General features: G+C 44.6%; 3 protein-coding genes across 5 annotated transcripts in view; 2 read left to right on the top strand and 1 right to left on the bottom strand.

The window, feature by feature from the left end:
• The window catches only part of LOC306950638 (tropomodulin-3-like), a gene marked incomplete at both ends in the record, with an annotated part of 16,678 nt that extends 11,059 nt beyond the window's left edge, over positions 1 to 5,619 (bottom strand). For both annotated transcript variants that reach the window (XM_079540957.1, XM_079540956.1), the window contains 2 exons: positions 4,082 to 4,238; positions 5,494 to 5,619. In XM_079540957.1, coding sequence (XP_079397083.1) covers positions 4,082 to 4,238; positions 5,494 to 5,619 — 283 coding nt within the window. The remainder of the gene's footprint in view (positions 1 to 4,081; positions 4,239 to 5,493) is intronic.
• An 18,580-nt stretch (positions 5,620 to 24,199) lies between these two features.
• LOC306950574 (tropomodulin-2) lies at positions 24,200 to 43,075 on the top strand (the record flags this gene model as incomplete). The annotated part of the gene is made up of 9 exons (XM_079540861.1): positions 24,200 to 24,325; positions 26,074 to 26,230; positions 35,932 to 36,054; positions 37,561 to 37,647; positions 39,645 to 39,775; positions 40,393 to 40,500; positions 40,792 to 40,935; positions 41,240 to 41,384; positions 43,041 to 43,075. The coding sequence occupies 9 exons, from the start codon at positions 24,200 to 24,202 to the stop codon at positions 43,073 to 43,075; spliced, it is 1,056 nt and encodes a 351-aa protein (XP_079396987.1).
• A 16,773-nt stretch (positions 43,076 to 59,848) lies between these two features.
• On the top strand, positions 59,849 to 69,281 carry LYSMD2 (LysM domain containing 2; the record flags this gene model as incomplete). Of its 2 annotated transcripts, none has more annotated exons than XM_079540903.1 (3): positions 59,849 to 60,082; positions 64,605 to 64,942; positions 69,221 to 69,281. In XM_079540903.1, the coding sequence occupies 3 exons, from the start codon at positions 59,885 to 59,887 to the stop codon at positions 69,279 to 69,281; spliced, it is 597 nt and encodes a 198-aa protein (XP_079397029.1). The 2 variants fall into 2 exon arrangements, with proteins under 2 accessions (XP_079397029.1, XP_079397028.1); XM_079540902.1 differs by having other exon boundaries at positions 59,885 to 60,082; positions 69,217 to 69,268.
• Between the last annotated feature and the right edge of the window lie 2,808 nt (positions 69,282 to 72,089).

The raw sequence follows: 72,089 nt of genomic DNA, 5'->3' as shown, positions 1-72,089 counted from the left end.
CACCAGTTCTTACCACACAATAGCCTCATGTTCATCAACTTGCTTACAAGTCTAAGTAAACACTAATCTTTTTGTAATTCAGCTTAGAAGAGCTGTGTTCCTTGGTGCCTTACTGAGGAAACAGCACTGTTATCCATTATTTGCCTACAGAACACGTGGCTGTGAATTAGAACACTGTCATGCATTAAGGCTGGTATATCACATGCTATTTTGTTCACTCGTATGGTGAACATCAATTCGACAAGTTGTTTCTTCAAAGCTCCTACAAGATATTAGCTTCATTTCACAACATGTGACACATTTCCTTTAAAGACTAGTGATTGAAAGGCAAATGGGGGAAGCAGCACCCCAAATTCAAATATGACCGAGCAGCACAAATCAGCCAGGCAGGTCAGCGCCAAAATAGCTCTCACCATGTGAGAGTGTCAACCTAACAATGATTTCTGGGCAATAGAGCAGAGGGAAAAAAAAGCTGAAGTCACACAAAAAGCAAACCTATGCAGAACAAATACAGCCTGGCAGGAACGCTGGGGGAAAGCTGGAAGAGAAAAATGAGATGAGAAGAGGGCAAAGCCTAGAAGTACAAAGCTTGATTTATTTAATACTTTGCTAATGCCTTACACTGCACAGCTGAAAGTACATTACAAATGTCAGATACGCTTCTGCTTCATATCAATTGCAATAATTCTCACATTTTACTGTTTATAGAAACATGGAACCCGGGTGAGCAGAGAGGAAAGCATGGACAGGGCACCAGTGCCCAGAGCTGAAGCCTCCCTCCTCTGTTGGGATGGGGCATCCTGCTCACTGCAGCATGCCTTGGGAAATCCTTCTGGCATGTTCATGGACACATACTGAGACAAAGCCAGTTCTGTTTAAATTATTACCCCACTGGTTTCATGAATCTCTTGCCTGAATTATTTGTCAGGCAACAATGGTTCACTGTATGGTTCAACACTTAATTGGAATGGAATGTGACTGAAGTCATTACATCTTGTTTAAAAACAAAGCATGTTTTAAAGGATGCATCTAGAAACCAAGCCAGGAACTGAAAAAAATAAAATATAACAATTTAGGGATTGTTAAGTGTCACATTCATTTAGCACTGTTCACCTCACTATATCAGGGTACTTTATGTGATTTTGCATCTTCCACATCTCACAGCACAGCAAAAAAAAGAATAGTTAAAATCTGGAGAATTCACAGCACCTAGCAGTGAAAAAGATCAACACTGCTTTAACAATATGTTAACTCAAAATGAATTAGAACAACTGGAAGAGAAGATTTTCATTTGCACAGCAGTAGGGAAACAAGGTCACCAAGGGTGGTAACACCCAGGGTGAGCAGCTCTGATAAACCTGCAAGTGCAGTCACCATGATGGACATTGGTTCTACTGACAGAGAAAGGAGGACAGATTCCTCCTTTCTTACTCCATAGAAGGGGTAATTAGACTAAATGAGACCAGTGGGAACATCCAGGTATGCACAATTACGATAGTGAACCCTGACTTACAAAAATGGCACCAAGAAAATAGCTACAACTCCCTGAGATCCTTTAGATCTCAAGATTAGAGTTGTTAATTTTCTTCTTCTGAATTAGCAGCATAACCAAGCAAAATGCTCCATCCGCCCCATTCCATGACTTGCTAGCTGCATTTATCTAGTCATACAGAATAGTTATCAGCCAGCCCTTTTTTTTTCCCTCCTCTTAAAATTAAATCATGGTGGTTGTTTTTTGTTTTCTTTTTTTTTTAATCCATAGAGAGTCCTAATCAAGTTTCACTCTACTCCTTTTCCAGTTTTCACATCTTGATGAGAAATCACGATCTCCATATTTAACAGATTAAGTGATACAGGATTGCTGTTTCTGCACAAACCTGACATGAACACAGCAGCAAGTCAGCAAGTCACAACTGAACTACAGAATTTTCAAGAGCGGCAAAGATTATCCCTCACCTACTCTGTAGTGCAGTCAGCCTTCTTCCCTTTCCTCCCTCTTGCCTCTCATTTAATAGGGGCATGAATTTCCACACTGAACACATTTTTTCAGTTTGGATGAAAGCAAGCTACATTTCATTTTCAATGTCATTTTCTTCCTTCATGGTATTAAAAAAAAAAAAAAAAAAAAAAAAAAGAGTAGGAAGTTACTATAATAAATCCTCTTCAAAAGATACGGGAAATTTTATTAACTAAATTTGCATGTCATATTGCAACATTCAGACTGCTGTTTAGTAATACTTTATTACATAAAGGAAGTGACATTTGAGTTTTCTTAACCAAGATGTGTACAGCCGGACCCTTCTATTTTCCTACGCAGTTCTCACAGATTTTATCAACCAAAACAAGTAGTTCTGCTGCATGCATGTATACATAAGCAGGCATGAAAGAACCACCAAGTGCAATGAAGTACTAGTACATCTTGATGGGAAAAGAAGCATATGTGCAAAACAACAAAGTGCTCATTAGAGGAAATCCTCTCTGGCCACCCTTCGTCCTGAAGGGGCTGCAAGGGATTGCCAAACACCAGAGGCAATGTCACACTTGGACTCTCCCATCAGACAATTACGCTGTCTGCAGCACACACCAGCAGATCTGCCAGGCAAGAAGCAGGCTGGGGAGGAAAACACAGGAGCACAGGCACTGCTCACTGAGGCAGCAGCGCAGAGAGGACCAAAATGACAGGTGCTTTCCTCTGCCCTCTCCACCCAGTGCTACCCAGCATCATCCTTTACTTGGGTACTTGCACAGATGCAGTCAGGAAACTCCTCCATCAGCAACCAAGTGCCACAGCTCTATTTCAACAACAAAAAAAGTGTTAAGCTATACAGCAGAATCATAGAATGGCCTGGGTTGAAAAGGACCACAACGATCATCTAGTTTCAACCCCCTGCTACATGCAGGATCACCAACCAGCAGACCAGGCTGCCCAGAGCCACATCCAGCCTGGCCTTGAATGCCTCCAGGGATGGGGCATCCACAGCCTCCTTGGGCAACCTGTTCCAGTGCCTCACCACCCTGTGCTATAAAGTAACAACCTCTGTAATCCTTCAGGAAAGAGACTGATGTTGAACAATAGCTACAGCTATGTGCACAGACAGACAAAATGCAAACAGCTCCACAAAAAATACCACTGAATTTACTGCGCAAGTACAATCATGTATACAAATTCAGTAATGAAGGAAGACTCAATTATCAAATAAGCAATGATTCACAACAGAAATCCACAGAACTACAGGGTTTGGTAGCAAACCCTTAAGAAAAGAGGAACAGTTCTTAAGAGAGGAGCCTGTTCATCTTGAGCAGTCAGAACACATTTTATAAGGCAGCTTTGTAAATCCTTACTGCAACAGACCTGCCATGGTGCTGGGGAGCCTTCAGACAAGCTAGGACTCAGGAGCAGCACACAAACACTGGTGACAGCTAAAATCCTAGAAACCAAAATATTTAGAATCCCAGGCTTTTATGATGCATCTATTCTACCAGGTCTGTGTTTCCACAGTTTTTACATCATAAGCCACAGCTAGATTTCAAGGCTTCTTGCAATGTTAAGTATATAATTAACCAATAATAACCATGCAATCTTATTAAAATCTTTCACTAACGATACCAGAAATGCAACATGATTGCTTACACCACTAGCTCAAAAATGCTGTAGGCCAATAATGCCAGACATTACTGGGCATCTTCCACGACACATCATTGTACTGCTCTGTTTCAAATTCAGTCTTAGAAATATCACTGTCTGTCCTCAGAACCACGGGGCATACGCTAGAGGCACAACAGCATTTGTTACTATTGACACAAATCTGGGGGTAGCTCTCATTTGGAACGTGCCACCCCCATCAGAACTTGACAACCGTTGGTAAAATCTTTTGAATTTGATTTTTTTCCTGCAAATGTGCAAATGGTACATCAGGCCCAGTGCCACATGAGGCTGGAACAGGAAGCACCCTGCCTCTGCACAAAGGCAGTCTGCAGGTTACAAAGCAGTCGAGCTGCCACTAAACTTTGGTTCAGAATAGCTCAGGCCAGCCCACTTCACAAATTTCCTAACCACCCACACAGGCAATGGTGTCCTTACCTTTCTTTTCTTTTGTAAAAGGCACATAGTCTTCCCTGTCTTTGTGCTCAAGAGCTTCCTTCTCCAAAAATGCAAGGAGCCGTTCCCTGTCAAAAGGACCCGAGGCCTTTTTAGCAGTCTGGTCCTTCTGTCGGAAGCCTGCAGGCAGAAGCGCATTCTGCAAAACAAAATGGAGCAAATAAACACAGCTTAAAAAGTCTGCGTGAACCTGCTCAGATTCCTCTCCTTCTTTCTCCTCCTCTTGCTCAACGTTCAAGCCCAACATCCTTATGTACAATAGCACCTAGCACAAAGCTTGCTAGTTATTTAGTATTTCTTCCCTGGAATGAGCACTGTTTAACTGAAGAACAAATAAACTCCTGCTATTCAGTTTTAGACAATCAGTAAGCAGTCCTCTTCCTCCACCACTAATTTCCCTGTGCTTAAGACAACTGTCCATGCTGCTCTCTGTTAACAACACCAAGTATTTCTACTTTTGGCCTGATTCAAGTTGCTGGTTTTTTTTCCACTGTTTTGCTTTTTTTTTTCTTGCTATATCAACATACTTTGGCTAAAGAAAAAAAGGATATGCAAACAGAAATTCAGACTCATGAAAAGGCAGTCAATCCCTTTTGCCAGTTCTCCTCTATTTAAATGTCAATAAGCCAAATTAAATTAGAATATCAGGAATACTTTTCTGTACAACAAAACAAATAATCATAAAATTCTTAAGCAATCCCTGAATATCAAGTTGAAAGTTTATGCTAACGAAAACAAGAACAGAGAGAATCAGGACGTGGAAACTCTGGTCTTGGATTGAGACTCTATCTGCAGGACCTGTACAGGACATCACTCAGCTCTTCATAATAGAAGGCTAAAATATTCTTTAACATCCCATGCTGACAACTGTCCAGGTGTTGAGAAAATTTTTGCCCCCTCTTTGCAAACTCAGCAAGGTACAAGAATGGGAACAGTCATGCTGCTAGACACAAGATGAGGAATCTTTGGAAGAGTTTAGTGCTTTCCCTCTCCCATCCAACAGTAGAAGTAACAAAATAGAAATGTATGCAAAGGGCTGTTTACCATCCAGCATCGGAAACAGGAAAGTTTAACAGGCCTTTCTAATAAATTCTTTCAAGATCACTTAAGAGCCACTTTTCCTGTATAAATAAATCCCACACAGCTTCTCCTAACAAACCCCTGTTTTATTTTCCTCTACTGTGGTTGTACTCACATTGCAAACAGGAAACAACCCTGTTGGGACATTATATACACATATGTATCCGTAAATAAGACTGCTAACAGATAAGGAAAAAATTCCATCCAAGACAATACTAACTACAAGCTGAGTTCAAGTAAAAGAAAGCCTCAAGTTTCTGCACACTAATTTATGAACTAACGAAAAGAAATAACTTCTCTCTGCTAATGCCTACCTCAGGGTCAAGATCATCCAAAACTGTTTCCAGCTGTTTCAGTTCTTCTTCTGACAGCTTGCCGAGAATGTCATCCTCATCAAGATCTTTGTACTTGTCCAAGTCTTTTCGAAATGGGAGTGTCATGACTTGGGCAGTAGCAAGTTGCTCAAATGCTTCAGAACCTGAGTCTTACTCTTAACCAGATCTATAAAGGAAGAAAAGATTTTGAAATAAATAGCCATAATTAAGGTAAATATCCCAACTAAAAAGCATATTCAGCTTGTAAATGCATTTCTGAAAGAGAAGTTGTTAATCCCTTATTCATATTGATCTGCTGCTCTATGAAAGACACAGAGTGCTTGGAAGTCTTGCTTCTTCCCTGAGCAGAATCCCACTCTGCAATGCCTTCTTCTCCCATCACATCAACAGCTAAAACAACAACACAGAAGCAAGCTAAACATATTTTAAGATCCACATCCGTACCTAATTCTCTTGAGAACTCCAAAGCTGTATTTCCCAAAGAGCAGGGCAGGACGTGGGGTGGAAGAAGACAACAGTTATACTCCGATTAATAAGCCCAGCTTAATGCCACCAGTTTTTACAGGTACTCAGTCAAGAGAGCAGCTAAGATGTTTCATACTTGCTGCTGCTGTTTGAAGCCAGTAAAGGAGTACGTCAATACAAACAAGATATTTGGTTATTAGTGACTCACATCCTTGCCTATTACTTACAAGGGAAGCAGAGGATGTTTATTAATTATATCACTGGAACTGAAGTACCCTTCTGTTCCGTCAGATGAAAATTAAAGCACCTTGATGCAAAGCTTAGGGAACACAATGTCTGTGTAACAGTCCACTCAGTCCCACTAGCGAAAGGACATAACAGGCTGTGTAATTGCTCCCTATATTACATCTGGAAGAAATCTGGGTCCTTCTGCAGTACTTCTTACATCCTAAGAAAACACAGGCAACCTTTGATCTAAACGCTTGAGCATTTGACTAGGAACAAAATGTACAGTTAATCACAGTGATCTTTAAGCAGACAACCTATTTTTCTCTTATTTTCTCCAAGAAGTTCCAGGATTCCGCTGTTGCTCTGCAAAATTCTTGCTTCGAGTTGAACATGCAGGCACACACACAAAAAGGGAAACTTGAATGACTCCCTGTGAACAACAGCATCCTTAATGCATTTGGGAGCTAAAGCAAAATCCATACATTTTAGCTAATGAGCATCTGACTCCTTTCTCAGCTCTATAGAAATACAAAGCAAATAAATCAGGCATTCAGTAAACACTGTTTGTTCTATGAAGCCCAAGCTCCAGTTCAGATGATCACATCACATATAATAACTACGTTAATTCAAACCTGGACTTACTCTGTACTTCAAAAGCAGATGAACAAAGTTATTACCTCTTAAGTAAAAGGGCCATATAGCCATGTTATACCGAGGGACCGGGCTTACTGGATTCCTTCTCCTCACTTGTTTACACCCAGAAAGGTCTCTCTCTGAATGCTGGCAGTGTCACAGACATTGGGATATTTTAATTCAGAGACACTGAACAGAGCTGAGCACACGAAGGTTCACCCAGGCTGTTGGGCTGTTTTACCTGTAAAGTCTATCTGGCTTTAACAGGACTGGTAAACTTCCAGCTCCCACCAACCCAAGATATTTACATTTACAGCTATTTTCAACAAAACAAAACAAAAAACATTGCTAATACACACTATAACTTGCTCATAAACCATGGTGTTGACATTGATAGGATAACTCCAAGGCTGAGCTACCAACACAGAACAAGATCTCTTGAAAATAACAGCAATCAGGAAGAATTCTCAACCTTGTTACATCGAGAGAATGGTGGCTGGCTTCCCTGGAACTAAAGCCAACGGCACTGGGAGAGGTTGGGCCTTTCACAAGAGGCCACAGAGCTGAGAGCATCAGATACAGAATTTAACAGCTACAGAAGTATAGAGCAGCACACCTATGCTTTTCAAAAGTAACCAGAGAAGCACCTCTCCTGGCTGTTGCACCACATCTGACAGCCCTACGGTGTTTGCTTCTGGAGCTGCACGACAGCTGAAGAACAACTAGATTGCTGCTGCAGCACATGCCACACAATCTGCATGCAAACTTCTCATTCCTAGAGCCTTACTGCTTTCCTCTGCCGCACAATTTAAAGCATTAAACACTATCATAAGGGAAAAACATCTCCTGCAGCCACTTACACAGCATTGTTTGTGACCAGGCTGCACAGCCCAAGTCCTCAATCAACGTGCTGCCATTTCTGCATGGCCATTTGCATCCAAATATTAAAAGGTGTAATTTCAACTGGTAATTACAAGGAGCACACTAATTAGCATGCTGCACAGTAATGCTCCCCTTACTCTGACCAAGAGTAACACTGCACAACCATACATTGCATCCAGGCAGGCTGTGTTTCCTCTCTATAAATAGCTGCAAAATGCCATCACTCAGAATTAATTACCTTCTATTTACTGGATTTACATCTTTCACATTGGAAAATGACTCATCCTTTGTAATTCATTAATGCCCGGGTCATAACCCATAGCTTCTTATTGTCTTTACAATATAATCAAAGTGTCCACTTCAAATCCTGGAACGTTCACACACACACAAAAAAAAAAAAGAGGGAAAAAAAGCATTATAGCAAAAAACCACGTTAATTTATAACAGAGGCTTCTCTTTAGCAGGAAGAGAACCCCCTGTGACCTAGCAAATTCAAGGTGTTTTGGACACATTTTCTAATATCTGTCAAAGTATTTGCAATACGTATATATAAAATGCTAAAAATCAGGTTTTAAAGCATGGTGTCAGAATTCTCATTGCCTAAAAAGGACATGAAAGCCAGCCAAAGTCATCATCTGATCAAACCATCCCCTCCACCTCCCACCAAACACATCTGGTATTCTCACTTGCCTTCCATTATTCATGGTAACAGCACAGTTGAGAAAGACACTCATGTAAAAAAAAAATTACAGATTGTTAGAAGGGACAGTTATTTGGACTGGGAATATTAATGGCACATCTTGCTGCAAAATAACCAGCAATAACCAGCAATCTGGGCTTTGCAAATACTTGGCACTTTTTGACAAGCAGCACTGTTTTTTTGCTAAGTACCCTTACAGCTTTACCACAAAAACATTACATACATAGAATGTCTGCAGGGCATATAACTAGCATGTAGAGTAAGCACTTCATTCTAGCAACCTGATAGCCGTATAAGGAACATCCATCACTTCCAATCAAGCAAGTTTTAACTCGCTGCCTATTAGAGAAGATATATTAGAAGGGAAGATATTCTGATGAATCAATGAACAACTAAGGAAGTGAGAAGACAGTAATTACCTTATTTCAGGCCATTTTATAACTACCAGACTCATCCCTTGAAAGGCTATCAAGCAACTTCCATATACTCAATCTACAATTAAGATGTTTTTGTTCTCTTCTATCGAAAAGCATATTAAAAGCAAACAAATTTAAAAACAGTCACTCCCCAGTTTTCTTTGCAAACTTCTGTTATATGTAAGGACATCATTTCTTAGGATCCCAGCAGGAGTAAGTGTAGCAATATCTCACTTACAGGACACCAGCCCCGCTGAAGTCCTCTGTAAATGGTTTCTGTAATTTAGATTTTAAAACAGAAGAGACTTCAGGAACAATGAAGAGAGCTGGTTTTGGCCAACACGTCTACAGAACTGCCTAAAATCCCACTTGCTCCCTCAGATCCTCCTCCTGTCACGCCCCTGCTGAAGCAGCGTGGCCACAGGTGGCATTTCCCAGGGGAATTTCCACTGTGGCAAAACTACACATTAACTACTGATGAACACGTTTTGCTCTTGAGTTATCTTTATGCACCAAGCCAAGAAGACAAATGACTTTAACTAAACTCACTCCAGCAAGCTCTTTAGGACAGTTTGCAACACCTGAGAACACTGTGGCCAGGCAGCACCACACCAGAAGGCTCTCAGACATCCCCGAGCCCTCCATGCACACCCAGCACAGGGCAGGTGGACCTGGCACTGCAGCTGACATCCCCTGGCTGGGTGACACGGAGCCAGCAGGTGGCATCTCGCCTGTGCCTGCAGCTGTGCCTCCAGGAAGTGAAGGAGAGCTGTTCTGGGCTATTTTCCTACATAAACAAGCCTGAGGCTTCATTCTGCTCACACAATTTGCTCAGTTCTATATGGAGCAAAGAGCCCTCTCAAGTTCACGCATGTCAGTACAGCCACATGGGGACAGAGGTGAGCAGAGAGCAGCGTTGAATAACTGAAAGCACAATGAGGGATAGATATTTCCACGGCAAAGGAGACGGGAGACCATCTGCATTCCTGTTCAGTCCTGCTCCACCTCAGGGGGCACTCGGGATGCACACGAGATCTGTGGTTATGTCCTGCACTCCTGTCCGGTTCCACAGCTGTGTGGAATTAAGGCTGTAAGCTCGCTAACAGGGGCCTACTCAATGCAGCCTACTCCTGCACACCTTGGGAAAACCTGTCACCCACTACAGGGCAGCAGATCCATGTCCTTGTTGGCCTATGCAATACCAGCGCTGGCAGCTGGGAACCAGGGGTGCCTGCCCAGCAGCTCACCACAGAGCAGAGGTGATGCCGTGGCAGCATGCCCACCTGCAGAACACCGCCAGACCTGCTCATCCAACTGGCTGCAGGGCAGGCGTTGCGATAAGAACCAAACAGAGGGCAGGGACAGGAGAATGGAGGGATAAGCACCTCGGAAGCATTCCAGAGAGGCCTGTTACATGCCGCATGCTGGCCAAACCTATCACCTATCATGGACATTCCTCCAGAAGAAATCTCAGCTCCAGGCGATCCCCACTCACAGCGCAGCACCACCACTGCAGGAGCCTCTCACTGCAGCTTTTCGGCAACCCCTGGACTCTCTTCACCAGAGGCAGTGACACATGACATTCACTCTCAGAGAAACTTCTACTGACCCTTCAATTAAAGGGAAACAAATCAACTATACAAGCTGTCTGAAGGAACATTCATACGTTTGTATCTACTAAAAAAAGGTTTCAAGACGTACAAGCCTACAGCTTAACAGAGGGGTCTTTACACGTGCACGTTACATTGCTTGTTTTCCTGTTGCCTTTCACCTCGAGCATCAGAGGTTGGCTTTCTGCACCCATCTACGGAATTTAACGCTTTAAAGCCCAGCAGCACGGCGCTCGCTACCGGAAGACTCTCATGTCAGCACCACGCCGAGCACCCCTCCGTCAGCCACCGGAAAAGCGTTCTTCCTCACCGAGTGCCGCTAACACGCGCTCCGTAAGCCGCAGAAGACGCGCGGCGAGTTGACAGACGCGAGCTGACCGGACCCGCGGGCAGAGCTCCCGCCCCGCAGCTCGCGGACGGCACGGCCGAGCGGGGCAGCCCGCAGCGCACCGGGCCGAGCGGCGCACGGCGCGGCGCCCCCAGGCCTCCGAACGGCCGCCCCGGGACCGCCCGGCTGAGAGGAGCGGCGGGAGCCGCCCAGCCGGGCCGGGGCGCGAGGAGAGCGAGCGGGCGGGCGCGGCTGAGAGCGGCGCGGGCCGCCGACGCCGGAGGTGGGATGCACGGAGCGGCGCTCGGGGCCGCAGAGGGCAGCGGGCCAGACCCGCGCCCCGACCGCCCGGCCCCCTCCCTCCGCGGGCAGCGGGGCTGCTGCCGCGCCGGCCGCTCCCGTTCCTGGGCCGCGCGCGGAGCGCTCCGCTCGCCCCTCTCCCGCCCCGCCCCGCCCCGCGTCCCTTTCGCCGGCGCTGCCCGCACGGCCCAACCGACCCCCGCTCCGTCCCGGTCCCGGCCGCTCCCCACTCACCCGGGCGGGCGGCGGCCGCTGAGCTCCCACAGCCGCCTCCCAGCCGCGACGCTCGGCGCCGCCCCGCCCCGCGCCTGCGCGCCGCCCCCGGGCGGGACGGGAGCTGTAGTGCGGCCGCGGGCCGGGCCTGAGAGCGGCGCGGGGCGGGAGCGCTTCGGTCCCTGAAGGCCGGCGGTTCCCGAGCTGGCGGCCCGGTGCGCGTGCGTCCGAGGCGGTGGAACGTGCTCAGAGGGATGGCTTCCGCAAAGGCTGAGGCATGCTTTCAGTTAGCCGAGAGTGAGGGAAGTGCAGCCAATGCAATACGGCGCCGAGCGGACCCTGACCGCGGCGGAAGCGCCGCAGAGCTGAGGTGACCCGGTGCGGTCCCAGCGCGGCCCTTCCTGCTGCCAAGCACCGGCTCTGCTGCGCGTGGCAGGAGCGGGCACGCAGCGCCTCGGCCCTAATCCCGAACTGATTAAATCGTGCCGTGTTTACTGACTGCCTGTGTGGTACGAATGGAGAGCACGAGCTCATGTCTGGCCTGACACAGAAGTATTTCCCTGCCTGGGAACTGATGCAGGGTGTAGAGAGGAAGGATACCGTCAGCAAACTGCGTAATGAACAAACGCAGCACCTGGACCCTCAGTCCTGTAACTCTTGCATCCTCGATCCTTTATAATTTGTGATGGCCCAACACAGGCTGAAACAAACTGAGGGAGGAAATCATGTTCCCTCCAGGTATTCCTTCCAGTGGAAGCAGTGACTCCATTTGAGATGCAGTTCCACAAATCAGTAAGTACAGGGATTTATTATTACCATTACTGCCATAGCAAGTGCAGCGCCCACATCTAAACACGTACCTAGCATCCTATGGATACAGAAGGACTCACAGGAATCAAGCTTGGGAGAAACAACTGTTGAGTTTAAGTTAGTGTTATTCAGTTATTTTGGAGGTCTTTTGGTGATTCTGTGATACGTTGCCATATGTTGCCTTGTAAAAGAGTTCAAGGAAGCCCTACTGTCTGTCAAACCAATGCAGTTAGAAAACCTCAGCCTGAGTGTGGGTGCAGCCTGACTACTACATAGAATTATAGAATGGTTTGAGTGGAGGGAAGTCTGAAAGGCTGTGTGATCAAACTTCCCTGCACTGAACAGGGACACCTACAGCTCCATCAGGTGGTCAGTGCCCTTCCAGCCTGACCTTGGGTGTCCCCAGGGATGGGGCACCCACCATCTCTCTGAGCAACCTGTGCCAGTGCCTCACTACTCTACTATTGTAGAAAACTTTTTCCTTATATCCAATCTACATCTCCTGTCTTTTAGTTTGAAACCATTTCCCCTAGTCCTATCAAAACAAATTCTGCTAAAGAGTCTGTTCCCTGTTTTCTTGTAGACCCCCACTTGATGTACTGCTGGCAAGCACTTCATGGCCCACAGCACCGGGCTCCTGTCACCAGGGCTTATGAACCACACCAGCTGGAAGTGTCGCCATCACTCAGCAATGTTACATGCAGACAAGTACAATTCTGCTTTTGCCCAAGGTGTGAGGCTTGCTGATCAGTCCCTGAACCAAGAGCTTCTAAATACAGGTCACTGCATTTGATCAACAGCTGGTCTTAAGGGAAAAGATCAGAACACGCACAGCACAGTAATCAGGAGCAGATGTTGTCTAAAAGACATACCCCAGTTCAAGCAGGAATTAATTAAGCAAAATCTTACAAGCCATGTTATAAGGAAAACAGATGAAAAGATCACAGGAGCCCCTCTGCTTTTTTATTAAAAGAAAAAACAACAAAACACAACAATTTAGAACAACTGACCGCATTTTGGCTACAAATAGTCCAGGGAGATAAGGCTTGCTTTTGGATGCTCCGGTTAGAGATTTACATGGCTGCAAGTGCTGGCATTCAGCTCGGTGCTGGAGAAGCATCAAACCTCAGCACTGCACTCACTGGGTGATGGCTTGGCAGGGAGGCAGCAGCCGGGCTGCTTGGGGCCTTGAGGCAAAGTGTGGTGTGAAGATTTGTACCAGGGAAAAAGAAGTGCTTTGGGGCTGTACCCTCCAACAAACACCCTGCAGTCTGTCTGGATATTCACAGTCATTTGATACAGATGTATCTTAGCAGATACCATTATGGGATATAACACCTCTCGGATATGTGAGCACTATGGTATTATTTTATCTTGTCATAGAATAGAATCATAGAATTGTTTGAGTCGGAGGGAACCTCTAAAGACCATCTATCCCAACTCCCCTGCACTGAACAGGGACACCTACAGCTCTGTCAGGAGCTCGGAGCCCCTCCAGCCTGACCTCAGGTATCTCCAGAGATGGGGCATACATAACCCTGGGCAACCTGTGTCAGTGCCTCACTGCCCTTATTGTAAAAAGGGTATTTTAATTTCATGGTTTTGGAAGAACGGATGATAATTTGTAACATATCCTGTGTACATGAGACTGAGGTGTGATGTGTTTTACTTTGTGTGCTGTGTTTGAAGGAGAATATTGTTCCTGTACTCGTAGGTGTGCTGCTTCTGTGTACATCCACATTTGATGTATGTATTTGCAACCTATATTTTTGTCTGTACGTCTCAGCCATGCAGGGACCTGTAGGTTTTCTTAGACAAAAACTGGTCGTGTGTCTTATTTTCACTCGCAAGTTTTATGCATGAGATAAAAGGCAGAAAGAGAGAAGAACGCACAGGCAATGAGTGGAACTTTGGCTCCAGCCAAGCACTGCCTACACCATGGAGGTGCTGTGTTGTTACAGGTTGTAGAAACCCATGGGAAGTGAGTTTGTCAGCAGGTACAACGCTAAAGGAAATGGAGGCACGGGAGGGGCTCTTCCCATTCACTGAAGCTGAGTATCAACTGAAATACATTTTAAGGCGTGACAGGAAAATCTGAGTACAAAACTTGCAGAAGTTTATCAAAAAAACAAACACCCCAAAGTGAACTTTTGTTCTGTGTTGATATCACACGTTTCGCTTTACAGTATTTGTGGAATAACAAGTTGAGTAACTCATTCAAGCCCTGGTCCTACAGACTGGAGAAAACCCAAAAGGTGTTTTAATCCACATTAACAACAGAGTCCGCATCTCCTTGTCTCATGCCTGGACTGGACCATGTTTGCAGTGGAGCTTCCACCCAAACCAAATGGCTTTTCATAGGAAAATTCAGCTCCCTCACAAGGGAATGTCTCATTTTCTTGCCAACACATCATGAACTTAAAGACGTTTTAATCACAGGAACAGTTTTTCTGCTGCTGGTGACTCATTGCTTGGTGCTCAGCACTTTGGCTGAAGCGCATTGTCCTGTGAAGGCAGTGTGGTTAATTTGGTTGTGGATAGACTGATTGCAGGGACTGCATTCAAACTCTGTTACATATCGTGAAGGGAGCTTATCAGCAGGACTGACTTTTAACATGGTTTAACAGTGATAGGACAAGGGGGAATGGCTTTAAACTGAAAGAGGGGAGATGTAGGTTAGATGTTAGGAGGGAAATCTTCACTCAGAGGGCGGCGAGGCCTGGGCACAGAGCTGTGGGTGCCCCATCCCTGGGGGTGCTCGAGGCCAGGCTGGGTGGGCTCTGGGCAGCAGAGCTGGGGGGCACCCAGCACACAGAGGGGGTTGGAGCTCAGTGATCTTTAAGGCCCCCTCCAACCCAAGCCATGCTATGATTGTATGATTATGCACAAACTCAACCCCTAGTTAACACTGGCATGGTATCGAAGCCCAGACAAATTAAATTATCAAAACGAATGAAAAGAAGAGCGGAAAAGCATCCAAATGATCTCTTCTTATTCCCCCTGCGCTCTCATGACAACGAGCCAAAGGTGAGGGGCGATAACCGCGCTCTGGACGTGGGTTCCGTCGGCCTTCACCGGACAGGGCAGGCATTCGGATACCCGGGGGCTGCGGGCGGCGATGCTGCGGGCTGCGGGCGGCCGGACTACGAGTCCCAGCGTGCCCGGCAGGGCCGGAGCCGCGCTGCGCAGCCGCCGCGCCGGGCACCCACCTGCCGCCGCCGGGCTCGGGGCGCGGAGGGGCGCAGGCGGCGGCGCGGCGGGGTAAGGCGGGGTAAGGCGGCGGCGGGCGGCGGCTCGGCGCGGTGCGGGGTGGGGCGGTGCGGGTGCGGTGCGGTGCGGGACGGAGCGGGGAGGCCGGCGGAGCATCACCGGTCGGGATGCGGCTGCCCCAGCGCGGGGCCCGGGCGGTGCCGGGGCGGCGGGGGGTGAGGAGAGCCTGGTGCGGGGCCGAGCCCCGTCCGCTCGGATTGAGTCTGTTTGGAGCCGTGGATGTATTGCAGAGCGTTTTATGAGGTGATGCATATGTGTTTATTTCGGTGCGCTCACATCCTTTATGCCGGGCGCTAAATGATGAAGCCGGGGTGGATCGATGCGATGAAATGTGAAGATAGGAAGGTGTTTTTGTAAAGGAAAGTGAGCGGGGAGCACGATGTATTTGTATGGCAGAAAAGCAGCGGGAGAAAGGCGGTGCGTTACGCTCCAGTGCGGCAGAGCAGCCCGGAATAAACGTGCCAGCGCCGGGCTGAGGAGCAAGATGCTCATCTGCTAACACTGCCAAGCTCTCGGTGAGCAAAATGTGTCCTCAAGGTATCACAAATACTTTTCTTGATCATCTTCTGATGTTAAAATGATCTGCTAGTTTAGGGTTTTTTAGTTTGATGGAAGCTTTGAGGGAATCCCTGTTGCCGGGGGAAAATCTATGGTCGACCATTGAGAGATATAAGTGATGAGTCCAGCAGTGAAAAATGAATGAAAATGGTGACTTGTGTGACTGTGTGTTGTTAGGAACAACAAACTTAGGAAAAAAACATTGCAACATCATTAGTGATGAAACAAACCCAGAAATGCAACAGTATAAAACATCAAATAATAATTGGGATGGATCCTATTTTTCTGCCTTGAATAGTAGACTGTAAATCTGTAAATCTTCCAATAGCATTTGGTAGAGGAAGGCTTCAGCAAGGTGTTGTGTTGTGTGTTTGATGTTAATAGATCCGGACTTTCCAATATCTCATCATACAAAAGCTTTTCTTTAGCTGATTATTCTCAGAAGTTGCCCTTGAACCTCTGTTCTGCCCGGAGCTAAGAACGTGTAATGGGAAAGAACACCTGGGACCAACTGGCCTAATATTGCAGGCATCACCCCCTGCAATCCTTGTGAGGGAGACATGAACTCAAATCCAGGGCTGTAGGGAGTTCCTGTGTATGTATTCCAATGCCATTATCATCTTTGTGGCATTATTCTGAGCTCCTTTGCTCACTAATAGATTCTGCTGCGGTGCTGTATACAGTATGGCCCCTAGGTGAACTTCCACAAAATACAGAGATATTTAGACTTTTACCATTAGATGAAGGATGAATGAGGTTCTGTGAGCCATTTGCTGACCCACATTCCCTGCCTACCCTTTCTCCCATTCATCTAGTTTGGTTGGGTTTGCCTGAACTCAGCCAGTAGCATCCCTCATCTTCACAATCTAGATCATTTTGTTCAGAATGGTGCACTTTGCTCTCTTGTTGCATAACTCCCCTTCCCAAATTATTATTGTTTATTTCCTCTGCTTTACTACTTCTGGCAAGCAGTGTTTATGCATTCCTGCTGTTACTGATCAGCTCTGGGGTTTTCTGTAACATTCCTAAGTTACTGAATGTCCTGGCCTGCTGTTTTCCATGGTTGGGTATCCTTTGGGCTGAGGCTGTGGCAGCTCTGCAGGGTTTTGCATTAAGAGGGATCAGGCAGTGTCCTTTAGCCATGCTGCTCACACGTCAGGTTGTGGAATGGAACACACCAGTGTAGCCCTGCTTTCTGTTTAACAGTGGAATTTGGTCATCTGTATGTAATGCTACACGAACCTGTAAACTTCCTTTTAAAATCCTTCTTAATTTGCTTTTTTTCTGGGGATAATTCTCAACCCCAACATGTGCTTTGCAGAATCAAACCTGCAGAGTCTGGTAGCTATCGAACGAGGTTAAAGTATCATCAGCATGATGCCACTTTCCTCCAGTTGCTCTGCAGTAGGTTCTTACCCATTTGCACAGGCCACCGACCAGCATCACCACTGATAGCCTCCATCCTCCATCTTGAATCTTAGCCCAGTGGTGCTGGGCAGCAGCCAGGTGCAGCTCAGCAGAGAGGTGCTTCTGTGCACATCACAGCCAGAGCTCACAGAGGAGCTGTGAGCCTTTGGGTGGGGCTGCCGTTTCATAGTCCATCTGTATGAGAAGACTTTGCTCTGCAGGACTTCAGGCTCGTGTTTTACACCACCCTTGGTTTCAGACAGTAAATATTTCGTGTTTATAATTGTAGAAAAGCTCACTAATATTATGATATTATAAAAGAGTTATGTGAGGACAGTAAGGTGTGAAGTTACAGCGTTTTCCCGTGGGTTTGTTCCAGTCACACAGAGTTCTGCTCTGTGCCATCCATTTGGCTGCTGCTGGCTGCGGCCATCGTTCAGTCCAAGCAGTGGTGCAGCCTCAGTTACCACCCTGCATGGATTTCCTAAATAAGTTCTCCAGTTCTAAAGATGCAAGAAGCCTACATTCCAGTTCTGCAGAGTCACCAGTCGCAGTGAGCAGAAATAGATGTTTGCTTTGTTATTTTTTAACCAAAGCTTTACATCTCTAAGAACATGGCAGAGAATCTTCCTGCGGGAGACACGACAGGGGGACAGGTCTCTGTATTCTTTCCCATTTCTTACACCTGACACATTGCAGGTGTGCCTGAACACCCTAACAGCAATCCCGCTGCTGGCAGGGATGGTTAGGTTTGTTTGGTCATTCTCTTTCTGTAGGTAGGAAATGAGCAATTTGTGGTTCGCTGGTTATGGTTGGTGGGCTATGGACTATCGTATGGTCAATGCCTAATTACTTCTGTTTTTTGGTATGGAAACAATTCTGGTAGTTATGATCTAAAATATAATTTCATCCAGAAATAGGTTATAAACTCATCAACCATTATAAAGAAAACTAGTTCCTTCCCAGGACTTGCTTTCCTGTTTTGAGCAGTTATGAGTAGTACTGTTAATGTTATTTTGGAAAGAATCAGAAATTATTTACCATGTAACTTTATTCTGTATTTAAGGGGGAGAAGCATTAATGTTTCGTCTTCCTTTTATTGCAATGAAAACACTCGCATGTTGTCTGAATCAAAGGGACTGCTTCTCTTTATATCTTCAATTATGATGGTACAGTCAGATGGATAATTTTGCAATTTACATGATGGTTATTTACTTATAAAGGGCACGGCCGAACTCCAATTGAAATGAATCGATGTCTTGCATTTTGTTTGGTTGCCGGTCTCTCAGTAAAGGAGCTAACTGTAACTTAACCTATAAGAGTGATCAGTGGTGAGAAAGGCTCATCCAGTTATGAAATGGAGTGTCTGATTGCTGCCCGATCCTCCTAAAGCTTCAAACCTACACTGATATTAGGACATCATAATTGTTAATTATTTACTGGTCTCTCTATGTGACTAGAGCAGTTGCTAGGAACATGATGTGAACTAACTCTAGATTAGCCCTGGGGTTAAAAAGCATTTACATAAAGTGACATTTTCTGCCAAATAGGTTTTAATCATACAAATGGAAATGTAATGAGATAATTTGCCAAACATAAAACCAGAAACCACACATCATTTTTTAGATGAAATATATCCTTGCTACATTGCTAGCAATGTGTGTTTGGTGGCAACTTGAGTAATCGGACGGGTATCTGATCTGTTGGATTGTTAGTATTGTAGTAAATTAGGATGAAAGGAAAACGCTGCTTTATAGACCAGGCTGTGCAAATCTAGAAGCTGTGCTGGTAGACAGCAGCAGTACCTTATGGAAACAAACAAATCCTTTTGCAGCCCTTGGTTAGGCATCTAGGACATTTGTAGTGCCTGCTTAGAGCTTGGTGTCTGTCGGTGAAAGGCACAATGCCTCAACCGACCAGCTCAGCCATTCACCTCCAAGTATTTCCAGGTGGTGAAGACAGGCGTGTGAGGATTTTTTTCTGCAGCAAATGAAGCTGAGGGCATTTCTAATAAACTGTAGTCACAAACAGAACTCAATTACTGTACAACAGCACAGAGATACCTGCTTCATTTGAAAGTTGTTTTAAATAAGTACTTTTGGGGATTCTTTGCTGAAGTATGACAAAGGATGGCAAACCAATCTGGGCTAGAAGAGGTCTGGCAACTTAAGCACTGCCCAGGCCAGCCTTGACCTCAGTGCTGCCTGGTGCTTCTTACCTACATCAGGACCTCTAGCTGATACTATTTTCATCGCACACACAAAGAAGTCAGTCTTATAATGCTTTCCTACGCATGCTACGGTGTAATACCACCGTACTTCTGTGCTGCGCTGCACCTAATGCATCCTTTCTACATCTTCAGAGATTCCAGAACCTCCTTGTTCTAAACCAGAAGGAAATGTAACACAAAACACGAGCTTCAAGTATGCATCTTCCTTTTGCTCATGGTTGGAAAGCACATGTTGCTCTTGCTTTATATGTTTACATACAGAAATTAAAAGAACTTTAGCTGTATGTCAAGCAGCAGAGTATTCCTTAAAATATGTATGTGTTAAAATGTCAGCTTGCAACAGCCTAGCCTTATTTTTCATAGCAGCTTCTGGACAGTAGAGAGGTCATCAGCGTGGAGCTGGATTCAAGGCAGTGCTTCTGGGCTGGTGCAAAACAATCACCTGAATCTCACAGCATCTGCTTGTGTGGCACAAACACTGCTCTTAATCATAATGGCCCCAATCCTATTTATTTGGTCCAGTATCAGTTTAACTCGGGATTTATTCCGCCCGTTCCTCACGTTTGTGCTTAGCTACTTGAGATGAAAGAAAGTGAAGAACATTCCCACATTTACAGATCAGTTCCTGGGCTGTTTTTTGGAATGTAAATAGCCATCACTGTCTATGTGAAGAAAGAGACTTCAGAAGAGACTGTACATCAGGATTTCCTTTATAAATAACAGTTGCTGTGATTTGCAATTCTTGATCACTTTGGAACAATTTCTTAAATTTGATTTTTAGAAAAAGATTTTTTTTCCTATAAAAATGCAAAGAACTCTTTAAGATTATTTCCCATTTGGTACATCTCTGTTTAGTTAATAAGTGCAGATTGCCATGCAACTTCATTCTTAGCTTGTATGCATTATCACAAACAAGGAGCTCACAATTGGATCACAATATTCTCATCTCTCTAGTGCTTTGGAGGCGTGATGGTTTTCTAGGTGTACAGCCTGTTACTGTTTGTAGCTGCTCGTTCTGGAGGCCAAGTTGTTCCAACACTTCTCCAGGACAGTGGACCACTGACATCAGACAGTAACTTAGCAGAGGACTGATTCCATCTCAGAATGAAGCAGCAGTATCAGCAGTGGAAAATTTTGGCAATACTGCAGTGTCAGCAGAATCTATCGCCTACCTACTGTACAAAACCTTTCAGTAGCACATAAAGGTTGTAATAAAAAACTACTTACATAGCACAAGAAAATATAGGAGTTACCACAGCGTTGGCCACGTACAGCTGTCGTGATTTTATGCAGACTGAGCAATGACACCTCTTTTGTCTTTGAAAATATGTTTTGAATCCTCACATTGATAGCAAATGGTGAAAAAGCTGCCCCAGATTAAACAGAAATAAGTATTTCTTTCCTTAGAAGAAATCAAAGGCAAAATGACAGCCATGGAGACTTTGAAGCTCACTGTGAAACATCCGTGCTCCACAAAGCTCTACAAGTAGCACAGTTAGCAGAAGCACTGCTCCATACAGCTCTGCTCTGTCCTGATGTTGTGCCATGGGACTGCTGGGCTTCTAGAAGCATGGCACGCCTTGCAGCTTAGCAATGGGTCTTTGAGCTCACGTACTTCCTCAGTACTGAAACTAAGTGGGAAAACAAATAGAATTTATGTTCTTCTATTCCTTATTCTCAGTGTTCACTCTTCCCTGTAAGTTTGAACAGTCTTAGCTACGAACCCTCATTCTTCTTTCCTCCATGTCCCTGACGCAAGGCCATGCTGAGCAGCACGGTGCTGCTGCAGCTGGATGGAACTCCTCCCTTTGACACCTGATCTGCCCTTGCATGCTCCAGATAAGGGAGCTAGGAGCTGCTGCTGGTTATGTTTGCTTTTCCTCAGTTTTCGGTATGTTTATTTCCTACAGTAACCATAACAAAGCAACCCAAGTGGATATCATCTGTAAAAAGTAAACAGTATGTGTACACTCACAAAGTCAAACCGCACTAAGCAGCACAGACAGCATTTGGCCCTGTTTACATACACAAAATTAAGAGAATGGAATCCAATTAGGAAGGTGCAGATAGCAGTCGTCACATTACAGCGCCATTTCCAGGGCGTGTGAACTCAGGACTTCAGCATTTCCTTTCCAGACTGATCGATGCTGAATTGTTAGATTCATCTCGTTCCCTTGGTTCCTGATAACGTGATTGTGGTGAAAGATTGAGAGTGAGCCCAGAGGCTGAACGTGAAGGCTGGCAGTTCAGCAGGGCTCCTCATGTGAGTGGCAAGCTGCAGGAGAGCTTTACTGCCTGCAGGGACTGTGGGCAAAGAATCCTCCTTAGCAGTTCCTTTGCTTTTTATTCAGTCACTAAAGAGTAAGATGCAGTTGAGAAAGGGAAAATATCAAGGGAATTTCTGTCATAAACACATGCACACAAGAAAAACATAATTTCAAGCTCTTCCATGCACTACTAACACTAACGTGGGTTATCCAGTAGTGCTTCATGCCATGACAGAAGTGAGACTGGTATGTTGAAAATTGCCTCATGGCACGCTGCCCTTTATGACTAAGCCCTTAAATAGTTCACAAGGAAATCAGAAACATCTCCAAAACAAACCTGACTCTGCAGTAATTATCCATTGGCACCTGGCTTCAACTTCACAACCTTTTTCAGGGCAGCCCTTACATCCATGGTTCTGCTGATAGTGGTAAAGCCACTGGGAGATGCTCTCCCTGGGAAGCAGTGATGGGCCAGGCAGGGCAGGCCGTGCTGTGCTCTCACCTGCTGCTTTTCCAACGGTACCTGGCAAACCTGTCCTTGGGATTATGTGTCTGTCTTTCCCAGGGTTGCGATTTAACTGTAATGAAAGAAACATTTAAACCATTAAATAGAGTTTTAAGAAGCTCTAATCCCCTCAAAGAAATGTTTTCAGCCCTGTTAATGAGTGCCAAGCTGAAATGCTGTGTGTTTAATGAGTTTATCCAAAGGAACTTTGAGAAGGCACCTGATCCCTTAGCACTGCTGTACTGCTCCTCAATTTGTTTTCACAGTTTAAAAAATATACTTCTCATTTTAACAAAAAATGCTTTTTTAAAACATTAGCTGTTGCTTTGTTGTTCTTTTTTGCCCAAACATAGCTCCCATACAATAGAATTTGGATAATGCAAGAATTTTTCATAGCTCCTCTAACTTTGTGAAACATCTCTTGCTGAGTAGCTTCCAGAAGCAGACTCACAATTTAACAGAATGAGGCTCTATGGGGAAAATAACGCTTTTCCTTGGAATGTGTTTGAGCACTTCAAGGGCAGGCTTGTGATTCCAGATTTGTCTAATTTGAAATAGTTTTCTAACTAATTATTCTCTTCCCTCTCTATAGTCTGCTGTTTTCAGATAAATAGCAAAAGGAGGTGTCTGTTAATATTTAATATTTTAATAGAAAGTCTGAGTAAATGCAACATTTTCATGTAGAGGCTGAATAAAAGAAAAGTAAAGCCCAAGTTTCCAGCCCATGTGAAGAGTGACGCAACCTGCATGGATTTTGTTGGTTAGGACAGCTGAGGACCTGGCCGAAGGACGTTCTGGTTGAAAGATCAGCCACATGTAGTGCCAGCGGGCTGCTTGCCCCATCAACCCTAACTTAAATCTGTGCATGCAAAACTCAGCTGCCAAACCCCACCGCTGGCTGTAGGTAATCCAGAGAGCTTTGTGTGGAGGTAGGGAACAGGGCGTGCTTGGGAAGGCCTGGATCCCATTTAAACTCTGCAGCTGATGCTGTGTCTGATCGTGCGTTAATTCCCTTTCACTCCATCCACTCACTGCAGATTCTAGCTCTCAAATTGCGTCTGAGGAGGAAAAAAAACAGTGAATAAAAAAAGAGTTCTTAGTCATATGACAAAGTACATGACAATGACTAATTGTTGTGCCCATGTGAATGGCAAATGATCTCTTGAGCTCCAAGTAACACATCCCCCCTGCAAAACTTATTTTGATCAGAAGCGCTACTGTTTGTAGCCAAACAGCTGTTTCTGAAATAGCACTGCAAGCCAGAGTAGTCTAAAGCTGCTTAGGTAATCAAAAAGTTGGAAAGCCAGCTGAGATGATACGGGTAAGCCTTTAGCCTTCGGCAACGTTGAAGTAAGATAAAATATCTCAAGGTGTAACGTTTTGTTTCTTCTGTGTCAGAGCTGGGCTGCTTACTATGGCTGTGGCTTTCCTCTGATTCTTTTCACTCCTCTGGCCAAAAGAACAGCAGATACTGCTGTTTCTGAGCACATGAAAGAAAACAGGTTAATCTCTGTGGAAGGGATAAGTTCCCAATGTTTTTTCTTACATAGGTCTCATAGCTTGTCTCTGCCACTGCACCTGTGAGGCTCCCAAGTGCCATCTGGTCCCTTGCCATCCCTCGGGTAGGGCTGCACAGCCTCAGCACATCCCACTCCTACAGCTGAGCCAGAGCATCGTGCTGCTTTGTTTTCCTTAATAAACTGTAAATGTGGCTCTCAGCATGCGGGCTCTTCAGGGCTGCAGCAGCTAAACCGAGATGCTCATAATGCTTCATTGTTAACAGGGAGTGAAACCGCAAGGAGCTCCGTAGTCCTGCATGGTTGGAAACTGGAAGGGAAGCAGCTGAGCAGTGCAGCAGGAGCCATGTCTCTGCCTTTCCGGAAAGAGCTGGAGAAATATAAGAATATCAATGAAGATGAGATACTCAGCAAACTCTCAGAGGATGAACTGAAGCAGCTGGAGCATGTTCTCGATGACCTTGATCCTGAGGTTAGTAGTGGGGCCAGGGGCTCACAGTTGGGAGCTGTTCATTGTAAATTCTGCACACTGCAGCATTCTGTGTCTGTGGCCTGTCATGGGAGGGGCAGTGCACTCGGAAGGAGGAGCAGCTCTGCTAAGGACATGCTGGTTTCATTCCCGCTGTGATGTGCTCCTTGCTTTTATAGGAGTCACTGTGCTCTTTCTTTATCTGTTAGACACAAGCTTGTCTGCAACCTAAATCTTTAATCACATTTGCACACTGCTGCGTACCAAGAAGTGCTTTATGGCTGCTATTTCTGAGCACAGAGCAAAAATGAAACAAACAGAATGGGTGTTTGTGAAGATCACATCTTTTGAACTTCAGAAATCTGTTGTCTGTATCATTCATCACAGATATATTTAGCAGAAGAGAGTATATTTGGGCATGATTAAGGAGAGTAAGATTCAGCAACAGAGCTGTCATTTTCCAGCGAATAAGGATAATTTGGATACTTGAAGGCAGCCTCACGAGTTTAAAGATCTCTGGCCTGAGTACCACCAGTCCTACAAACCTACAGTCACAAACCTTCTTGCTGGGAATTCTGGTTGTTCCTACCCCCAAACCTTCCGAAGTGGTATAGGAATTTGGAAATTGGCCAGTAAACTGACAGATAAAACCCACTCGCTCTGAAGACAAAAATAACTGGAAAGAAAACAACAGATAGTCTGTAGATTTATTACACAAATTTACCTGGAAATTTAAGACTGGGCTCTACTGTTCTGACCCTCTGTACTGCCACTTACCACACATATATTGCATTTTCTGTTATTTTCAAGTATATCTGGCATCTCAGATACAGACAATCATTAGACAAATACAGACAAGATCTTAAACCCACTCTGCAGTTGGATCCAAGCTGCATGTGCTGTAATTTTGCAGCAATCTGGGCATGTTTGTGCAAGCAGAGATGAAATGTCTAGTGTCTGGAGTTCAGTGGGTATGCTCCGAATCTGATGGCTGTTTGCCACGGATCAGCTTTGCAGTGCATGTTCTGGCCAGCAGTGAAATGTTCCTGCGCTACTCCAAGGGCATCTTCAACACATTGGCTTTGCTGCATATGCACCACCATGTCCATGTATTCCTTTCTGGGGTTTTCTGGGCAGAAATGTGAGAGCTTTGTGCATCTTCTGTGTTACAGGAGGCACAGACAATCACAAGGTCACGCAGCTACATGTTTAAAGTGGGGCTTTCTGTACTTGCTTCTTGCGTGCTCTGAATAGCTGACATCCACATCATTCACCAGTTACTTTCTGTGCATTCCATTAATTTCTGAAGTTCAAGAGAGATCTGCATTAGCTTGAAGAGAGTTTTGGAAAAAATGAAGAGAGGGAAAGAAAAAATTGGGAGGAGAAACAAGTAAATAGGAGGAAGAAAATGCAGAGGAAGCTTATCTGCTATGTTTACCTGGGCTGTAAACTCTATGTATGTGTATGTGTAACAGAAAATGCTCTGATTTTGCTCTGTTCTTTCGTGTTATGGTTGTAGATGTAGTTAATGAAGATATTAAGAGGTGTTACGAACAAGAAGCTGGAAGACACCCTGGTTTTATTGGTTACATTTAGGTAACGTGTGTTATTGCTGTCCTCAGGGAGCACTATATGAAGAAACATGCAAATAAATTCCACTTAAAAAAAAAATAGATTGAATAACTTGGAAAACTGTTTGAAATTGCATCTCCTCCTTTACGTGCCACCTTCCCTTCCACATGCCTTCACAGAACGCCTTGCTTCCAGCTGGATTTCGGCAAAAGGACCAGACCACCAAGCCTGCCACGGGCCCCTTCGACAGAGAACGCCTGCTTTCATACTTGGAGAAGCAAGCGCTCGAGCACAAGGACAGGGAAGACTTTGTTCCATTTACAGGGGAGAAGAAAGGTATGGCCACCTTTCATGTCAGGGTTGAATCATGACCTACACCTGGGTGCTGGCCCTTCTATCAGGCTGGTCAGGACAGGAAGGTGGAGGCCACCCTGCAGGGCGAGGCTGGTGAATCAGGCGCAGGGCTGCTGGAGGAGGTGACACGGCGGCTTTGCCCATCACGGTGTCTGCCTCACTGCCCTTTGGCTCCAGCTTCAGGGTTAGGCGTGCTGCCGGCCGGGCCTTGGCTGGAGGCGAGTGCAGGCATGGCTGGCCTCACGCTCAGCACACTGCTCCCAGGCCTTGTGAGGCTGTGTGCTGCGGGAGCTGTTGGGCAGGGAAAGAGATGCCTTCCTAAGCCAGTACTGCCTGCAGTTACTGTGTGTGATAACTCAGGGAATATGCTCCCAAAAAATAAGTATTTTTCCGCTTGTTTACTAGCACATCTGGTAACACTATTCGTGCAGATAGCTTCATTGTTTCCCCTTGCCCTACAGCTACAGAGAAAAAGAGAAAAACAGGAAAACCTAATCACCTAAACAGGTAGGATAACCTGAGGGCAGGAGCAGTCGTGTTTTAAAGGGAGCAGTGCTGTATGGCACCTCGTCTCCATGCAGTGGATACAAAGAGCTGCCTGCAGCCACCCCTGCATTCCTACAGGGACAGCCTGGGCTGTTCCTGACCATCAGCCCCTGGTTCCAGCAAAAGAAAAGCGGGAATTTCAAGGCAGTCAAGTGCAACACTTTTCACTTTATGTGTCACTACTGAAGATGCGAATGTTCCTTGACAGGCAAGAGTGGCTGTTACTGTCATTACATTGTATTTTTGTTCTATGGAAGAATGGTTTCAGATGAAGAAGACAGTTTCTAGCTAGATCTGATCACTGCATTATTTTATCCTGCAACATATTCATTTATCTCCTTTGTCCTCCATCTGTCCCTTGAGCTCCATGCTACTAATTGGGCTGATTCTAAGCCCTGTGGAAATACAGGAATGCTGCAGGGATCCTGCAGGTAGCAACAGATCAAACACATTCTGTGCAGAGAGGAGGATGGTTTATTGGTGTGTGGCTTTATTGCCAAATGCTTCAATTTTCCAGTCTCCTATGCACCACTGTCCCATAACAGGTTAAGTTACTACTTGCAGGCCGCTGCATATTTGTACCAACACCTTCCATCAGGTCACACCTTACTGATACTTCACAGACTTAGGGCTGAGACTTTGTCATTTTGCACTGCAATCACATTTGAAATCTCACACATAAATACACAAAATGGTGCTGCATGGAGATACATGCACCTGCAGGACTGGCGCAGCAGCTGTGTAAAGCTGATCCCAGTGCCATCCGTGGCAGTGCAGCTCCACGTGCTGCTTATTCTACTTGAGTTTTCATCTGATGAGGCTAAATAAGCAGTCTGCCTATCAGAATGTTTTCTATGCATCCAGATGTCCAATACATGATATTACACACTAGATTTAGGTGTTGATAGTATTCTTCTAAAGCTCAGTAATTAGCTTGTTTTGAAAATACATCCTCATAGGAAATTGAGGAAGATAGTTGGGGAAAAGCTTGTTCTTCATCTTCTGCAAGTTGGTGGGCTCTAAAGTGTATTTACAGACTGGTAAATATTTATATAATTATGTTACATATATGCCTGTTGAATCACTTTTTACACTATAGCAGCACTATAATGTAGCCATATTGTAAATAGCCACAAATATATTTTACAGCAATTCTGGTAGTTAAAAATTAAGTTCTGGAACAGTTCCAAAGTGCCTCTACTTATGTATAAGAAATAGGAGGTGTCAATGCCTGTGTGCCATTTGGCATTATTTACCACCTGAGGATGTTTGCCTGTCAGTAGGATTAGAAGATGTGAAGTGTTGCTTAAGTTTTTATTACTCTTTTCTATTTTGGTATTTGTTGTACACTGGGAAATGATTTGTTTTTCCACATTTAGGAGGTGGGATGCTCTTACTAAGTGTTAAGTGATGTTTCTACCAGTTCCTATCTTTATCATGCAAATCTGATACTGACATGAAAATTTGGTGATGAGCTGAAAGAAAGTGGCATTTAAAATGTCCTCCTTCCAGAACAATCTGTGATACATCGTTATTTTTTACACAGTGTCTCTGCCTTTCTTCCTCTGTTGTTAATGTTTTATTGGAGTGCTCTTGACCAAAAAAGCAGTACCAAAATGCTGCTGAAGGACGGAATTCAGTCCTGTATGTGCGTCTCTAGATGCTCAACACAACCATAAGGTTTTGATTGTGCTAGAGAACAAGGCCAAGCAAATTCCAAAGCTAAGGGGGATATTCAGATTGGTTGGAGCACAGGAAGTGTTAAATACGAGCTCAAGGTGGGGGGTGGTTGTGCAGGGAATCGCCTTGGTTTTGATTATAATCATGGTTTTGAGGGACTGGAAATGCTTGGCAAAAACAATCAAACATATGGCATGCATTAGAGCTTTGGCCCTCTGCCAGATTTCAGCCCGTTAACTTACGGCATTCATTGCTGTACAGAAAGTTTTCATGGAACGGCTCTCAAATCTCAGTGAAACCCCAAGTTTTGTGCTGAGCCCGGGACAGAACGTTCCCAGCCTGGTGGCAGTGCACCCAGGCCACCACTGAGCAGTTCTGTCGGATCGCTTTGCCCCGCATCTTCTCTAATGCATGTCAGGGCTGGGTGCTCTGTCAGAATGTCCCCATCCAAGCGCTCACTCCCATGGGTGCATGCAGAAGATCAGGCAGCTTTCAGGAACTGGTGTGTAACTCTGCTGTCAGTCAGCTGTTCCCACAAGCAGGGCTCATTTTTAATAAGCAGCAGAGGTGTAGGGAGTTAGTTCTGATTAGCGTAGCCATAGTGATTGGCAGCTTCTAAGTGTTTATTTTATGGACGTTTGGATTAGCTCCTGCTTAAGACAGACACTCTGGAAATCCCTACATGGAAGCCAGTGAAGTTGCTCTGTGACCCACTGCCCTGCATGCGTGTAGCTGGGACAGCCGGCGGTCGCAGGAAGGTTGCTCTGAAGCCTTTTTATTATGGAATAAAGGATGAGATGAAGAGGGTAAGGGCTAGTGCCTCTAATTTCTCAGGCACTAGCAGTGCTTTTGCTATGTGATTATAATAAAAGGAGACGGGATTGAGACTCTGTTTAAGGTAGAGAGAAGGTCTGAGAAGTGGGAATGGTGCATTTTGTGTCCTAGGATCTGGACTGGCACTTAAGGCCTGCCCCACTGTTCTCACAGCCTTGTCCCCAGTTTTTCCTATCCATCCATTTCTGGAAAGGAACACAATCCTCTGATCTGCACTTACCTTCTTTGCTGAGTGGCCGGCAGCTTTCTCTCACTGAATGTGTGCAGCTGATCTTAGTTAAGTACTGCTTTAATACAGGCGTATGCTATTAGCAACATTTCTGTTTCTGCTTTTGCAGTGCTTCTCTTACTACATGATACTAATGAAGCATAATGGAAATAAGTTCTATTGTGAAAGATAATCAGCTACAAAAAGCTGGCCGTGCCATTTTAGATGGCTGTTTAGGATTGCTGTTTCAGTCCTTCACCACTGTCTCTGTCTTCTGCAAGGTCTTCTGCTCTTAGCCAAACCATTTCACACTGGATCCAATCCAGTTCTCCTCATGGAAAAACTCCAGTGGATCGGGCTATTATTATTTGTGTCTGGAAAGGGAAGGGGAAAATGCTTGTGTGTGATTAAACACTAACATTTTCAGTCAGCTGGTTAAAGGAAAAAGGAAGAATATTGATGATTAACCAGAGAACTTTGGGGAAACCCCTGTTTTCAGTTGTTCTGGCAGAGACCGGCTATCTTGAGAGTCGTGCTGTGCCATGCAGAGTATCAGTACTCAGCCTGGTGATAATGAAGTCATTTTTAGAAGGTTAAAGTAATAGAACAGATGCTAATGAGTTCCCAGCCTCTGTACCAGACTCTGCATAGAAACGTTAGTTTAGGGACACGGTATCTTCTTTGGGCTGACAAAAGCAGTCTTTTCACCCCCAAAGCTAAGATGTTTGTTTCAATTTTTGCCACCTTCTTCCTATTCTCCAAGTCTTAAATTTAAAATTGATGTTTGTGTCTTAAAGCATGAAAAACGTGCTGTTGCGGACAGTAATTCCTGCAGCCAGTGTCTTTCATTGCTTGCTTTTGTAAGACCCTGTTTTAGTTGCTCATGACTTTGCCAAACTCGCACAGTTTTCACTGAAATTTCCCATGCTGAGAGTCTGCTTCAGGCTGGATTTCTGGAAAGTGTCAGCAAAAACGACTCAGCTGTTTCCAAGAACAAGGTTAGGAGAAAACACATTGTTTTAGCCATCTCAAGTAAATTTTTACAGCTGTTTTTTGTGAGCTACAGTGCCTCCATGCTTTGAAGATGTGACCAGAAATGTATGCCCTTTGCAATCCCCAGGGAAACACACTTGCATTTGGAATCTTAGTGATATTTTACTTCTGGCACCTCCGGTTTGTTCCAGTGCTCTCCACATGTGCTCCTGCATGAATACTAGTTGTGTCCTCAGAGCCTCTGCCTACATGCACAGAGGGCACATGTGCCAACACAGCAGCAATAAGGTGTCAGGATCACTGCATGCTGACTGAAGCCAAGGATGCTGCTGCGACTTATCTCTGCTCTGTGTAGATGCACAATAGATTTAACAACTTTGGAAAGCTGAACTTTGCAACCTTCCTTTTGCATTACCCTGATTTAAGGCACAGATGATACAGTCAGTAATCCAAGAGTAGCAGTACAGCAGCAATTACGATGCTGTGTTTTAATAACTTCTAGCTTTCAGTTTCACACTTACTTGAACTTGGTTGCTTTCTTCTTCATAATACACATTTATTCTCAGAAATTATTAATTTAGCCCCATTTTCACGGAGTATCTGGAGTGGGAAACTTAAGTAAGCCTCAAAAGAAAAGAATAGTGCAAAATGGAAAAAGTGAATCAAGTGTCTGTGATTTATGCAAGGCAGATTTCCAAGATCATTGGATTTCACTTCTAAGGTCAGTGCTCTGACCTGAGCATTACAACATTCTGCAATGGAGAATAAACAGACACTCACTGTAGTCAGTGATTCACTGAAAAGTAAGAAGCAATAAGTGTAACCAGATATTTTCTTGGAAGTACAATAATCTGAGTTACAGTTTATAGGAAAAGAAAGTAATTACTTTACAATTAGGGCAGAAAATGCCTCTGTATTATAAGATTAAGTAACTATCCTTCGTAAAACCGATAGAAAGGACATTTTAGAAAAGGCACTTCAGTAAAAATGAAGTTATTTCTCATTGTTATGCAGTTTGTTGAGTCCCTTTGACTTGTGCAAAGCGGTAATAAATATTAAATGCTAGGCAAATAGAAATGGTGGCAACTTACATTTATTCACAAGAGTCTGATGAAGGCTAAGAAGCAAGGCAAAGAGCAGACACACCACAAAGGCTGCTCCAAATGCTGTGGACTTCAAGTGATGATGAAATCTTCAGAATGTTCCATGAGTGTGCCTGTTAATGCAATCCCATCAGCTGTGCTGTTTCAGTTTCTGTTTTCCCCTTACATAACATAAGCAAATAAACTTATTTTACCACAACACACTTGGCATAGTCACCTCCTCAATTTTCCTGTAGATGTGCATATATGCTTATGTAGCTAATTGCTATTGCATAAGGAGATGGAGACAGGGATGTGTCTCATTTCCTTGCTTTCCTTTGACATTGCTTTAAAGGAATAAAGGAGGCATCCTGAAACCAAGTGGCAGAACTACATCCATGGGTTTAAGACAATACCTGGAGGATTTCTTTTTCTTTCTGGATTATTTTTTTTCAGAGGATTTGTTTTCCTTTCATCTCATTCTGCATTTCTAAATCTGTGTGTATTTGATTCAGTCCTTTTTACAGAATCCTTCTCTCTGGCTTTCAATAGGCTCTTTTCTTGCCCCGAGCCCCTTTTGAGTAAAGGGTGCACCATATCCTATTTCAATTTGAATAGAAGTTTAGCAGTGCTTAATAAAGAATAGGCCTGCTGTAATGCTGAGGCAGTACAGGTCTTCAGTCACCACACTCACAGTCACAAAGTCCCCTGGGCTATAAGCATCCACCCCAGTTGCCATCCAGGTCACCACAGCCAGTTATCCCGGTTTGACTGAAGGAAGGGGAGAATTCCATTGACTGACTGTAGAATTTCACTTTGGCTTCCAGACCTTTTGAGTTTATATATATGTGTGTAAAAGTAAAATGGTATTTTAATGCTTTCAAGTTTGCTTTCATCAAAACAGAAATTCATTTTGCAGTTAAACACAAAAATATAGATATAATTTGGTACTGTGTGTTAACTTAATGTTGACATTGAAGTAGCTGAAGTACGACACATGGAAATATAGCTTTTCTTGCTATGTTTTTGTCACTATTTTCAAAGAAAGATAAGCTATTACTGTTAAGAAATAGCTTGGAACGTGAACATATTCTGGAGGCAAAGGTAACCCAGTCAACGATAATCATATCTAAATTCCAAATTACAGCATGACTAGAAAAGGCAGCTTTTTTTTCAGAAATCTAACTTCAAAATAATTAAACTATTCCTCCGAGGCTTCAAAGTATTTACAAATAATCCATTTTAAATTTAAGCTGGTCCCTTGGGACAAGGAAGCCATAATCCTTAATTTTTTTGTCAGTGGATTCCAAGATAGAATGAATTGCGCTATAAAATGAATTTACAATGTAGGAACGTGGGACAGGAGGGACCTCCTGCATATTTGAACTCTGTCCTTAAAGTAAAGCAGGAAAACGGACACAACAGTCTATAAACATGTGCATGCAGTTTTGCTGCTGATGGAAAGGTAATGAATTCTTAATAACATGCTAAATGCTTAAGCTCTTCTAAAGGCTGTTATGCTGCAAAATCTCCTCACGTCGGACTAATGCAAAAGAATGTCCTTGTCTAGATAGCAGAAAGAAGAACAATTTTACAAAGCCATTGGATGCCAGAAAGGCTGACATACATTAAAGATACATATTTTCATCTCTGACATGACCTTGCCCCTTTAAATATTTCATACAGCCAGTAATAGAATATTTTTTCTAAAACATTTGCCAAGAATGCTTTAAATGAAACTCTCATTGAGAGTCATATACACATTTAGAAAGCTTTGGGCTGCCATCCAAGAATTACATATGCCTGAAACAAATGCTTAAAACTTATATTCCTATACATGTGAACCATATGAAGAAAGTATGAACCTGTACTGGTTTCTCCTTTCTTTCTGTACAAGGTTCTTGGCCTACGCGCTTCCAAAATTCAGAGAGAAGGACCAATGGAAATATATACCAGCTCTCATTTACCCAAGACTTGAGGCCCTGTGTCCACTAACAGCATTACTTTGTCCCCACTTGTACCAGTCTGAGATTCTGAACTGGAAGCATCACTCCGCCCCACCACTTGGTGCTGACATGGCAAGAGGCCTTTCCAAAGCTATTCACTGCAGCTCTGAGGATCAAGCCAGGCTCCTTTGAATTGCAGAGCAAGACAACCAGAAGACAGCCTTCTGTTGGTGCTTGCAAGTGGTCAGGCTGGGCTCTGGGCACCCAGCACAGCAATGCCTGCCCTCCTGAGATGGCTGGAACCAGCCACAGCTCTGAGCACGGCTGGCTGGGATAATGCTGTCAGTCAGAATAAAGATAAGCAGGATTCCCTCTAGGTCTTAAATGAACTACTGATTACTGAGAACTCGAGGAACTGCCACTGATCTGAAAGGAAAATGTTTCACAGCCACTGCTCCTCACTGCTGATCGTTTACTCAGATATCTTGGCTCGTTTGGGTCTTGTAGCTTTCAATGGAGTCATGGGGATTTCTCCTGTTGCATTATCCTAACCGGTCAAGTTGCTCAGCTCCTAGCATTAGCTAACTCCTGGTCCATGGCATCTGGAAGATGCCATCCCACACTTCAGGCTAAGGGACAGTACAGAGTGAGTCTGCAATCACAGCATCTGCTCTGTTCTGAACTCTGCAGAGCGTGACTCATCTGTCTTCAGCATACGAGAGTTCCTCACCCCAAGTTTGCCACTTGTCTTCTCATTGTTGCTGCTGACAGCTGTCTGTGATTCACCACTGAGTGAGGCTGAAAGTGAAAACGATCCCTACCCTTGGCCCACAAAGGATTTTATCTTCTAGAAGCCTCTTGTTAAAAAATGGCTTGCTCAAAATATCACATGAAAAAAATGAATCATCATATGATACTGCTTTAGCTTTCTGCATAATTTTCTGTCCAGTTCTGTGCTCTGAAGTTATTTAGCCTCGATGCAAATATCTCTAGAGTAAATGAGTCAAATTCAGCATCAGCAAACCTTGTCTGCTTCAGAAAATTCCGTTTTTATTTTTATTTTTTTCTGAGCCTGTTCGGTGACCTCTTTCATGGAAGTTGACAGTACAGAAATTGCAGTAGAAAAGCTTGTATAAATGTGTTGGGTATTATCCACACAGAAATGATGCTTTGGACCATTATGAAAGAGCGGTCAGGTGATGGAACTGGCTGCCCAGGGAGGTGATGGAGTCACTGTGGAGGTGTTCAAGAAACATTTAGCTGTTGTACTGAGGGATGTGGTTTAGTGGGGAAATGTTGGTGGGTGGATGGTTGAACTAGATGATCTTGGAGGTCTTTTCCAACCGTGGTGATTCCATGATTCTATGATAATGGGAAAGAAAAAACATGAGGACGCCAGTGTTGAAAAAAAGGGGGCAGAAAGTCTGTAGTTGAACACAAAATAGCAGAACTGCATTTATTAAGGATAACAAAATAATATCACCGAGACCGTGCCGCACAAATAAGGCAGCTTGAAGTTGACAGCGGGCCAAATCCTCCTACATCCAAAACTCATCTCACTGGAACTTTAATTTTAGGGATCTTGCTCTGCTCCAGCATCACATTATTGCTATTGGCTACAATAACAGCCTAAGGGAGTAAGTTTGACTGCCTGTGTTGTTTCTGGACTTCTCCTGCAGTCTTTTCATTTCAGCAGAAGGGCTGATGATCTTCAGGCGATGTCCCATGGAACCACCTGCTAACACCAACACCAGCTGGGCACAGGGAGGGGTGGGAATGGGAAACAGGCAGGGAACAAACAAGCCTTGGGGAACACGAGGTTTAGTTCAGCCTTTTCAGGTCTGTACAGGTGATCAGGAAAAGGGTGTTTAAGCGAACAATTATCAGGAGATGAAGGAAAAATACTGACGGAAAGGCTGGGAACTGAACTGAATGTGTGAAAGTGATCAGGTTTGCAGAGCTTTAAGGCTTTTGTACGGCATTTGTAAACCGAAAGTTACTTTCAACAGGATGGTTTAATTGCCTCTGGTGCCTTGCTTAAATATGAGGATGAAATTTCTGCAAGCTTTTTGTGTAGACCTGATTCTGCCTAATATAAGCCCACACAAACTTCAGAAAAATCCCAGCTGTCACTGGGACATGCTGGGGATTTATTTTAGGAAATTCGCTTCCATAGTAACAATCACCAACACAGAGCAGAAGTCTTCACTGTTTATTTTTAGACTCTTATTAAGATCCTGGTGTTGAGGATAGCATCAAGTAAGAAACAGGAAAACTTGCACTTGAGACTTTTCCAAGCAGTTCCATTGTCACAGACCTACTCCCTCCAACGCCAGGAGGCAGATGAGTTGTTACAATAATCCATCAGTCACTCTGGCTTTTTTCTTCTCCTAGGAAAAATATTTATCCCTAAAGAAAAACCCATAGAAACTCGTACAGAGGAGAAAGTGACCCTGGATCCGGAGCTTGAAGAAGCCCTGGCCAGCGCTTCAGACACGGAGCTCTATGACCTTGCAGGTTAGATGGTACATGGGCATGGTTCCTTAACACATCCCGCTCACTGCCTGGACCTGGCACCGGGGTCAGGATCCTCCCCAGCTGCTGCTGTCTCACTGCAGGGACAGGTGGCCAGCCTGGGGCCACGCCGTGCCCATGAGCACTTTGAGCATGACCTGAGAGCGGCTGCAGACCTTTCACCTATCTCTAATAGATGTGGGGCAGGCAAGCAGAGGAGATGAAGCAGCTAATGAGAACTGGGGAAGGGAAGGGTCAACAAGTGGGAGACTGCAGGCTGGGGCATGTGCTTTGTTAGAGATCACTGATGTTACTGTGTGCTGAGATGCATGGCTCTAATCTGTATAAAAACTGTGGTGGGAGAGTTTCAGCTCCATTGGCATATTTCTGTTTTTAATTAAGAAAATCTAAATGAAATATGTCAGCGTTTTCCATTCATCTGAATCTATGTTGGATCAACATTAAGCCCAAACTTCGTATAACTGTTGTGTTGTCCCATTAAAGGACACAATCTCACCCTTATCTTCCGTAATCCTTGGCTACACCACACGTATGGGGATGCGTTAGACTTGGCTCTGACTGACATGTGGTGTATCAAGGAATTGGAGGGCTGTGGTGCAGCTGGCACTTCTCCCGGAGCCTGAAGTTTATGGAATGGAGTTCCAAGTGTTGCTCAGCTCTGGTCAGCATCCAACCATTCGTGACTGAGTTTGTAGGTATCAAAGTCTAACAAAAAGCAGCAGCACACCTACTGCTGAGAGTTTTGAATGGAGTCTGTAACAGCAAATATCACTGCTTACAGAACAGAGAGTTTCTCTCATAAGGAAAACGTGATGATAAAAGTAAAAATTGACATTAATAGCATACAGTCTGAGTAGATAATCTAAGGGGGAAGGAAAAAGCATAATTTATTCTCCAACACTGTGGAAGTTCATTTGCACAAAACATAACTTTGTATCTTTGATGGAGTTTAGTTCTCTTTTCTCACAGTAACTTACAGCCTTACTATTTATTTTAAAGTGCTGAATAAATTCTTATTCTATAACAACCCCAGGATGAATACCCATTTATTAACCTAACCACATGCGAAGTCAAAACCATCTTCAATGTGCCAAACAATACAACAAGGAGCAGTAAGGGGTTTGGGTTGTATGTTACAGGAAAAAAAAATGAAATAATTAGGAGGGTAGCATTGCAGCAAGCTACCCAAAGAGACTGTGAGATTTCCATCCCTGGATGCTTTCAGAACCCAGCTAGACAAAGCCACGGCTGACCTGGTTAATGCTGGCAGCACTCCTGCAAGGGAGGGATGCTGGACAAGGTGACTCCTGGCAGTGCCTTCCAGCTGGCGCTTCCCTGCATGCATGCTGCAGCAAGCTCAACTCAGAGCTAAAATTTTGTAAACTCTTTGTTTGGGGAACTAAAGTAGAATTTGTAGCACATGTTTTTCTGCAACCTCTGTTCCTGCCGTTAACATTGTATCCTGTTGCTGATGTTTACACATTATAGCTGTTCTTGGAGTGCACAACATGGTCAATAACCCAAAATTTGATGAAGGAGGAGCCCGCAGTAAAGATGGAAAAGGAAGCATGAGAAGTAAGCAAACATTTCTTTGTGGGCTATATGTCTGTTATGTGGCTCCTTAGGTACATGGGAAGCACAGTCATCCAAGAAACCCAGAAGCATTTATAGTAATTAAAGCAGACTTGTGGTATATCAAATCTTAGAGGTGAGGGTCACATTTGAACCCCAGGTTTTTCTCATCATAGGCTCAGGAGCTGCTGTGCCTCTATCCAGTGCTCAGTGAGCGCTGGGACGCCAAGTAAGGTAACTTTGCTGTTTGAGGCAAATTGTGGAGTGCCCTTTGCCATGGAAGTGGTACTCAAAAAGCACTTTCTTCTTGCAAGGCCAGGAGACTTTCATTTCCATCCCTTTTTACCGAAGAGGAGGTGGGAAAGCAGGCAGAATGCTGTGTCACTTCATTTTTCTCAGGATTAAGGCTCTCTCTCTCCTCAGTGGGGCCCTGTGCAAGCTGCCATCTATCTCCTAGCAGGCAACTGCATACATTAGTAATCCACAGATTTCAAATTATTTTTGTCGCTCGGAGTCACAATGTCAGCTATGTGAGTCAGCTAAACTATGCTCCAAGTACAGACTTACCAGCCAGAAAATTGCCCTGTCACATCGCTTTACTCTTTGGTCCAAAAGCAATGCCTTTCCTTGGCCAGCTGAAATGGTTCAATACGAGAGAGACACAGCTCAGAAGTTGCCTGTCAGTGTGGTGAAACTGCACCATGATTGAAGAAACAAAATAAAACTCATGAGAAACTATAAGAAAGGGAAAAGGGAGAATACTGCTAACTCTAGGCTGAGTAACAGAGTAACCCCAACTGAGGAGGGGGGTGAGTCCCTGCCCAGGTCCCAGCCTGGCATGGCATTGCTCTAAGCGCAAACTCACTTTACTGGTTTTTCTTTGCTTTCCATCCTTGAACCCATAGTCCAGCAAATTCTCTACCAGCAGTTTTCAACTTCCTGATCTTTAGGAAGGCTGGAGTGTTCTTCAAGCACATGCGTGGTCTCTCAGGGAATTGGTAGAAGAGTAAAAATGATGTAAAGGGGAATGGAATGAAAATCGGGTTTGTGAATGAATTCATCTCTGTTAAGTTCTAAAGTGTATTTGGTTTTGTTTTGGCCCATGATGTGGGACGAACTTTGCACTGAACAGAAATGCATAGTGCACAGAGGCTTGAGCACAAGTTTTCTAAACTCCCTGTGACAAAGTGAAAGGGTTTAAATACACATGTGGTCCAAAACATACTCCTTTGTTTCTTCTAGTGGCTTGGGTGGTCAGGGCTTACAAATTAATCCTCACAACTGTATGTTTTGGAATTAGAAGTACTAATTGTGTTCTAAGCTATGACTTTTATGCATTTCTAAGGATATTTGGGCTTACAGCTGCCAATAGTCAAAATTGTATCTCTTTGGAGCATGAGTACTCAATGACTCCATAAATCTTAGTGCTAGCAGACAGACTTGCTTTTCATGTTTTGATAGTTTTATTACTCAAAAAGTGCAGATGTTGCAATTTTACAAGAGCTAATTGAATTTCTAGGAAGGCAGATAGCATCAGAGCAGAGAAGGAAGTGAGGGGCCTCCTGATCCCAGGCTGTTCTGTTAGCACAGTCTATCTGTAGATGTGGAGGTTTGCTCACTAATGCAGTGGGTAGGTTCTGAGCACTCCTTTCTTATGGATGTCAGATGAAGAACAAAGCAGCCCTTGCTGTATATCACATCCTATGCAATAGTCTTAAAAGCTGCTTTGGCTCAAACTAATTGTACATACACAAGGAAGGAAGTTGCCCGTGATGATACCTCCCAGCTGCTATGGCTGCTATGGCCCCAGTGATGTGCTTCTGGTGCAGGAAGGTGCCAGGGACACGGCAAGGACACGGAGCTAATGCTCCTGCCTCTGAGCTCTGTGGTTCATGCTACCCTCTTCCTGAGCACACCTGTCCTAAGCAACAACTGAAGAGTCAGGCTCACCCACCGTGCCTGGTCCTGATGTCAGCATTTGATGCGGTCTTCTTTTGCAGATGTGGTCAAAGGTGAACAGGTGAAGCCCATTTTTGAGGAGCCACCTAATCCAACCAACGTGGAAGCAAGTTTACAAAGGATAAAAGCAAATGATCCTACTCTCATAGAAGTTAATCTGAACAACATAAAGGTAGATGCCATGGTTCTGTATAAATCCTCACAGATGGGTTTATTCAGATATTTCCAGCACCCTTTTATCTTTATATTTTTACTCTCTGTACTTGGCAGGGAAAGCAGCACACACAGGACAGTGCAGCAAAGGGAAGGTTTCTAAAGGCTCCCAGGTCATCAATGTCTGATATTGAATTAGAAGCCAATTGAAAGCCCACAGGGTGACTCCCTCTGGCTGCCTTTCTTTAGCAGCTCGCAAAGCAATGCATCTCCTGGGCACTACATAATCATCACTGCCCTAATTCAATTAGCCCACTATGGAAATGGGGAGGAGCTGGGATGCAGAGACTCTGAACTACCAGCAGCAAAATGGGAAAGTAGCTCAGATCAGTCACGTGCTGGCCTTGGCCTGACCCAGATACAGGCAGCGCTGACACAGTGTGCCCGCACAGAGCTCCACATGGCTGCTGAGCACCCCAAGCACAAGTGGTCCTTCCTGAGATGCTCTTTTGGGCACTGGGATGGTTTCAAGCACACAGTCTGTGGCTATTAATCCATCAGTTTGATGATAAATAGAACCAGTGTCTACTGATGTGACTGGCTTTCCTAACTACTCGATTTATCTTCTTAATGTAGAATATCCCTATTCCAACACTAAAAGAATTTGCGAAAGCCTTGGAAAGCAACGTACATGTGAAGACATTCAGCCTTGCTGCTACTCGAAGCAATGACCCTGTAGCTATTGTAAGTTATGACACTGTTGGGAAAATAAAATACAATGTTAAAGTAGGTCTGTGTATGCTTTAGGATAGAGCTTTCACTTTACCTAGCAGAATTTCCATGCTACTATGCGTAATAGAAGCATATTCTATTCTATGCGTAATAGAAGCATAATCTATTTTGACTTACCTCCATTCTCTTTTAAGCCTATCTGTATTTTATTTCTTTGTAGATAATAAGCCATGTTTTACAGATTGGCTGTTATTTCCTGAAGCTTTCAAGAACTTGATTTGTTCCCTCTTTCTAACCCCGCAGGCATTTGCAGACATGTTGAAAGTGAACAAAACACTGAAGAGTCTGAATGTAGAGTCCAATTTCATTACTGGGACGGGTATTTTGGCACTGATTGATGCGTTGAAGGAGAACGAATCCCTGACAGAGATTAAAATTGACAACCAGGTAAAGAGAGAGCATTGAACTGCAGTCCCCTTCTGTTTCCCTTCTGTGCAGATTCCCAGAGGGCCCTGGCAAAGCCAAGGCAGCCTCTGGAGCTGTTCTGCAGCTCATGTCCCATGCAATCACACCATGGAAACTGTCCAAATAAAACTAGGAAAAAGGAAATATAAAACCCAGAGCTATGTCTCCAGGGGAGGGATTCTCTTTGTAGTTTGAGCACCGTACTGAAATATAAGCTCTTATTTTCTGTGTTTTGAGAACAAATAGTTTCTTTTCTTTTGGGGACATTTCACCATGTCACCAACAGAGGCAGCAGCTGGGGACAGCTGTGGAGATGGAGATTGCCAAGATGCTGGAGGAGAACTCCAAGATCCTCAAGTTTGGATACCAGTTCACAAAGCAAGGCCCACGAACCAGGGTAGCAGCGGCTATCACTAAAAACAACGACCTGGGTAAGATGCTTCTCCATCCATTCCTCATCTGTCCAGGTGAGCCAAGCCCTGGCCTTTACACTCTTGAGTCTGTACAGCAGATTGAATATTAGCTTCACAACATCCAGGCTGTATGTAAGGGGTGATGTGCAACTCCACAGGCTCTAGAGCACAGAACACCTAAGGTCTTATTGTGATGCTCCCAGTTGTGCGGCAAAGGGAAGTAAGCCTTTTCCAGGCAATGCCCTGGATGTCCAGCTGTCCCGTTGGCTCTTCTGGCCAGTGAGTAAAGGCAGCCAGCTCCACTGCTTGCTCAGGGACCACAGGAGTCCTCACCTTGCCATAGCAGAGCAAACCTGACCAACTGAGGGAACATTAAAATTTAGTGCTCATGTGGCCAGTGACAGGAAAGGATAAGAGAGCTTTGCAGGTTTTACCTGAGTGTGATGCTCTGCTCTGTGCTTAGACAGAGCAGGGAGGAGATGGCTAGGCAGGAACAGTTTAGAGTAAAAGGAAATAGAATAAAAATAAGCTCAACAAGGTGGAACTGATTAATAACACAAAGTGTGGAGTCAAACCACTATGCATTTGGTTGGGTTTCTCTCTTAAAGAGCTAAGATAAAAATTGGGCTAGAACCTACTTCTTTCCTGCCTGGTATTATTTTTAGCAGTACTTAACCATCCTCAAAATACACTCTTGTTCCTGAAACTATTCATTTCCTTAGAAACTTTCCCTGCTATTTAACCAACTGCCATTAGGCATGTATCTTGAAGTTAATCTTCATTTCCCAGGTTTTGCATTGTGTAGCTTTCTTCAAGATTTAGTGAGGCAGAATATTTTCAAAAAATGAAATAACTGCAACAAAACACTAGGAGACAAATGATTGATTATACACTGACGGCCTTGGATTAATACAGTGTTTGCCAAGAAAACACTGTGAAATAAACCTCCTGATAGCAAAGTAATGGGATTTTTGCAGTTATATATTACTATTGACTTTCTGTAGGTGCACATTCATCCAGTTTTACTGCCTTTGTTGTCCACTCCAGCAATTTAATATCAGGAGCAGGACACGACAGTTCAATGTAACACCACCTTGTATCACATGAACAGAAGAGCATCCTTACCTGGCCAAGTTAGAGAATATTCAGTACATTTTTACTGGGATATGTAGCAGCAGATGGGGCCCCATGAGACCTGCTCTGTACAGCCACAATGCATCTCAAGTGCTGTAAAAATGCATACGTGTCTCCTTGTTACCTGAATCCTGCCCATAACACCAAGCTCATCACTGTTTGCTCTGCTTACTGGCAATCTCAACCTACTCTGTTCTGAGTTAATTGGTGCTGGTTAACATTGATGGCTGATGTCATCATAGCACATGAAGTTTAAACAGAAACTTTAAACAGAAGCTGTGAGGTCAGGTATGTTTTCCTGGTTGCCATTACTCACTGATATCAGCACTTCAATTTATTTTCTCAGACCTTAAGATTGTTGTTTATCTGCAACAGAGACCCCTGCAACTAGAGAAGTTAGTTATGGTATTTACGAACATAACAGTGCTGAGTATTTGTTAGAAGCTCCCTCTTCCCACTCACGTCACAGGAAGGGAGTGTGTCACTGAGAAAAGTGCTCTGGTTCTCACTGACTGCTCTTGTCTTGTCCTGCTGTCCCAGTTCGCAAGAAGCGCGTGGAAGCAGAGCGGCAGTAGCCACACACAGCGGATGCACAGCAGAACTGGAGCCCTCCAGCACTGCAATACCAGAGTGTTCATGGGGAGGGAGGGAAGGCGTTGGAAAACCATTGCAATGGGAGCTGCTCCTTTCTGTTAACGTCTCCTCTTAACCTTGAAAACGCAGCCTGATCATTTTCAACTTCCACAGTTAATTTAATTTTCGTGAGGAAGATTCATAGTTGGTTTGAGTTTAATGAAAATGTTTCACAATATCTGAAGCCAATATGCAGCATCTTAAGTGTGCTACTGGGCATAATGTGTAGTGACATTGACCCTTATTTTAGGCACTTTTGGATATGCTGAAGTATGAACTTGTGTATGGATAAGGGGTTCTCTGCTGAAAATAGAAACCTTAGGACCAAGCCCTGCAATGCCTTACACTGCAAATAATCCTTATTGTGTGTCTCATTCTGCTGAGCTGGGTCCTGCAACAGGGCACTCCCATGCACAGAGCTAGAAATGGCAGTGCAGCGTTGCAGGATCTCACCCCGTGTCCTGTAGCAGCCCTGGGGCTGTGCAGGAGCAGCCCTTCAGCAGGGCTCTGCCTGCCTGACTCAAAGTGCAGGGTCATGCTTGGGTTTGTAAGCATTGTCAAAGCACACCTGTTTACACGAGCTTGGGTTCGGTGGGATGTGTTGCAGTGTTACACTGGTACTTGTTGTCCTCATTCCAGAGAGTAAAGTAAGCTTAGTGCTGCCAATCCTATGTACTTTGAATAGTAGGTTTATTTCCTATGCCAACAAGTTTTTATTTGCTCATAGAATACGCAGTTTACAGCTATTAATCTAAACAAGCATTTGTTTTGCCTTGAGCTCTATGTTCTGGTATTTATATATATATATTTGTTAGCATTGTAGCAACGTTCTCAGGACCTTTTTGATGAAGGCTAATTAAGTAGTTAACCTTGACCAGTGGCTATGCTTCCAGGAAAAACAACAAGAGAGTATTTGGACCAACTGCAGAACTCACATGCACAGACTTCAGTTGGGTTGGCACGAGGCACCCGGGTTGTCACCTGAGTGCTTGGCCAAGTAAGGACAGATTGAAGGTAGGCACAAGCGGCCGTCACTCAGATGCCAGACAAACTCATAATCTAGGGAGAAGTGCTTGTGAAGAGCAGCTAACCCCAGCGTGCAACGGCATTACATTAGTCTGATGTTTGTATCGTGCATCCTGCAGTCCAAAGCTACTCTGTACCACTGTTTTGTCACAGCCACCAGTTGGCTCTGGCATACAGCCATGCTCGCTGTGGCTGTCCATCAGCAGCCTGGGAAGCTCCAGGCAGGTGTGCTGCTGACACCAGTGCTCGTGGAAAGCTTCAGAAGCACACTGGGGCACATCAACTTCTGCTTCAAGTGCTCCCTCGGGACATCAGGGGCACAGTGCTGCTTCTATCACATGGTGACAGCCCCCAACCTCTGATGGGACACAGCCCTGGAGTGGGTTTGGCTGAGCAGAGCAGGAGTGCAGGCTGACAGGCACAGTGCTCTCTGTGCCTTCTTCACGATCGTGAGTAGACCCACACCAGCCCCTCCTGTTAGTCTCAACTGAATAACATTCACTCACATCCCACTTAAGTATGATGCCAAGCTGGGATGCAGAGTACCTGCAGTTGACTTCTCCAGTGAGCTCCCAGTCTATACCATATCTGCTGAAGCCTTTCTTTAGAAGTGAAAACAATACATGGGAGTCTTGCTGAGATCTTCCCTGGATCCATGGAGGATTTACTGTAGAAAAACTCTGATATTCCTTTAGAAAATAGCAAGTTCTGTAACAGAGTCATAACTCTGCAGGGTCTTAAACAGACAGTCCTTAAAACCATCTGGAACAGGTGCTGGGCTTTGTAGCATTGAGGAAGAGAGAACCCACATTCCTGAAGGCAGAAGATGACTGCTGACCAACCTCAGTGGTCAGAATCATTCTACCCCTATTTTCTTATTTTGTTCCAATGAAGAGAATCCCAACTGTCATTTTTTAAACATATTTAATGTTTTTTAACATTTTTGTTAGGAAGGGTGGTACATGCATGTGTGTTCAAGGGAAACAAGTGCAATCCATTTCTCTTCTTATCTGCCATTTCAGTGTTGGTGTGTGCATGCAGCGTTCCACAAGGATGGCTGGCATGGCTGCCCCAGTGCCTGCAGCATGCAGTTCCACGTTGCTTTATGCAGAGCTGCACATGCGGCCTCACTGCCCCACAGCTGTGTTCAGCTCACATCATAGGCCAGGGAACAGTTTGGGGAAGCCCAGGACCACCTCCTGCCCTTCACACCCCATGTCTTTTGCACCAGCACATGTTCTCCAGGAGGAGGGGTGCTCAGACACTGGGTATCACCCCCAGCCTCAAAAGCTGAGCACCCTGTGGCAGGGACTCAGGCTCTGGCTCCTTTGGCATATGGGGAGAACACAGCAGCCTGGCCCTTTGCTCCAGGCAGCCTCTGCCAGCTCTGCTCCTGTCTGTGATGGATCAGGGACATCCGTCCTGCCTCTTCTGGGTGCTCTGCACAAGGGCTTTTCATCATCTGGCCCTGAGCATCACATATCAAACACTGCAACAGTGTAAGGATCCATTCAGTACAACAACAGCACAGTGGTGATGCTTGAAGGAAGAATTTTGCATTTATAGCTCACTTATAGGGTGATTTATCTGGTGGAAATCTCACAGGTAACATGAAGGGGTCAGGATGGGACAGGTTCCTATTAAAGCCACGCTTCCCAACAGCACGAGCAGGGTAAAGGACAGAAGAGGCCCTTTTTCTTAAGCAAACCTTCAGGAGTATCTTTGTCTACTTTTGCACATTGCTTCTTGAGTTGACAGTTTCAGTTTGGCTCGTGTTTTTTATACAGTTTTTTCATGGAAAAGCTCAACTTTGTGTGTGTCCCAACATGTGTGTGAGTGGTGGTGTGCGCTAAGGGCAGTGCAGTGTTCATGTTAAGCTCTAGATGAGGTGTTTCTGCGGGACCATAAGTTACTGCATGCGCACAGTGTGGTGCATATTACTCAAGGGAAAGGGAATTGCCACACTATGTAACAGTGACTCCCCACCATCATGGTTTTTCTAAATAAACCCTCATAAAAATGTAGCTTTTGTGATTTTTTGTGGTGTTGTACTTCAAATCTGCCAGGGTTCACCTTCTCTCCCCCTGTTATGTGCTCAGGACTGGGGCTCTTTGCTTTATCGACGTGACACAGGGAGCACACACTGATTTCTTTGTACACACAGCTCTCCAAGCTTCAGGGGAACCAACACACTGCCTGCTTGGATCTCCATAGATGCCTAAAGGCTGAGCTAGTGAAATCACCACACTGCTGTACACCAACACACAGCACAAATACAAACAATGCTTTCAATACCAACACCAACGTGTCACAGCATCTTTCCACTTTTCTTTTTTTGCACCCAAAAAAAAAAAAAAAAAAAGAAAAAAAACAACAACAAAAGGATAAGGCACTTGAAGAAAAGGAGGAAATATCTCAGTGAGAAAACACAGCGCATCTGTGCCCAGTATGCAGTTCTGGGGGATTTGCAGGGCATAACACTGGGGGAGTGCTCATGGAAATACATAGCAAGATTCCCAGATCTTCAGTTAGAGCTGAATCAGGGAATACAGCTGCAGAGACACTTATGAGGTCACACACTCCATTTCCCTTCTCCAAGACAGGACTTTATTTCTACACACTTTTAGCTCTAACAAGGGAACGGCAACTTGAAGACCAGGTCTGGTCCTGCATTGCTGCCGTTACACAGCCTGGGTTGAAGTCCCTTTGACCACGAGCACAACCTGCGCCAGGGAGCAGAGACGCTCTGTATCCCACCTCTGAAAGGCAAAGCGCCTTACGTGCCCGTGGAAAGCCCGTACGTCGTGTAAATCAGCGGGAAGAGCTTCCAAACGGAGGAGATCCCTCGCACAGACGCCTGCTGAGCCGGGTGGCGGCGTTCCCCGGCAGCAGCCGCTCCAGCAGCCCTGCAGCCCATCGCCCGCTCTCAGAGGCTGCTCGCCGTACAGCCGCGCTCCCCCCCCCCCCCCGACATCCCCGCGTCCGGGGGCACAAGGGGCGGCCCCGCGGCCCCGCTAGGCGGCAGCGGCGCTCCGTCCGCGCCGTAACAAGCCGCCGCTTTCGGGCTGCGTGGGGCAGGTGCGTCAAAGCCGTCGGAAAACGAAGGACAGCACCTCAGTAACCGCCTTCGGATCCCGGTCTGCGCCGACCGCTGCGCGGCTGCGGGTCGAAGCTCCGGTTAAGCTTTCTCCACCGTTACGCCGTAAATGCGCAGCAGCTGAGCCGGACTTACGACTGCGGCATCTTCTTACACGCAATGCCCGCAGGGGGACGGCGGCGCGATGCCCAGGAGTGACGGAGAGGCGCTGGGCAGCCGCGGGGACACGAGCAGCGCTCACTTTCAGAGATCAACTCTGAGACGAGAGAGAGCTCAGTTTGAACAAAGAGATGTGACGACATGTTAATAAAACGCATTTACTGCTCGAGCACATATCTTTCATTACAGCAGAACTGTTGTACTTAATATTTTCTACTCGTTTCCTATTTTATTTTGTGCTGACGAGAAAATCCAATTCAAACACTGGATTTTTCCTTACTTTCAAAGCTGTCCAACAGAGTCCACAATTAAAAGAGCAGGTCAGAACAAGCCGCCTTCAGCACTGGTGCACTGAAAAACATGCAGCTCCCCAGGAGAAAGGCCATGCTGCTGGATGCCCCAAAGGCAGTGGGGCTCAGACTTGAGGGAGCAGTGCTGGGAGCAGTAGCAGTGCCCAACAGCAGCTATAAGGACCTGCAGTGTTCAAAGAGCCAGCTGGGTTGTTGGTTAGTGCAGCGTTGGGGTGAGCAAAGAACACCCAGGGAAGAGCTCCAAGTGCTGAGGAAAACAAGAGCAGGCTTGTAAAATAGCTCAGTTTACTCTTTTCCCACTAATGTGCACAGTCATTGTAGCACCCAGCTATGGTTTTCAGTGCCCAATGAGTTATTCCAGAGGCCATGTGTGTATTTGGTCACCCTGATGCACAGGTCACTGCTTTGCTGTGAGTCAGTCAGCTCCCTTTGTTTACAAGCAGCCTTTTTACTTCATAATACGATTATTTGGGGCCATGTTTTTCCATAACGTGGGCTATGGGGCCAGCTTGTCCAGCCTATTGTGCATCTGTTGTCCTTAATTTAGCCTATAATTCAATCAGAACAAACACTTGCATCATTCAGAATAAAATAAAGTAGCTGACAGTGTAAAACTGTTGCAGAGGGTAAGCAACGCAATGGCAGGAATGAGTGCTGCAGAGTACACAGAGCTTATTCCACACGGTGACAGCAGAGCCCACCTGCTCCAGAAGTGAAAGGCCCGAGGTCTGTGAGCCCAGCAGGGTGCAGGGATAGCAGAGTTCACCACTGGACACACGAGCGGTTTGGCACACAGGAGCTGTGAGAGATGCTAAGAAAGCTTTGGCACCGATGGGTCATTCTCTGTGTTCACACTGAGCTCAGTCATTTGCTCCGCTTGGAGCTTCACAGAGGAGACCTCGAGAGGGAAATTCATTTGAAAACTCTTAAGCTGGTGCCAAGCTATCAGCCCTCTGGCTGACCCTTGGAATCTCCTCCCCTGAACAAAGCTGCTCGGAAATTCGAGAGAAATTCATCCCCCAAAGAACACAGATACTGCCAAGGATACGTGCAGGAACGCACATACCCTGACTGCAGGCAACCTGGGTGCCACCAGCAGCCACCCCACAGCAGGCACCTCCCTGATGGCACCCAGCAGTGCCAGAGCACTGCCTCCTTTTAGGGGCTGAGAGTAAACACAGCTGCTGGGCTGAGCTAGAGGATCTCCACATCTATCTGCTGCATAGGACACAGCTCTGTTGTGTTCAGAAGCAGAATCTCCCAAGTGTGCCCACTGTTGTGCCCCCATGAGGTGGCCAGGGCTCACTGCTCTCCTCCCAGGGCAAGGACCAGGATCCACCACAGGGGAGGCTCACCCTGCACATACCTGTCATCTTTACAGCACAACAACACTTCACTAAGTATTCTGAATGGTTGCCATGTACACGTATTTCAGATTGGCTCCTTGATTTGATTTCTTTATGAAAGTGTTGGAGGGATCCAGATTAAAGTCACTATATTTATCACAACTCTGTGCATCCCAAAGGACTCGTTCAGACACAGCACTAAAAGAGCTCTTCAGTGGTATTGCAGAGCTCTGATCTCCTCAGCAGCTCTTTATGGCTCCTTGCAGTTATTACTGCAGCTCCCAACCACTTTCACACTGCTAGGGAAGGAGCTGCTGGTCTACTAGCAACGGTAGTGGAACTGCTTTGAGAACCCATTTTCTCCTTAAATAAAAGCATTCAAGTTGATCTCTGTTTTACACATATGTAGATCTTATAATAAATGGTACTGCTAATAGAAACCAGGCCTGTAACAGGATACAGGAGAGCAAGAGCAGCATTTTCCCCTAATTGCCGGATGGCAGCAGTGGGAGGGATGCGCAGTGTGCAGGCAGGTGGCCAGCAGCTGCTCAGGGTGAGAGATAAAAGCAATGCATCTGTGCTTGTAAAGCTTTACAATTCAAAGATTGAGGTCTGAAGTGCTCTTTCCCCCTGAAGGCAGATGACAAAAGACTTTTGCAAATAAAACCAAGCTTTAGCTAAAAAAGCTGACTTGCACAAAGCCATGTGCAGGGAAGTGGAGGAAGAAATCACTGCAAGGTCATCTGGGCACATAAGGACTAGAAAGCTGACAGAATACAGCTAGTAAGGACAAGGTGGAGGTGCCAAGGTAACAGCCAGAGCCTTAAAATGAAATTTCATGGACTGTCAGTGAAACTGCAAGTCGATTCTGTGCACAGACAAAACACTCACAGCAGATGACTAGCAGAAATCCTCGCAAGCACATTCATTATGAGAATTCCTCCCAATCAATCATTTAGAAATGACTGAATTATCAGTACAGTACAGCACCACCTACTGCAGAGCAATACATTTTAACCACTTCATAAAAATAAATTTGATCAACATCTCGGTCTAATTCTCATACGCTTCACCTTTGCAACAGGAGGTCTGAATCCACACCCTGCTGAGGACTCGTAGGCTGGGATGAACAGGGCACCCCTGGAGCTCTCTACTTAGGGACAGGCGTGGAGCTGCTGGCTCTGGAGGAACTGAGCCCTATGGTGTTCCAATATGGACCCAGGGACAGCTCAAGTGAGGATGAGCAGTGGTACCTGCTTTGGGTGTGCGTCAAAACCAACCGTCACTGAGAGGCTTGGACTGTTAATCTTAAGATTTGCAATGCTGTTCAATTCCAATTATTCAAGGGCACAGAGTTATGATTCATAAAGAGGCTTTTAAGATGATGAGTCTGAGCCCCACACTGGAACAGCTCAGGTAGCACTCCCACCATAGATAGATAATCACTTGGGTCATTTAAAGGCTACAGAACTTAGCTCTAAATCTCACATGTGCATTTGTGGCAGCAATTACATTTTGCAGATCCTGGCAGCCTCAGCTGGATGGGAGGCCTCAGTGTGCCATGCAGAGCACAAATGGGAGCAGTACTGAGGTGCTGCAGGACATCCTCTGTATTCACAGTGTGGATTCTAAGCAGAACCCCAAAACAGTACTTGGAAAGTAGCATTTTCTTTAATTTGATTATTAGGTTTTGGATAGAAGCATTTAATTCTTTAGTGGGTATGTTCACTGCTGAAGGTGCTTTCTGGCCATGCCTTGAAGCAAATACAACTGCTACAAACAGCACGGAATTCAAAGGTCACAGCATCATCGAGCCTCAGTGATTACCATTATTTTTTCTTGCAGTTATGACTATGCTAAAATTGTGATCTCAATTCACAGGGCCATTAAACACATCCACTCCTGTTGCTTCAGGCAAACAGCACAGGCTGAAGAATTGCCGCACCACTTGGTTAGCTGATGCTCACAGCACCTTTTCCCTCAAGTAGGCCAATTTGCCAGCTCAAAACCATGCTTTTGTTTAAATTCAGTCTTTCACTTTTCAGAGCTGTGAAAAAAGATTGCAATTTTAGCATGTATTTAGCATCACAGCCAGCACCTCAGAGCTATTGCTGAACACTTCCTTTTGCCTGCTACCAGTAAGACACACATTCCTGCCAGAGCAGGCAGTCCTGGTTTGCTAGAGGAGTATTCACACTGCTTGAGCCTTTTGTTTAAGTGTGCACTGACACAGCTAAGTGCACTTGGGACATGAAAAACACCCCAGGAGCCGCTTCATACCTCATTGTTTTTCCTTGAGAATCAAGATTTTAGTGTATTTTTCTCAGTTTAATGTATTTCTCCCCTGCACTGGTTTGGATTGATTACACGAACTGCCATCTCCCTCAGCTTGAAAAGTAACACATAATGACCTGCCTTAATTTTTATTGCATACTTTGCACTCAAGTTAAATATCATACTAATCAATCACTGGTGACCAGCAATACAGCAGTTGTACAAAATCCTACTCCTACCAAAAGAGTATTAACTCTTACCTGTGACAGATGGCTAAAATGATCATTAGCAAAAGCAAATGGCAATGAGGTCTCTTACAGCACTGAATAAATTAACATATTCAGTACTCCTTGCTTCTCAATGCATGTATTAGACAGTGGCAATCAGCTTGCTGAGTTTAATTGGTATGACTAAATACTGAGAACTGCATTGGAGAGAAAAAGAGTCAGGTGGGATCTTTCTATAAGTCCTGCAGAAGAGGACTGAGGCAACAATGAGGTCTGAACAACCAGCCTAACCCCTCAGATCCACACAAAGTGAGTGCCAAGCCATAACCACCCCATCCCCTCACTCAGAGTGGCACAGCCTGGTTTACAAATCGTCTGCCTCCAAAGGGCTACACCAGTTCCAATGCCAAGGTGTGCCCAAAGCTTCTGAGCTTTTGGTTCCAGCTCTGAAGCTGCAACTGAAGCTGCAAAAATGAGTTCTGCATTTTGTACTCACAGGGAACAGACAAATCCTCATGGCTTTGCTCTGCAGAGGGATTCCTTTGGCCCCTGCTCCCTCTCCTTCCCCCCCTCTTCCCTTTGGTTGGTACGTTCTTCTAGAAGCAAGGCACTGAGCCATGCTGAGAGACGTATAATAAAAGAGGGCATCTTGTTGCAGTGCCACAGTAGTCATTGGGAAGCAGATGACCCTGAGAACCTGAAGAAAACTTTGACCTCACTTATCTGTTCAGGTGACTTGGAATTTGGGAAGTAGTTCAGAGCAGCCTGAAAAAACTGCTTAGCAGGAAAAAAGATGAGGCAAGTTTCAGCAAAACCGTATGACTGAGAACATGAGCATTGCATAAGATGCATTTGGGTTCTCAGCTCATCCCTCTCAGTGGCTCAGTCACTCTTTTGGAAATATTTGTTCAGCTGCTGAGCATGCCTCACCAGAGAGGCAGGGCTCCCTGCTTGGCTCAGGTGAGTTAGTGACCGTGGCAGCTGTTCTGCACTCCTTCCACTCCATCAGGCTCAAGGCCAGCAGTGGAGTTCATCTCAGGAAAATGAAAATCCCTGGTGCCAAGGAATAAAATGACAGATTGGAACAGTCTATTTTAGAAGAGAGCTGCCATGTCTAGTTAGTATCATACACAGATCAGCTGCACACAAACACATGGATGCTGGGCTGAGCTTGGAAACCAAAGCCAGAAGTAATTGAGCATTTCAGCCAAGAAATAAAAGGAAAAAAGTAATCACAAGCTTTTCTGTGTTGGATTGCAAGGAGTGAGCAATCACATTTTGCCAATGTTCTCCAGTTTTCTCCCATCATTTTCATTCAAATGATCTTCCTAAAGGCAAAACACCAGCACAGATGATGCTATACATCACCACATTTGAAATTCAAGGGAAGCTACAGTTGATTGTTGCAAGCAGCAAGGAAATCAATAGATTTCTTTTGCAATTCAAGTTTCTATCCAAACTCTAGCACTCATGTTTGCAAATTCAGAGCACAGGTCAGAATTGTACCCACTGCCATAATCTTCTGGACATTTCTTTCCTGTGTTCTCACATTCAGTGCCAGTGCCCTAGACAGTGTTCCCATACCTCACTTGCGTTTGATGGGACTTCAGACAGCACAGGCTAAAACCACATGGGGAGCCAAAATGATGGTATGGTAAATGCTATTTTATGGCCAGTACTAGAGTCTTAATTAAGGAGCTCTCAGCAACCAGAAGCAGAGATACAAATCATTCTGAGAGCTCTTCAGCACAGGCTGCTGTCAGCTGAGCCAAGTCATCATAGAGATGATTTTCCTGGCAGTATTTGACAGATATTTCACAGACTGAGGCCTTTGTACACTCATGCATGCTGTGTTTCTTATACACAGACACAATAATTACAAAGACTATCAAAGAATGGTGAGCAAGAATGAGCTGCTCATTGCAGCAAGTGCTTTACAGGAAGAGGATTAAGCAATGAGGGCATGGGGAAAAGAGCTGAAAAGACATTAAAATGGCACTCAAAGAGACCTTGAAGCAAAGTGAGGCAGGGAAGATTCAGGTACTGAGATGACTAGGCCTGAAAGACTCCCTAGAAGAGACTCTGCGGGTGAAATTCTTTGAGGAGAAAGAAATAATTTAACTGCAATGACCATACATATTCATGTCTGACTTCACAAGCCCCACCGATGCTTGAACAAACAAGTCTATTGCCAATTAGATGTGCCAATGCAGAAAGTGCAGTATTTGGACACTGCACCAGAATGATATTATATTACAGCACCTAGGAGCAGTACCTTCTGTCCTTCAGAAAACACAAGGACACAAGAACATTTTCATCATGACATTGGCTCATCTGACAAGTACCAAGGATAACATGTGGGTAGGATATACACAATCTCTTTGGACAATTGAACTACAGCAGTGTGGAAAATTGCAATATATTCTGAATACACTGGAAATATTAAAACAAAGTCCTCCCAAAAGATTTGACTCCCCTCACTTCCTGTTTTTGACTTTTAACTTACAAAGCAGGTCACACGCTGGCACGCTTCTCAGCAGCTCAGAGTTAAACTAAGTGCACCAAGCTGAGGTTTACTGAGTGAGGAGCCAGCACCCTTTTGCTTCCAGCAACACTGCTCTAGAGACAACAGCCTCCAGCAGAGAGGCAAAGTATAGAGCAGAGCAGCACTGCTGCAAGTTGTCTGCCTACAGGTCATCATTACCCCCTTATTACCTGTTCATCTCGTATTCTGGCTTAGACTTGCTTTGGAGCAAGTCTAAGCAAGTCGGTGGCCTCCTGCACACCAGAACATGGCTGCAGGATGTTTCCCCTGCAGGCATCATGCTGTTGGAGACGTCAGACTTGAGTCTGCTCAGAGTCCAGAGAGAAAACCGTGAAATACTGAGGTAAGACCCAGAGAGTGCAATGGGAAGCAGTGCTTGGTCAAGCCTAGGGACCTGCACCTATTACAGACTAAGTTAAGAAGAAGCACCCAGAAACACTCAGCTGGCCAAGCAATGACCCACTTCATCCACCACCATTCTCAATTCCAATAACACCCCTGTAATATCTTGAAGTCCATCTCTTCATCGTGCTGGATGAGAAGCATACTGTGAGAAGCATGAGCACTGCTGGTTTTGTGCTCAATTTGCAGCTGCTAAAAATAGGCTCAGACTGAAAGCACATTCCCATTTTGGACACCAAGTGACAACATCTGCCACGATGCTGATTAGGCCCAATTAAAGTATTCCCACAGGAAGAAAACACACACTAGTAAACAGCTCAGAGGGCACAGAGCTCTTGGAATAGAAACTTGCTGTGCAGCTCCAAACACACCCATGTCACTGCTCTCACCTCACCCAAGAGCAGCCTCTCCCTGCAGTGGGATGGGCAGGAGCCCCACAGGGGTCCTTGAGGAACTGCTGCAGGATGAAGCTCTGAGTCACCTGCAAAATTACCCAACTGCAGATGCTCTTTCCGAGTTCAGCTTTGCAAGCACCTTCGTGCAAGGAAAACAAACAAATCCCCCTTATTTTCAAATGCTGCTCTTTGCAAGCACTTGTCCCTCCCCCTCTTGACAAAGCAGGCAGCTGGAGCTGCAAGCACACACGGCAAGAACCAGCATTTGCACTGCTGCCGGAGCCCGTCTGTCAGCTGGGCAAGGAGCTGGTGGGACATGTGCAGGCTCAAGACTTGGAGGACAGAGGCTGAAAACTTACAGCTTGCATTTTGGAGAAGTTGCACGCGATCACTTGAGGAAACTGAAGCAAACTGGACCGTGGGGGACTGAGCCTACTGGTAGTTCAGACTCTGCCTTGTATGGGCAGCTTTAGCTCAGGGCTGAAGCCAGATCCACCTTGAAGACAACAGATGACAGAAATGTGGGATGTGAATGGACAGCTGAGAGAAAAAGGGTCAGTGAGAACGAATATGGATGAATTTAGTAGCACATGGAGCAGATTAGCTGCTCTGGATTTTTGGGTATCAGGTAACTTCATTCCCATTTTTAGGGAATTCTGGAGCTTCCTTGGATCCTTGACTGATTGACCGCAAGTCACTTCAGTAGAGGACAGCCCTGTTGACAGATCACTCCCTGCCTGTCCCACTGAACCCATAGCTGCAGGAAGGGCCAGAGGAGCTTTTTGATTTCAAGTCTTCCCAAACTAAAGTGAAGCTATAAGCTTATATAAAATTAATGAGTTACTCTTGACCTGCTGAAACAGGTCACACAAAGCTGACTGTAAAAAATAGCCTAAAAGTAATTGCAATAATATGTAACGTCTTCTCCTCTGTGCTTCTTCCTTTAATTAAGAAAGCTCCCTTTGGCTCAGTTGCAACTGGAACTACTTCAGCAAGTGATGCACATAATGACACTAAAGAAAAAACACCTACTCTGACAAATGAATATCGAGAATTTTTATTTCTGTCTGAATAAAGCATTTCTTGTGGTGAATCATCTGTTTACGGCTTTTCTGACAAAATATTCTCCAACCAGAATTGCTCAGACTGAAAAAGCTACATGTGGAGAAGCACTGGGTTGAGGAACGATGCTCCCTCATTACCAGCCTTCAGCTGCATTGCTCACATCCTTTGTGACAGGGCTGTCTTGCCTATATTTATTGCTGGGTATACACGCCAGGGGAGGTGCCACCAACTATCATACCACAGCCAGATTTATTGTATTCATTGCTTCTTTAATTAAAAGGCTAGAGCAGGGGTTAGCTGTGCTGTATCTGAATTCAGCAGGGGAAGGTGGGCAGCGTTGTTGACCCAGCACACCAGCAGCTGAAGGGCTCAGCAGCAGAAGCAGCTATCACTGCCTGCAAACCTATGAGCCATTTTGGGAGGCAAAAGGTATGTTGCTAAAATCACCTGTCACGAGTACTTTGAGTAAATGTGAAAGGGACCATTTAGTGATGCATTAATAGGTTAGTCAACATCCATCCATCCCTCTGTGTGTGGAGCAGCAAACTACATATAGCAATCAGTGAGGCATAAATTAAGGTTACAGCCTGATGTGTTAGCTGTAAAGTGAGCACATTTAATCCAGGTGTCATTGAGGACAGCAGACACCATCTCAGGGTGCCTTCCTGACAACCACTGCAGCGTAGCACAACTACTTTATGATCTAATGCACATATGCTGCAGCTCCAAATGCTTCTTCCTCCTGTGCTGCTGAACTACCTGCCTGACAACTCATTAAACAGCTTGATTTCCAAGGTCTTTATGACCTAAAGGAAAAGTCGAAAAACAAGAAGGCTAAAAAGAACTGAACAAAGCCACAGAGCTTGAAGGCCAGAGGCTGCCCCTCAAGGGTCATTGGACAGCTTGTCCCACAGTCCTCCAAAGCAGCATGAGCTGCAACTCCCTGTCTTCTCAGTGCTCTGCTGAGTACAGTTTCTGGACCCATGATCCAAGGTCTAATAAGGCCAGAGGTGGCCCACTCCAATATGCAAAACAGCAGTTCACCCCACCTGTTTGCAGTGGAAGTAGTGGTTGGTCACTCAAAGGCTGCTTGCACAGGTAGAGAACAAACATCAGCCAAAAGCTGACAGGTAGAGAACAAACATCAGCCAGCCAGCACCATCCCCCTCCAACAGCTCGCACCAGAAGGCAGACACTTTGAGGAAATGCAGCACCCCTGTGATAGCACAACCAGCCCTTGCCATGGGACCCAAACCACTTCCTGTGCAAGATTGCTCCAATCAGCCCAGGGCTTTTCAACACTCATTACCAAGGGATGCACAAAAACAGCTAAAGGCAATGAAGAAGACAATGAGAGCCCTTTCATGGATAATAATATACTTAGGATGCAGCTGAGAAAGATATTCAGCTTCTGCAAATGATAAGGAAGGGGAGCAAATGAAACTTCACTGGCACTTTATAAAAGAAGCCAAAAAAATCTCTGAGAATGTAAACTCAGTACATGATATTGCAACACTCAAGTAACCTTATTACGGAAACCCATAGTAACCCCTGCTGAGAGCATTAAATATTAATAATGGCTCACAGCTGCTACTGCTACATAATGGGCTTATTTTGATGAGGAATAGGCACACAGCTTAAGTAACATGCTTCAGCTCAGACAAACCTACTTTCCTTTTGAAATTTATTCAGGTCCTTTTCTCTTTGCTGCAATTAATTACAGAACCCAGAGCTATTATTTTTAAAGGGCAAGATTTGCCTCTGATCTCTGTCCTGCATTGCACTGTTTTCCAGCAGAGGTTGCAGCATGAGCAGAGGCAGGCAGCGTATCTCCACGCAGCCCTGTTTTGATCTGCTCTGTCCTGGATCCTGTGAACCTGCCCACGCGTGTAACCCACAAGGGTAGTTTCAGATGTTCCTGAAGCTACAGCAGCTCTGTTGTGGCCGATCCCTATATCCACACTGCTGTAGTGGGAAGCTGTGAGGTTCCTAACTTGCTCCATAAGTAATATCAGGTAATGCTCCATTTCATTTAACACTTCACAAGGCAAGTTCTGCCTAAATACTTATTTACTGATAAAATAACCACTACCTGATCATTAACAGAATGATTACCCAGCTAACAGGCACTTTCCTCTCCACTTAGACATTAAGTTATATGGGCTGCCTTAACAAGGCTCAGGCTCAGCTGATACTAATCTCTAGTTCAGAAGCCTCCTGACTTAAGCTTGTTGATCTATAAAATAAACAAATGAAGACCATTGCATACTTACTGACCAAGATATGGATTAGTTTCAAAAACAAAGGGGCAGCTAGGAGCCCCCAGGAACAGGCAGGCAACGGACTGCATACACTTAACACTGCTGATTGTGCAGAAAGATTCATTGTGCTCTACTGAAAAGAAAAATATCCTCAGAGTTACTTTAGGAAGATGAGGAGACAAATTTCTGACACAGACACATCACTCCTTTCTAGAATTACCTTTGTGAGCTAATACTACAATAGTTACAAAGCAGTCGTTCCAAATAAGTTTGTCCTTAGCCAGTTCCTGTACAGTGTTATGTGAGAATGCAAGGCCTGTTATCTAGGTCTGAATACCTTCTTAGGGAAAAAGCAAAAGGAGGTTTCCCCTTCTCCCCATATACAGCTCTAGGAAACCCTCAGGTGAGGGAGAGGCTTCATAGTGCTGAGTTGAGGGTTCTGAAATGAAAGCTTTCACTTAAACAACTACATTTGTAGCTGCTATAGATGCAGCAACAACCTCCCCGTGTGAAATGAGTAATGGATGTAACGATGTCTACAGGCTCAGAGTGATGACTCACAGGAGGGAACTCCTCAGTCACTTGCAATCCTGATTAGAGCATCAAGTCCAATGCCCAACTAGGTGACATCAGTACCTAAAGAATTACCGATCACTTTAGCTCAAGAAATAGGTCTGGGCAAGCACAGCTCATCTGAACTGGAAGCTCACATGGCAGAGGTCACAGGAACAGTAACAAGGGAAGACCAAGGACAGAAAACAGTGGGAAGGAAAGCAGCAGTCAGTGCTGCCAAGAGACTCCATGCTGAACAGAAGTCACGACCTGGAACTAAACCAAGCAATTAAAGCTTTAATTGCAGACGCATCAGTAAGTTGCTGGTACAGATGAGCAGGGAGCATAGCGAGGATCCCTGCATAGCGAGGAGCACATGAGCTCCTGTCAGGTGAGTAACTACCAGCCCAGCAGGGCCCTCGTCCTTAGTGCAACGCCAGGGAGCTCCAGGCAAGCCAGTATTTCCCCACCATTCCTCAGGGACACCAACTGTTCCATGAACTTCAGCATCATGGACACATCCCTACAGCTAGCAATTCTCTTCCGTGAAACAAAATTCCCATCGGTAAGACACTTCTAGATTCTTCTGTAAATTACTTTGAAGGCACGTAAGAAACGCAGGTACAAATGGGCTCCCTGACTTCAGCTCAGATTCAAACATTTAACGCTTTTCATTTTAGAGGGTATTCACTGTAAATAGCGGACAGACAGCTGATCCGATCCGGGATCTTGCCAGCACTTCGAGTCCAGACGAGAGGCTGAAGCGGGCCCGGCTCCACGCCGCACACGGCAGGCGCTCAGCGCCGCAGCTGCTCGGCTCTCTCGCCGGACTGTGCTGCTGCTGCCGAGCCGCGGATCGCGCCCTGTGCTGCGCGAACGGCGCCACACGGCGCCGCCTCGGGCCAAGGGCGCACGCGCGCCGACTCCGGGACGCTGCGTGGCGCGTGCGCAGAGCGCCCGCCTCGAGACCGTGCGCTGCCGCCGTTGCCGCCGGCGGGCGGGCGGCGCCTGGGCCGCACCATGCCGGGAGGGAACCCGGCGGCTGCCGAGCGGGCGCGGGGCCGCGGGCGCTAAGGCGCGTCGGGGGGAGCATGGCCGAGTCGCCGCGCGAGGAGCCGCCCGGCGGGCCGGAGTCGGAGGCCGAGCTGTCTCAGCGGCTGGCCCTCATCAAGGCCCGCTCGTACGGCAGTACGGCGAGCGTGGCGGCGCCGCTGGCGGAGCGCTACGTGGAGCACCGGCTCAGCGCCGGGGACACGCTGCAGGGCATCGCCCTCAAGTACGGCGTCACGGTAAGGCCCGCGCGGCGGCGGCTCTGCCCCGGCACGGCGGGGAGGCGGCACCGGTCGCCTTTCGGTGCCACGGCTGCGGCGATGGGGAGTCTGCGCTGGCAGCACGCTGACCACCGCCGCGCTCTGCTTGGATTGCAGAGAACGGCGATTACATTTTGCCTTCAGAAAGCGCGTTACGTTGATACAACGTGCTGGCTGCGGCCGAAAGATTTTCTCCCGACAGCTTCAGGCCCAAATGCTCCCCCTGCTCACCTGACTCCCGGCCGGCTCAAAAGCGCTGCTGTTTTTGCATCCCCTAGAAAGGAGAGTGCATCCCCATGGAACGCGTTAAAGGCTTCTCCCAGCCCAGTCCGTGAGGTTTACCAGCAGCCCCTAACAGCCCGGGTTGCTCCCTACCTCACCGACCTCCCCACGCACGTGAAGCCCTGCAGGCTGTCAGCATTTCAGTGGTACCAACGTGCATAACTGCATGGGGTGAAGCACAGCCAGCAGTACAGTGCAGGCACACAGTGAACGTCACTTTCACACCAGCTGCAGAGAGCACCTTCCAGCTGGGCTCTCTCCAGAGGAGGTACAGTGCAGTCCCAAATTAGTAGGTTGAATATAATGGGTTTCCTTGCCTTCCTCTAGCTCCAAAAACTGCTGAGGCTTCAACAGCATTCAGCCTTTGTTGTGAAAAGGTTTGAGGAACTTTTGACCAAATCTCATTAACGGCATTCTTGGCATTTGCAATTTATATAGGCATACATTAAAACAAAGTTTTGTGGAGTACCAAGGCAAGCAAAGTAACATTAACTTCCCAATTAAAAAAAATATTTTGGGTAGCATTTTCCATACTGAAGTCTCTGGGCTAAATGATTTAGTGATGTTTTTATTCAGAAGTGTATTTGCTCACTGCACTAAGTAGAAAAATTATATGCATGGATTATTAAAGTAGTTTTTAGAAACTATGCTGAACACTCTATGGTTCCCTCTCAGCTGAAATAAAGTTGTGGATCAGACCTGTCCCATCTGAAGTGTTTAATTTACAGACAATAACTTTGTACTATGATGTGTTAATAAACTTTTGCTGTTCTAATGACACATTTCAAATATAAATGCTGGTTTTAAGATCTCATTTGCTGTTTCTTTGTTGCTAGTATTTTTGCCTAGGAAACCAGAGCTGCTTCACTGTAGGCTCCAATTCGGAAAGGTTAAACTGACATGGGATCTCCCTCAGGGTACTGCCAAGTTAGCTGCCATCAGTCATTTGTTATTGCTCTAATGGTTTCATCCCAAGGTATGAATGCATGCAAACATGCTGGCTTTAAACAAAATGAAGGCTCTTACATGTTCACACAGGGACAAGGACCGACTTCCTCTGAGGACCACTACATTGACTTCCTACACCCTGTATAGTTGTCTAAGACTAAGGGGTGCTATGCAGCATCAGAATTATCTTAGGCTGTCACTGCCTCCAGTATTACTGTTGCTGTAAGTTTCTCCATGTGGTTTTCCTCAAAGGGAGTTACTTTGTAGCAGAAGACATCCTGTCCAGTGCCTGAGATGCCATGACACACAAGCAATTTGAGATGGATGGAAAGAACATTTTAGAGAGATATCAGCACGATTTGTTTGGCCCTTTTAGTGGGGTGAGAAGGATGGAGTCTACTTGTTTTGCTGTGAAGCAGTTTTGATGAATTCAGCACCAGTTTACCCATTAGTGCTGCTTCAGTTACATTAAGAGAAAAGGCTTTTGCTATTGTAGATCTAGCTAACAAATCAGTTTCCTAGCGCAGAGAAAACTGGTGTTAAATTCTGTTCTCCAAACACCTATGAAAGCAGAAGTTACAGTTGGAGAATATAGCACATTAATGTTTTCAAGACTCTAAAATGATATTTAAGAGACATATTTCTTATTACATTGTTACTAATGCAGATACAGTCTTTTTCCAAATGTCACCAGATAGTATTTAAAGGGTATTCCAGGAAGAATTAACCAGGGATAGTGTTGCAGTGAAGGGGGATAGAGAGCAGCAGTACAATGCATTATTTAGCACCTGATGAAATACTGGCTCCCTAGTCCCCTTGTTGAAGGAATCAAAGGTTAAAATAGAATGTTTCATCTTGTTGTTTTCAGAGAGGAGCTCCACTTAGCATTTTAAATGCGAGTTTTCGGTATCCTTCAAAAAACACTATTGACTTTTAAAAGTGTTGAAAATAAACATTTAAGTTTGCATCTGATGCTATTATGAATCTTGTTATTGAGCCAGGCAAAGCTTCCTTTGTGGCATTCTGATGGTACTTTGCTTGGGAAAGAGCTGGGAGATATGCCCTACACTACATAAGGTGCACTAAAGATAGTTTCTAGTCTTCAGAAGCCAGAACAGTAATGATCTCTTTGTGGAGTTTCTAAAACTCAATGCTAATCACCCAGCTTTTGAAAAAGACTAAATCCAGTTGTGCCTCCATCTGAGCCAGCTAATTGCTGCAGGTGGCTGCATCATCTCTGAAGAATAGACCATTTTTTGTGTGTTTAATAGGTAGAAATAATTCAATCCTGAGTTTGATTCCATTGTTCTCAGTATTCTCACCCTACCTGATGTACAACCTTTCTAGAGCCAATCCCCTATTTTGACGAGTATCTCATCTGGCTTCCAAGACCCAAGCAAACTCATCCATATACAATATCACAGCTGTTACTACTGCACAAACCTGTAACAGCAGTATAGCAGATGGTCTTATTGCACACACCAGGTCTACTTCACATGCAGAAGTTTATTCTAGTTCTGCCAGTGGCCACACATCACTGACCCTGGAGCACATGAGCATGCTGAGAATTCACATCCTCACCTTTCACTGATGTTCGTATGTAAACAAAAGCAGTCTCTGGCCAGAGCAGACCATGTGGAAGCTCTTTCAATTACACCTTTCTCCTACATTTTCTTCTCAAGTCTGCTATGAGGTCGAGCACATTCAGAAGACGCAGGTTAGCATCTCCACTGCTTTCCACTGGTTTTAGAATGCTTCCCCAATAGCATCTTCAGTGTGAGAAAGAAACTGGTTTAACACATCAACTTCTCTTGCCACTGGGAGGGACACAAAGCAATGGCAGAAAAAAGTTTAGAAGAGCTTAAAAATGGTAAGCATAAGATAGAGCCATTTTTCATTATCCATTAGTAAACTCAAGATGCTGCAAACTCTGAAGGAGTGAATGGCTAGTGTTTGCAGCCCTGCGCATTTGTTTCTGGGGAAAAATGTAGCAGTGAAATTCCTATTATGACAAGACTTAACAGTTTTTATTCTTACACAATTCCACTCCTTTTAGTTTAATATGAAGGTATAACACTGCTGCATTAGAGGAATATTCTCATTTGTTGTTATATTTGTTTTCAAGCAGGTTTTATTTAGAGTGCGTTTATCACTGCAGCATAATCATGATTACGGGTCCCTGCCTATTGCAGTCATCAGGGGACTAGGACTTTTCCTGGTAAAGTCTTGAGCTCAAGTTATAACAGAAGTCATTTAATAGGGTACAGTCTTTCCTTGTGCAAAGATTGCAGTTGAGAAATAGAAAGTCAGCTTAGCTCACTGACCTGAAAGGAAATTTTGATGAGTGAAAACTTAATATTCTTTGTAAGGAGGCAGTAATAAGCACACATTACAGCCTGTTCTTTGTAGAGCAACTTGAGGTGCTATTATGAATTCAGTTAAGTACGGAACAGTTGAGGTTTCATACACATTACTGCTGATAAGGATGTGTCCACTTCATTCTTCCTTCTGCTATGATGTAGCATTTGCTGATGAAGGTTATGGAGTGTCATGAGTAAAAGTTGCATAGATAATAGTGAAGTTACGTAGTGGTTCATATGCATTCTGATGTAGAAGTGTTTGTTAATCATGCCACAGAATTCAGTTTAATGGAGAGACGCAGCATGTAGTCTATATAGCTGTAGTGCATATTGCTTACAGGGCCTTTATCCTTTTCCCAACTCCTCACTGAAACTTCAGCTGAAATCTGAACTTATATCAGCTGTGGAGAAAAATTGGCACGCATGAGGCATATACTGCTCTCCCAGCGTTTGTAGTGCTCCCTGTTCTTAACTAACATCCTAAGAATGTTTGATTTAACTATCAACCCCTTGTTTGTACTATGCATGCTTTTCACCAGAATGGTTTCCCTGTAGCAGCTGTTAGCAGTTCTGAGCCTTGCTTTAATGTAAATCCAAACCAGCAGCCCCTCTGCTTTTCCCTAAATGTTCATGTGAGCCTGTAATGAGATTGGAAGACCATTTGAGAAACACATCTTCAGGTAGTACAAGACTTCTGGGAGGACCAAGTGTGGCATGAAGTCTGTATGCAAAGGAAAAGCTAGAATGTTGAATCTCTAAAGTCACTTTGAATGTGAAATAATCTTTTTGAAATCATTCCTACTGCTAAGTATAGTCCTACTGGAAGCAGAGGTTACTGTAGCACTTCAGAAAGGCAGCATTTTATGCTTCACCAAAACCTAATCATTTACATTTTTTCCTATCTTTTTCAGATGGAACAAATAAAGAGGGCAAATAAACTGTTCACTAATGACTGTATATTTCTGAGGAAAACCCTAAGTATTCCTGTTATATCAGAGAAACCGTTACTGTTCAATGGACTTAACTCACTGGAGTCTCCTGAGAATGAAACAGTTGACAGCTCCCCTTCTTGTGAAGAAGGGCTAGTGACAGTTCAGGAAGAAAGTAGTTCTTCTCCCAGTCCTCAAGAACCTGACAATCAGCCCACTGCACCGGAAGAACTGTCTGCCAAAGATTTTCTTCAGAGATTGGACTTGCAGATTAAGTTATCCAAACAAGCAGCCAGAAAACTAAAAGATGACAGCGTCAGGTAAATGCCACTTTCAGTATTAAGCACCTTCATTTCATCCTAGAAGCTTTTCGGTCTAAACTGAACCCTCTTTGTGGGTGCATCTCAGACAGCAGCTGTTGTTTTGTCCACAGCATGCCTACACTATCATCATGCACAAGACACATATGCAGTACTCCACTAGCACGTGCCTTGACACGATGGCTAGAGGCTGCCTTAATATACATTGCTCACAGAATTTCAGTACTAATACTACCCTATGAAAGCTATAGTGCCAGATGTCTTGTCCAAGATGTCTTGCGATGTAAGTAGGCAACTCAGTGAGCAAACCCAGTTTGCTGTAGAGTACTAAGCCAAAGTCTACATGGAAGCTGACACAGGAAACAGTTTCTCCTCTCCCAAGCTAGCTCACAACATGCTCCACACTGCAGTTTCTTTCACTTAACAATCTTACCTCCTTTCCCTATCCTCCCCCCCCTTCGTGGATCCAGCTATGTAGACTTCTTCAGTATTTTCTATTGCAACCAGAAGTCCCTATGTGTTTTAATCCTAGAAAATCCTTTTAACATTTGCCACAGTGATAGCATTTCCCATGACAATAACAGAGGGAACCCCTGCAGGGAACTAGCATCACTTCTCTTACTATGGGGATCTGGAGAGAGGTTATGCGAGCAAATACATACTTTGCTTTTGCAAATTGTTTAATGCAGAGCTTCCATCATCCCAATTCACTTTCAAATACTGATACCTTCAAGGATCAAAGCTGTAGAGCTTAGAGTCTTTTTTTTTTTTTAAAAGAAAAAATTAGGTAAAGGGTCATTCCAGCAACTTAAGCTTCAGTTACTGGGAAAAATTGGAGGGAAACAGTATATTGAATTTATTAATTGGATAAGTCTCATTTGGGAAAATACCACATAAGACAAACAGGAGAATGGAATTTGTTATCTGTTGCACTCCATGTACACACAGCTCGCCACTGCTGGATAGAAAATGGATACAATAGAACAAGTGACATTACTGAGAAAGTCTGCTTCTGCTTGCAGTTTTCTATCTGTTTCAAAACTTCAAGTCAGAACTTCTCACCATACTCATAATCCTGATTTAGTAGATGTTCTAACATGCCAAGTCACTCCTTATACTCTTTATTGCTTAATGTAACCAAGAATTCGTGCATATACACACCCCAATTCTGATCATGCTTATTTGGTATCTTTCTGAGGTACAGGTATCTGTTTCAGTCTCCTGCTACATAGAAGACTTTTGGTGATTTTTTCTTTAATCTTAGCTCTTGAACTCAGTCCTTTAAGTACTCACAAAGGAATGGGGTATATTAACTTCTAAAGTTAACTTCAATAGCAATGCAAGTAGTCAATTGCCAGAGACTATAGAATATAATCTACTCAATTTGTGCTCACTGCCTTTCACTCCTAGAGTTTATGGAAGCATATAGTTAGATCTATATTTAATATTCCTTTTACTGGGGAGTTTCACTAAGCATCATAAAATGGCTTAGGTTGGAGGGGATCTTACAGATCTAGATCCAGCCACACTGCCATGGGCAGGATTGCCAACCCCTAAATCAGTTGTCCAGGGCTCCATCCAGCCTGACCTTGAACGTCATCAGAGATGGGGCATCCGCAGTCTCTCCGGCAAGAAATCACTGCTTAAGGAATTCTCCAAGCAGGCATATTGACCCATGGTGCAGCTCCATGAGCAGCTTAAGGGAGTAAGGCATGTTTTGGGGGGCAGTACTTTTACAGGAGACCAGAAGGAATGCAGTAGTTATTAAAAGAGTTATTTGTAGTATGTAGTGAACTCATGTAGTTACGTTTTAGGAAAGAATATCTATTATTTACTTCTACCTACACACGGCAGAAAAGCAGCTTGTAGTTTAAGGATATGCTAGTGCTTCATCTTGCTATTACATACGGCTCAGGATGCTGAAACTGAAATTAAGCATAGCAACACTTTTTTTATCAAACTATTGAAGATCTAATACAATCTCTTTGTAAGATACTTAATATTTTAGGGTAGTGCAGTGGGCTAGAACACTAAGGCCATCTGCTGTGCTTCTGGGATGGATCGTGTCTTTCTGCAACTGCATTTTCAGTGACAGATTTTGGAAACGCTGTAATTGAATACAGCCATTCTAATCGTTATGGCTTATATGAGCCAATGTAATTAACAACATAAGGTTCTGTTCCACCGCTGCATGCTGGTTATGTGCTCAGTTGCCTAGAGCTAAGAGTAAAAAAGATTTGAAATTTGTAACAAGTTCAGTTATTTGTCCAATAATTGCTCACCATCGCTAGCCATCAGCTAAGAGAACAGATAACTCAAAGGAGGACACCTGTGAAGAACCACATTTTCAGGTTTGTAAAAGCTGAGTTCATGAGCTTAGATTGCTGTCTTGTTTGTGTGGATGTTTAGAAGCATCTAAAGGTTGAATTCAAGTTTACTTGCTCATTTGCAAGTGTTCTCAGTCTTACAGATGTAGTTATTAGTGTGCTTCAGGCCATAACAACATGCAATAGCTTGCAGCAGGTCTCCTGTGCTTGCATCCTGCTGGGTTAAGTGGCAACAGCATACAAGAAGAGACAGCACTACAAAACATTGTAATGTTTTGCCATTTCTTCTCCTGAAAGGGGACATTGCAGTGACTTATCACTTTGCTATTTTAAGCATCTTAAAGTGAAGGAAGAAAATTGTTCAGTTGTTAAACATATGCACACTGCCTTGTTGTTGCTTATGGGCCCTGGACCAAAGCTACTGCTATGTAATCTTTCTTCATGTAAAGCTTTTTTTTGTTTTTAAACCGTCTGTAATAAGTCACATTTACTATATACAGTTCTAAAGATCTGCAATAGTAGTATTTCACAGTTCTGCAGCCTGAAATAAAAGGCTGGAAGCTGTTCTTTCTAACCCTTATCACAGTATACCTGAGCCTTGGTCAGAAGATTTTTTCCCCCCTGCACTGCTTCAAGCAATCCCCTATTTTATGTCCCTGCCACATACAGGAATCTCTCAGAGTTGGCTGTGGCCCAAATGCCAGTCTTGTACCAGAGATGAACAGCGTGGACTAGTTTTGTGGTCTTGTTACTTCAGTAGGCTAGTTTATTTGATTCTGCCATCACCACACAGCCCTGCAATAACTACATGTTAACCAAAACCTTGCTTTCTCAGAGGCTTAATTTTTTCAACAAGTTGCATCAAGACAAAAGCAGTATCATAAGAAGATTTTGGCTGCACTACTCAGAAAAAGGGAAGAATTGTGAAAATGAGCATAATTTACTAAGCTGCTTGAATTGTAGCTAATGATGTTTAGAAGTACCACGAAAGTCTGCACGATGGGGTTTGGTATAGTTTGTGCTATTATTGGGCTATGTGAATAACCTTATCTTTGCATGCAAGCACATGCAACATTAAAAATAAATCCTGTGAGGCTCACAGTGCAACAACTGAGAAGTCTGTTCTCACAAAAGCAGCAGAATTGGCAGCAGCTCTAAAGTTACGTTACTGAACTGTTCTTGAAGATATACTTCCGAAAAAGAGTGATCTCCAGAGTGCTTACCATGTTTGAATTAGCACTGATCATTGCACTGCATTGCTTTCATATAAACTTTTTAAAATAGCAGTACAATCAAGTAAAAAGTAAGCAGATTGAAGTTTCCTGAGAATTTGTAATAGCAACACTACTTTGGTATTTGCAGTCATTACACTAGAGGTGGTAGGCAACTATTTTCTGCTAATAAAAATCGAAGCAATCAGTCTGAACGTTGATAGGTACACAGGGTGTATACATTAACAGATTCATTCAGGGAATATCCTTGCAGCAACAAAACACAGATATGGCTACAGCTCTGATGGACTGCTCCCATCATGGCCTTGTTTGCCCCATTCCACATCCTCTGCCACTCAGAAGGCAGTAAGTAAAAGTAGACTTTTTTAAAGAAAGATGGAGAGCAACAGTGGTGGAACTTCAGCATGCTTCTACTTGTTTATCCTTCATACTAGTGCCAAATAAGAAATACTGTATAGAGTCATTGAACTGTACATGTTCTGATGTCGAACTTTTTCAGCTTTACTTACTATCAGCTTTCTGTTCTGAAAATAATGGGAATTCCAGACATACATAAGGAACAGTAGCATACAACAGTGTTATTCTTATTAGGAAATGCCAGTCTCATCTATTTTGACCCACTAGGAAAACTGGTTATTTGCATTTTTGTGACAACTTTACTGCTGAAGCATGATATCTGTTCCTAATCTGATGCTTATGATCATTCTTTTTCTAGAGAGGAGGAGAATGAGGAAGGTCCCTATGCAACTTCTTCATATCACCAGTAGAAGACAGATGTGATAGCCTGAAAACTTCCCATGAAATCAGTTCTTAAAGAACTAAATGGTCAGTAATTCAAAAAAGTCTTTTGGACTCATCGTCATGATGTACTTTATATAAATCATGAATGGGTAATTGCACTGAAATTGACCTCTTCTGCCTTCCGTAGGTTAATGTCCTTATGCTATATCAACAAAGGGTTTAAGCCTTCCAAATCTAGCAATGGCCTTTATGCCCCTTCTGTGCAAATTGTAGCATGGTAGCAACAATATATCCTTGAGGTCACCCTTTAAGCAGGATGTTGATCTTCAGTAAAGATTTTGTAAATACTTGTTAAAGTGAAATTTGTTTTAAGTATTTAAAATGTTAAATAAGTTCACTTGTAAAAAATCAAATGAAAATTTACTTACTCTGCAGACACAGACAAGTTTGCTGTGGAAGCTGTGTCTGCTTCAGGGCTGCAGAACTTGCCTCTGAACTGTGTGTCTGTGTGGTTATAAGAACACTGGTTTATTGCTTGAGAGGGGTATTTGACTTGTTTTGATTAGTTAAGGTCTTTATCATTAATGAACTGTCTGCAAACTAGATTTTTGCTAGTAAAATGGAAGAGTTACAGCGAGAGAGTTTTCCTCTGTGAAATACAGCATTGGAATATCAGATGTGTGTTCTTGTGTGATACATTGTGTGGTTTTAATTTAATAAATAAAGAAATTCCAGTGTGTTTGCTCATTATGAAGTCAACTTGATTCCAGTCTGGCTTTTGTGAAGAATGACTCGTCCGATTACATTATCTGTTAGATGCTAATTCCATGGCAAATAGGGTCCCATATATGAAGCTCTGCTCTACGTACTAGAAATTTCTTAACCCATGTGTTTACTGTTTATGAGAAATATTTACTGCTAATGAGACTCCTAATGACTATTTGATCTATAAGTTGTACAGTCAACCAAAACCTTTCATTAAAGTTAACAATAAACACTGGCAAGCCTTCACTATTTTAAGTATTCAGGTGTGCAGATTGACCCACCTGATCTCAGGAAGATGGAGTGCAGACCACATTCAGTCTTTGTCCTGTAGCTGAGCAACTTCTTAATCATACTAGATTTTTTTCCTTAGTCATTTAATAAGCTTTACAAATCTTTTCAGTGAAGAATTGCTGCATCCCTGCTACAACAGATGCTATTTCTTTATTAGCCTCCAAAGCCACTAAGACTAGAAATAAGCCACACCAAAAAAACCCCAAACAAAAAATTCCCATACACCTTGAAATAAAATGTGAATTGGTATTCCCACAGAGCTTACAGTAATTCACACCCAGCAAGCTCATTCAGGTTCTCTCTTAACACTGATGTTGTATAAGTTTGCACTGTCATACAAGCTACCAAGAAACTAGGGAACTTTAGAGTAAAGAAAAAGAAAGCACTTTAAAGAAACCAGTGATAGAGCTTTAAAATCAATTACAAAAATTGCAGTAGATATTTGTGATTGTCGCTTAGAGACACTAATTTCAGCTGTTGTCAGTTAGCTCCAGTAGGACATTCCAAGAGCCAGAATAAACTTTTCCACAGAAGTCCCAGTTTAAGGTCTGGAAATATTTTGTAACCTTTCAGAAAAAAAAATTAAGCTCTTCCTTCTGAAGACTTGCAGTTTCAGTACCTTCTCCTGTCCAGCCCACAGCACTGAGGCACTTTGTCAAACAGGTCAGAAACACAGGCAGGCACCCATCCCCTCAGGTTTCGGTCAGGCCTCCAGCTGAGGCCACAGCAGCACCCCGACTGACCCACGGGGCTTCTTCTCACAAGAAGCCTCAGCACAGCAGCGTTCAGCACAGCCCCCGTTGACGTAGCTCAGCAGGGTCACCCAGCCCCTCTGTCCCACACAAATGCAGACCCCACAGGGAACTTCAACACCACCGCTAACAGCACCAGCAGCCGCAGGAGGCCTTACCTCGCCAGCCACAGCCCAGGGCGAGTGCTGCTCCTCAGCTCAGCAGGAACAGGCCTCACCTCCACAAGAACACGTCTTCAGCACTTGAGTCCCCAAACCAGAGTATTCCACGCAGCCAACCATGGGACAGAGTATTTGTTATGACTTTTTGGGCCTCCTAGCAGGCCACAGGGCCTTCACAGCACAGCTGGGTCTAGCCAAGCCCTAAGAGCTCTGCTGGCTCTCCTCAGTGGTGCTGGCAAGTCAGAGGGCTGCTCTGAGCAGCCTGCACCTGCTTGAGCATTGACCAGGAGCAGCCAGCCCAAGAAAAGCAATGCCTGGAAACAACATATCTGCAATACTGAAAGAGTAATTAAAGATAGAGTCTTTCTACTCCGTAAATAACAGTTTCTAAAACAAGTGATTTTGGCCTTTCTTGTTGTAATACAATGGAAAGCACAGCAGCAAGATCCCAGGCTACAAGTAAGGATTAGCTCAAACACAACAGCCAAAAGGAAGGAAATAGAGGAAAGTAGCTGCTTACCTTCAGAAGACCTCAGGTAAGTAAGGATCTCTAGCAAAATACTCTCATCTCCACTTTCAAACCTTAAATGAGGTCTGGGAAGGGGTGGATCCTGGCTGCACTCCTTTCAGTCACTCAGGAGCATTTCATTGCATGCACCTAAGCTCCCCTAGGTTGGCCCTGCCTTCCCCCCAGGTGCTCAATCACTGGTTCAAGCCATGACTTAGCATTTTCCCTACACCTATATATTTTGTTTTTCACTCCATCTTCAATCTTCCTACACTTGTAACTTTTTTTTTTTTTTTTTTTTTTTTGCTTATTTTTTTATATATATATATATTTACCAGTCACAGGGATTGAATTTCAGGCAGAAGGGAAG

The sequence above is a fragment of the Tetrao urogallus genome (genome assembly GCF_951394365.1).
Source record: "Tetrao urogallus genome assembly, chromosome: 11".
Taxonomy (NCBI): domain Eukaryota; kingdom Metazoa; phylum Chordata; class Aves; order Galliformes; family Phasianidae; genus Tetrao; species Tetrao urogallus.
The sequence above is the reverse complement of the archived record's forward strand: the minus strand, read 5'-3'. Positions and strand labels throughout refer to the sequence as shown.